Source organism: Perognathus longimembris, unplaced genomic scaffold (assembly GCF_023159225.1).
Source record: "Perognathus longimembris pacificus isolate PPM17 unplaced genomic scaffold, ASM2315922v1 HiC_scaffold_5290, whole genome shotgun sequence".
NCBI classification, from domain to species: Eukaryota; Metazoa; Chordata; class Mammalia; order Rodentia; family Heteromyidae; genus Perognathus; species Perognathus longimembris.
In genome coordinates, this window is record NW_025960701.1 from 783 (window position 1) to 69,113 (window position 68,331).

The 68,331-nt window shown below is 62.5% G+C and overlaps 3 protein-coding genes across 3 annotated transcripts in view; 2 read left to right on the plus strand and 1 right to left on the minus strand.

Annotated features, from left to right (window-relative positions):
* The first annotated feature begins 14,795 nt into the window (after nt 1-14,795).
* Nucleotides 14,796-29,425, plus strand: LOC125345090 (sodium-dependent neutral amino acid transporter B(0)AT1-like). Its single transcript, XM_048337332.1, has 11 exons — nt 14,796-15,083; nt 16,241-16,378; nt 17,026-17,207; nt 17,834-17,944; nt 18,309-18,421; nt 19,920-20,048; nt 20,146-20,302; nt 21,670-21,874; nt 26,407-26,566; nt 27,123-27,285; nt 29,153-29,425. Exons 1-11 carry the CDS (start codon nt 14,936-14,938, stop codon nt 29,354-29,356), a joined length of 1,710 nt encoding a protein of 569 aa, XP_048193289.1. The 5' UTR covers nt 14,796-14,935; the 3' UTR covers nt 29,357-29,425.
* A 4,372-nt stretch (nt 29,426-33,797) lies between these two features.
* LOC125345089 (sodium-dependent neutral amino acid transporter B(0)AT3-like) lies at nt 33,798-49,049 on the plus strand. The gene is made up of 12 exons (XM_048337331.1): nt 33,798-34,051; nt 34,269-34,409; nt 34,557-34,694; nt 35,084-35,265; nt 40,153-40,263; nt 42,333-42,445; nt 43,975-44,103; nt 44,672-44,828; nt 45,649-45,853; nt 47,350-47,509; nt 47,679-47,841; nt 48,775-49,049. The coding sequence occupies exons 1-12, from the start codon at nt 33,892-33,894 to the stop codon at nt 48,946-48,948; spliced, it is 1,833 nt and encodes a 610-aa protein (XP_048193288.1). The 5' UTR covers nt 33,798-33,891; the 3' UTR covers nt 48,949-49,049.
* An 8,263-nt stretch (nt 49,050-57,312) lies between these two features.
* The window catches only part of LOC125345087 (telomerase reverse transcriptase-like), a 17,606-nt gene continuing 6,587 nt past the window's right edge, over nt 57,313-68,331 (minus strand). Inside the window, exons 7-14 of the mRNA XM_048337330.1 lie at nt 67,619-67,732; nt 66,731-66,802; nt 63,444-63,632; nt 61,446-61,572; nt 60,335-60,396; nt 58,502-58,626; nt 58,004-58,141; nt 57,313-57,579 (exon numbers count right to left, since the gene is read on the minus strand). Coding sequence (XP_048193287.1) covers nt 57,476-57,579; nt 58,004-58,141; nt 58,502-58,626; nt 60,335-60,396; nt 61,446-61,572; nt 63,444-63,632; nt 66,731-66,802; nt 67,619-67,732 — 931 coding nt within the window. The 3' untranslated portion in view covers nt 57,313-57,475. The remainder of the gene's footprint in view (nt 57,580-58,003; nt 58,142-58,501; nt 58,627-60,334; nt 60,397-61,445; nt 61,573-63,443; nt 63,633-66,730; nt 66,803-67,618; nt 67,733-68,331) is intronic.

Consider the following 68,331-nt stretch of genomic DNA (forward strand, 5'->3'; position numbering starts at 1 on the left):
GCCCACCCCTTCCCTGACAGTCCCTTGAGGGCCACTGCCCACCCCTTCCCTGACAGTCCTTGAGGGCCACTGCCCACCCCTTCCCTGACAGTCCCTTGAGGTCCACTGCCCACCCCTTCCCTGACAGTCCCTTGAGGGCCACTGCCACCCCTTCCCTGCAGTCCCTTGAGGGCCACTGCCCACCCCTTCCCTGCCCATCACTTGAGGTCCACTGCCCGCCCCCTTCCCTGCCCATCACTTGAGGTCCACTGCCCGCCCCTTCCCTGCCGGTCCCTTGAGGTCCACTGCCCGCCCCTTCCCTGCTGGTCCCTTGAGGTCCACTGCCCGCCCCTTCCCTGCCCCATCACTTGAGGTCCACTGCCCGCCCCTTCCCTGCCGGTCCCCTTGAGGTCCACTGCCACCCCTTCCCTGACAGTCCCTTGAGGTCCACTGCCCACCCCTTCCCTGACAGTCCCCTGAGGTCCACTGCCCGCCCCTTCCCTGCCGGTCCCTTGAGGTCCACTGCCCACCCCTTCCCTGACAGTCCCTTGAGGTCCACTGCCCCACCCCCCCCTTCCCTGACAGTCCCCTGAGGTCCACTGCCCGCCCCTTCCCTGCCGGTCCCTTGAGGTCCACTGCCCACCCCTTCCCTGACAGTCCTTGAGGTCCACTGCCCGCCCCTTCCCTGCCATCCTTGAGGTCCACTGCCCGCCCCTTCCCTGCCGGTCCCTTGAGGTCCACTGCCCGCCCCTTCCCTGCAGTCCCCTTGAGGTCCACTGCCCGCCCCTTCCCTGCCGGTCACTTGAGGTCCACTGCCCGCCCCTTCCCTGACAGTCCCCTTGAGGTCCACTGCCCGCCCCTTCCCTGCCGGTCCCTTGAGGTCCACTGCCTGCCCCTTCCCTGCCGGTCCCTTGAGGTCCACTGCCCACCCCTTCCCTGTCCATCACTTGAGGTCCACTGCCCGCCCCTTCCCTGCCGGTCCCTTGAGGTCCACTGCCTGCCCCTTCCCTGCCCATCACTTGAGGTCCACTGCCCGCCCCTTCCCTGTCCATCACTTGAGGTCCACTGCCCGCCCCTTCCCTGCCGGTCCCTTGAGGTCCACTGCCCGCCCCTTCCCTGCCCATCACTTGAGGTCCACTGCCCGCCCCTTCCCCTGCCCATCACTTGAGGTCCACTGCCCGCCCCTTCCCTGCCGGTCCCTTGAGGTCCACTGCCCGCCCTTCCCTGCCCATCACTTGAGGTCCACTGCCCGCTCCCTTCCCCTGCCCATCACTTGAGGTCCACTGCCCGCCCCTTCCCTGCCGGTCCCTTGAGGTCCACTGCCTACCCCTTCCCTGCCCATCACTTGAGGGCCACTGCCCGCACCCTTCCCTGACAGTCCCCTTGAGGTCCACTGCCCACCCCTTCCCTGACAGTCCCTTGAGGGCCACTGCCCACCCCTTCCCTGACAGTCCTTGAGGGCCACTGCCCACCCCTTCCCTGACAGTCCCTTGAGGTCCACTGCCCACCCCTTCCCTGACAGTCCCTTGAGGGCCACTGCCCACCCCTTCCCTGACAGTCCTTGAGGGCCACTGCCCACCCCTTCCCTGACAGTCCCTTGAGGTCCACTGCCCAGCCCCTTCCCTGACAGTCCCTTGAGGGCCACTGCCCACCCCTTCCCTGACAGTCCCCTTGAGGGCCACTGCCCACCCCTTCCCTGACAGTCCCTTGAGGGGCTCACTGCCCAGCCCCTTCCCTGACAGTCCCTTGAGGGCCACTGCCCGTCCCCTTCCCTGACAGTCCCTTGAGGGCCACTGCCCGCCCCTTCCCTGACAGTCCCTTGAGGGCCACTGCCCAGCCCCTTCCCTGACAGTCCCTTGAGGGCCACTGCCCGCCCCTTCCCTGACAGTCCCTTGAGGGCCACTGCCCGCCCCTTCCCTGACAGTCCCTTGAGGGCCACTGCCCACCCCTTCCCTGACAGTCCCTTGAGGGCCACTGCCCGCCCCCTTCCCTGCAGTCCCTTGAGGGCCACTGCCCGCCCCTTCCCTGACAGTCCCTTGAGGGCCACTGCCCGCCCCTTCCCTGACAGTCCCTTGAGGGCCACTGCCCGCCCTTCCCTGTACAGTCCCTTGAGGGCCACTGCCCGCCCCTTCCCTGACAGTCCCTTGAGGGCCACTGCCCGCCCCTTCCCTGACAGTCCCTTGAGGCCACTGCCCACCCCATCCCTGACAGTCCCTTGAGGGCTTGCTGCCTCTTCAGGGATGACCACTTCCACACGTAGCTCCCTACGAGCAGAGAGGAGACAGAGCCCTCGGGATGGGCGGCCCATTGCTGACGTGGGACATGAGCAGAGCACACGCCCTTAGTCCCTGCAGCTGCCCCATCCACCTCATGGAGGACACCCGGTCACCATCCTGGGCCTTGGGGCCATACCGCGCACCTCACTGAGGTCCCCCACCAGCGGTGCTGGCCGTCGGTAGCTGAGGACCTGGCTGGTCCCGTCTTTTGGTCAGCGGGCTCGGGCTGCCCGGCGGGTAAAGCACAGACCCGCCGCGTTGGCCGGGGAAGGGGCCCCCACGCCGCCTGTCCCGGTGCAGGGGCTCCCGTGCTCTTCTCATGGCTTCGCACAGCCCCACGCGGCGGGGAGAGCTTCTTCTGGGCTGCGGGCCGCACAGAAGGCCGCTGCAGAGGCTCCTCCACGCGTTCTGGCCTCCAGACGGCTCAGTGGACTTGGGGGGCCCGGGCCCTCCCCAGGCCCCGGGAGCGGCTGGGGGAGCGGCTGGGCAGGGGCTGGGTGGCGTCCCGGGGAGGGGCACACCGGGACTGCGGCCCCCGCCCTCCGCCTCTGTCCAGCCCTCTGTGCCCAGCTTCCGGGCAGTGCGGCTCCGTGGTCACCCCGGGAGGCAGAGGCGGCAGCCCCAGCGCCGGCGGGGCTCCGCTCTGCTCCTGGAGCTCAGACTGCCCACCCAGGCTCGACAACGCCGCCCTCGGGGTCGCCCAGGCCTCCCCCGCCTCAGCCTCCGTGAGCGTGTGCGGGTGGACGGCTCTGAACCCCTCCCCCAGCTCAGGAGCCCGGCCCGGCCGCAGCCCAGGCTCAGGGCCCCGACGCCGGCGCCACCTCGGGAGGGCAGCTGGGCTTCAAGGTCGTGACCTGTGAGCGGGGCCGGCTGTGGGGAGGCGTCGGTCCAGCTCCCCCTCTGCCCTCCCGCCCCCTCTTGTCCTCTTGTCTTCTCCCTCCTCCCTCTCTACTTCCCCACTCCCTCCCTCCCCTCCGCCGACACCCTCTGCCTCCTCCTCTTTCCCCCTGCTCCCTTCCCTGTCCATGCCCCTTCTTGTTCCCCTCCTCGTTTTATCCCCGGTCTTTCCTCCTCCTCCCCGTCCTCCTCCTCCCTCCCCGTCCTCCTCCCTGTCCCCCTCCTCCTCCCCATCCTCCTCCCCCTCCCCGTCCTCCTCCTCCCCGTCATCCTCCTCCTCCCCATCCTCCTCCTCCCCGTCCCCCTCCTCCTCCCCGTCCTCCTCATCCTCCTCCCGTCCTCCTCATCCTCATCCTCCTCCTCCCCATCCCCCTCCCCGTCCCCCTCCCTCCTCCCCGTCCTCCTCCTCCCCGTCCCCCTCCTCCCTGTCCCCCTCCTCCTCCCCCTCCTCCTCCCCGTCCCCCTCCTTCCCGTCCCCCTCCTCCCCCTCCTCCTTCCCGTCCTCCTCCTCCCCATCCTCTTCCTCCCCGTCCCCCTCCTCCTCCCCGTCCTCCTCCTCCTCCCCATCCCCATCCTCCTCCCCGTCCCCCTCCTCCTCCCCCTCCTTCTCCCCGTCCTCCTCCCCCATCCCCCTCCTCCTCCCGTCCTCCTCTCCCCCTCTCCCTCCCCCCTCCCCCTCCTCCTCCTTGTCCCCCTCCTCCTCCTCCCCTCCTCCTCCCCCCTCCTCCTCCCCGTCCTCCCTCCCCATCCCCCTCCTCCTCCCCATCCCCCTCCTCCTCCCCATCCTCCTCCCCTCCCCGTCCTCCTCCCTCCCCGTCCTCCTCCTCCTCCCCATCCTCCTCCTCCCCGTCCCCCTCCCCTCCTCCCCGTCCTCCTCATCCTCCTCCTCCCCCTCCTCCTCCCCGTCCCCCTCCTTCCCGTCCCCCTCCTCCTCCCCCTCCTCCTCCCCGTCCTCCCTCCTCCCCGTCCCCCTCCTTCCCGTCCCCCTCCTCCTTCCCCTCCTCCTCCCCGTCCTCCTCCTCCCCGTCCCCCTCCTTCCCGTCCCCCTCCTCCTCCCCCTCCTCCTCCCCCGTCCTCCTCCTCCCCCTCCTCTCCCCCGTCCTCCTCCTCCCCGTCCCCCTCCTCCCCGTCCCCCTCCTTCCCGTCCCCCTCCTCCCCGCCCCCCTCCTCCCCGTCCCCCTCCTCCTCCCCCTCCTCCTTCCCGTCCTCCTCCTCCCCGTCCCCCTCCCTCCCCGTCCCCCTCCTCCTCCCCCTCCTCCTCTTCCCCGTCCTCCCTCCTCCCCGTCCCCCTCCTCCCCGTCCCCCTCCTCCCCGCCCCCCTCCTCCCCGTCCCCCTCCTCCTCCCCCCTCCTCCTTCCCGTCCTCCTCCTCCCCGTCCCCCTCCTTCCCGTCCCCCTCCTCCTCCCCCTCCTGTGTCCTGTGCCCACAGCACTCGTGCCGGGTCTCCTCACGCGTCCTGCCCATGCCCTGAGCTCTGTGTAATGAGCAAATGCCAGCAGCTCCCGGCAGCACGTGCGGTGCCGGTCTCTAAGGACCTTTGGCTGTCTGCGGTGCCCCATCTGGCAGAAACCCTGGCTTCCCCAGAGCCGGCCGCCCTGCAGCCCATTCCGCCCTCCCCACCTGCCCCTTTCTAGAAGGAGGAGCAGCAACCTTGACAGAGGACCCTGTCTCTGGGCCTGGTTCTAATGAACACTTTGCACGTGAGTGTCCGGGGGACACAGAGGCTGGGGACCCCTGGGCTGGGGACCCCTCGCCTCCCACCCGGGCCTGGGCTGGGGGACCCCTGGGCTGGGGGACCCCCTGGCTGGGGACCCCTCGCCTCCCACCCCGGGCCTGGGCTGGGGACCCCTGGGCTGGGGGACCCCTCACCTCCCACCCAGGCCTGGGCTGGGGACCCCTGGGCTGGGGACCCCTCGCCTCCCACCGGGCCTGGGCTGGGGACCGCCAGCCAGGTCACAGCACTGGCTTTCTTCGTGGGACACAGAGCAGGCGGGTTTGCTTGCCTGGCCTGCCCTGCCCTGCCCCAGGGACTCACAGGTGTCTATGGAAGAGAGGGTGCCTCTGCCTCTGTCTCTCTTCTTGTTTCTGCTCTCCTTGCTCCTTTCTCTCCTTACTTGTTTATCCTTGTCCACCTCTCCTTGTCAGTTTGTCCTTCCTGCATCTCTCTCCTCACTATCTCTGTCTCTCCGTCTCACCTGGTCTCCTTCCTACCAGGCAGGGGCCTGGCTCTGCCCAGGGGCTGAAGCCACACTGGGCCAGACACTGGATACCTCTGGTGTCTGCCCATGTCTGCGGCCTGTGCTTTAGGGACACCAAGATAGTAATCGGGGAGGGACTGTGGGGACCCCAGCCCTACGTGGGGTCCCAGCTGTCCCACTCTGAGCCCACGAGAGATTCAAAGACAGAGTCGCAGGTCAGCGGCGGCTGGCTCCTGAGTACCAGAGGAAGCCCAGACCCCAGGCTGGGCCGGAACACACTGGCCCAGGCAGCTTCTGCTCTCAGTTCCATTCCCATGGGCAGTGGGTAGAGGCCGCTGTCCCAGTCTCTGCTGCTCACCCCAGAGGACGCCAGGAAAGACTCGGTCACCCCCTGCACTGGGACAGGGGGGCCCGGGGCCGGGAGCCCTGCTGCTGGCTCCCACCTTCGTGGGGACAGTGGTAAAGTCGGAGGTGGAGGTGTGGCTCGCGGGGTAGACACCAGCCTTGGGTGGAAACAAATAGTGACATTTCTTACAAGAGCCCTCGGAGGAGGGAAAGTGGGCCATCTCGGAAAGAGGTCGAGAAAACAGGAGTTGTTTTTTGTAAAGGCACAGGGGGAATCAAGCTTTCAATGCCCAAGTTGTCGGGGTCTGAAAGAGATGGCCAGCATGTGCGTGTGAACACAATGGGACAATTAAGCCGTCGAGGTCACGGTTGCTCGTACAGCTCAAATAAAGGACACGGGTGACGTGGCCCAGGGAGCCCACTGCGGGCCCAAGGCCTCCCCTCAGAGAGGGCCTCAGCCGCAGAGAGGCCCCCGCGACCTTTAGAGGACGCCGCATCTGAGCATCGCCAGCAGGGCGGGGCGAGAACCCGGCCCCTTGGAAGTCAGCCCTGGCCGGCAAGCACAGCAGCTGGCCGTCAGCCTCCCCTCCCCCGCCTCCAGGCTGCAGGGCTCCGGACAGCAAGGGCCCGGCATCGACCGAGCCCTGGCCTGGAGCCCAACTGCAGTCTCTGCACTCACTGCCACTGGGCAATGCACATGGGGCACTGCTATACCCCTGGGCTAATGGCCACACTCCCTAAGTCATCAGGCTGTGTCAGCCCCTGGACACAGGGGCAGTCCAGCAGGCCATGGTCAGCTGTGTGCATGGGGGACTGTCCAGCAGGCATGGTCAGCTGTGTGCATGGGGACTGTCCAGCAGGCCGTGGTCAGCTGTGTGCATGGGGACTCTCCAGCAGGCCGTGGTCAGCTGTGTGCATGGGGACTGTCCAGCAGGTGGTGTCAGTCTGTGTGCATGGGGACTGTCCAGCAGGCATGGTCAGCTGTGTGCATGGGGACTGTCCAGCAGGTGGTGTCAGGTGTGTGCATGGGGACTCTCCAGCAGGCATGGTCAGCTGTGTGCATGGGGACAGTCCAGCAGGCCGTGGTCAGCTGTGTGCATGGGGACAGTCCAGCAGGTGGTGTCAGGCTGTGTGCATGGGGACAGTCCAGCAGGCGTGGTCAGCTGTGTGCATGGGGACTGTCCAGCAGGTGGTGTCAGGCTGTGTGCATGGGGACAGTCCAGCAGGTGGTGTCAGGCTGTGTGCATGGGGACTGTCCAGCAGGCGTGGTCAGCTGTGTGCATGGGGACTGTCCAGCAGGCATGGTCAGCTGTGTGCATGGGGACTCTCCAGCAGGCCATGGTCAGCTGTGTGCATGGGGACTGTCCAGCAGGCCGTGGTCAGCTGTGTGCATGGGGACTGTCCAGCAGGTTGTGTCAGGCTGTGTGCATGGGGACTGTCCAGCAGGCCGTGGTCAGCTGTGTGCATGGGGACAGTCCAGCAGGCCGTGGTCAGCTGTGTGCATGGGGACAGTCCAGCAGGTGGTGTCAGGCTGTGTGCATGGGGACAGTCCAGCAGGTGGTGTCAGGCTGTGTGCATGGGGACTGTCCAGCAGGCCATAGTCAGCTGTGTGCATGGGGACTGTCCAGCAGGCCATGGTCAGCTGTGTGCATGGGGACTGTCCAGCAGGTGGTGTCAGGCTGTGTGCATGGGGACTGTCCAGCAGGTGGTGTCAGGTGTGTGCATGGGGACTCTCCAGCAGGCATGGTCAGCTGTGTGCATGGGGACTCTCCAGCAGGCCATGGTCAGCTGTGTGCATGGGGACAGTCCAGCAGGCCGTGGTCAGCTGTGTGCATGGGAACTGTCCAGCAGGTTGTGTCAGGCTGTGTGCATGGGGACTGTCCAGCAGGCCGTGGTCAGCTGTGTGCATGGGGACAGTCCAGCAGGTGGTGTCAGGCTGTGTGCATGGGGACTGTCCAGCAGGCCATAGTCAGCTGTGTGCATGGGGACTGTCCAGCAGGCCATGGTCAGCTGTGTGCATGGGGACAGTTCAGCAGGTGGTGTCAGGTTGTGTGCATGGGGACTGTCCAGCAGGTGGTGTCAGGCTGTGTGCATGGGGACTGTCCAGCAGGCCGTGGGTCAGCTGTGTGCATGGGGACAGTCCAGCAGGTGGTGTCAGGCTGTGTGCATGGGGACTGTCCAGCAGGCCGTGGTCAGCTGTGTGCATGGGGACAGTCCAGCAGGCCATGGTCAGCTGTGTGCATGGGGACTGTCCAGCAGGCATGGTCAGCTGTGTGCATGGGGACAGTCCAGCAGGTGGTGTCAGGCTGTGTGCATGGGGACTGTCCAGCAGGCTGTGGTCAGCTGTGTGCATGGGGACTGTCCAGCAGGCGTGGTCAGCTGTGTGCATGGGGACTGTCCAGCAAGCGTGGTCAGCTGTGTGCATGGGGGACTGTCCAGCAGGCCATGGTCAGCTGTGTGCATGGGGACTGTCCAGCAGGCGTGGTCAGCTGTGTGCATGGGGAACTGTCCAGCAAGCGTGGTCAGCTGTGTGCATGGGGGACTGTCCAGCAGGCCATGGTCAGCTGTGTGCATGGGGACTGTCCAGCAGGCCGTGGTCAGCTGTGTGCATGGGGACTGTCCAGCAGGTGGTGTCAGGCTGTGTGCATGGGGACAGTCCAGCAGGTGGTGTCAGGCTGTGTGCATGGGGACAGTCCAGCAGGCTGTGGTCAGCTGTGTGCATGGGGACAGTCCAGCAGGTGGTGTCAGGCTGTGTGCATGGGGACAGTCCAGCAGGTGGTGTCAGGCTGTGTGCATGGGGGACAGTCCAGCAGGCGTGGTCAGCTGTGTGCATGGGACTGTCCAGCAGGTGGTGTCAGGCTGTGTGCATGGGGACTGTCCAGCAGGCGTGGTCAGCTGTGTGCATGGGGACTGTCCAGCAGGCCGTGGTCAGCTGTGTGCATGGGGACAGTCCAGCAGGTGGTGTCAGGCTGTGTGCATGGGGACTGTCCAGCAGGCCGTGGTCAGCTGTGTGCATGGGGACAGTCCAGCAGGCCATGGTCAGCTGTGTGCATGGGGACTGTCCAGCAGGCATGGTCAGCTGTGTGCATGGGGACAGTCCAGCAGGTGGTGTCAGGCTGTGTGCATGGGGACTGTCCAGCAGGCTGTGGTCAGCTGTGTGCATGGGGGACTGTCCAGCAGGGCGTGGTCAGCTGTGTGCATGGGGACTGTCCAGCAAGCGTGGTCAGCTGTGTGCATGGGGACTGTCCAGCAGGCCATGGTCAGCTGTGTGCATGGGGACTGTCCAGCAGGCGTGGTCAGCTGTGTGCATGGGGACTGTCCAGCAAGCGTGGTCAGCTGTGTGCATGGGGACTGTCCAGCAGGCCATGGTCAGCTGTGTGCATGGGGACTGTCCAGCAGGCCGTGGTCAGCTGTGTGCATGGGGACTGTCCATCAGGTGGTGTCAGGCTGTGTGCATGGGGACAGTCCAGCAGGTGGTGTCAGGCTGTGTGCATGGGGACTGTCCAGCAGGCGTGGTCAGCTGTGTGCATGGGGACTGTCCAGCAAGCGTGGTCAGCTGTGTGCATGGGGGACAGTCCAGCAGGCCATGGTCAGCTGTGTGCATGGGGACTGTCCAGCAGGCCGTGGTCAGCTGTGTGCATGGGGACTGTCCAGCAGGTGGTGTCAGGCTGTGTGCATGGGAACAGTCCAGCAGGCATGTCAGCTGTGTGCATGGGGACTGTCCAGCAGGTGGTGTCAGGCTGTGTGCATGGGGACTGTCCAGCAGGCATGGTCAGCTGTGTGCATGGGGACTGTCCAGCAGGTGGTGTCAGGCTGTGCGCATGGGAACAGTCCAGCAGGCCGTGGTCAGCTGTGTGCATGGGGACTGTCCAGCAGGCCGTGGTCAGCTGTGTGCATGGGGGACAGTCCAGCAGGTGGTGTCAGGCTGTGTGCATGGGGACAGTCCAGCAGGTGGTGTCAGGCTGTGTGCATGGGGACAGTCCAGCAGGTGGTGGTCAGCTGTGTGCATGGGGGACAGTCCAGCAGGCCGTGGTCAGCTGTGTGCATGGGGACTCTCCAGCAGGCCGTGGTCAGCTGTGTGCATGGGGACAGTCCAGCAGGCCATGGTCAGCTGTGTGCATGGGGACAGTCCAGCAGGCCGTGGTCAGCTGTGTGCATGGGGACTGTCCAGCAGGCCGTGGTCAGCTGTGTGCATGGGGACAGTCCAGCAGGCCGTGGTCAGCTGTGTGCATGGAGACTGTCCAGCAAGCCGTGGTCAGCTGTGTGCATGGGGACAGTCCAGCAGGTGGTGTCAGGCTGTGTGCATGGGGACTGTCCCAGCAGGCATGGTCAGCTGTGTGCATGGGGACTGTCCAGCAGGTGGTGTCAGGCTGTGCGCATGGGAACAGTCCAGCAGGCCGTGGTCAGCTGTGTGCATGGGGGACTGTCCAGCAGGTGGTGTCAGGCTGTGTGCATGGGGACAGTCCAGCAGGTGGTGGTCAGCTGTGTGCATGGGGACAGTCCAGCAGGCCGTGGTCAGCTGTGTACCTGGGGACAGTCCAGCTGGTGGTGTCAGGCTGTGTGCATGGGGACTGTCCCAGCAGGCGTAGTCAGCTGTGTGCATGGGGGACTGTCCAGCAGGCGTGGTCAGCTGTGTGCAATTGGGGACTGTCCAGCAGGTGGTGTCAGGCTGTGTGCATGGGGACTGTCCAGCAGGCATGGTCAGCTGTGTGCATGGGGACAGTCCAGCAGGCCGTGGTCAGCTGTGTGCATGGGGACTGTCCAGCAGGTGGTGTCAGGCTGTGTGCATGGGGACTGTCCAGCAGGTGGTGTCAGGCTGTGTGCATGGGGACAGTCCAGCAGGCCGTGGTCAGCTGTGTGCATGGGGACTGTCCAGCAGGTGGTGTCAGGCTGTGTGCATGGGGACTGTCCAGCAGGTGGTGTCAGGCTGTGTGCATGGGGACAGTCCAGCAGGTGGTGTCAGGCTGTGTGCATGGGGACTGTCCAGCAGGCGTGGTCAGCTGTGTGCATGGGGACTGTCCAGCAGGTGGTGTCAGGCTGTGTGCATGGGGACTGTCCAGCAGGTGGTGTCAGGCTGTGTGCATGGGGACTGTCCAGCAGGCCATGGGTCAGCTGTGTGCATGGGGACTGTCCAGCAGGCCATGGTCAGCTGTGTGCATGGGGACTGTCCAGCAGGTGGTGTCAGGCTGTGTGCATGGGGACTGTCCAGCAGGTGGTGTCAGGCTGTGTGCATGGGGACAGTCCAGCAGGTGGTGTCAGGCTGTGTGCATGGGGACTGTCCAGCAGGCGTGGTCAGCTGTGTGCATGGGGACTGTCCAGCAGGTGGTGTCAGGCTGTGTGCATGGGGACTGTCCAGCAGGTGGTGTCAGGTGTGTGCATGGGGACTCTCCAGCAGGCATGGTCAGCTGTGTGCATGGGGACTCTCCAGCAGGCCATGGTCAGCTGTGTGCATGGGGACAGTCCAGCAGGCCGTGGTCAGCTGTGTGCATGGGAACTGTCCAGCAGGTTGTGTCAGGCTGTGTGCATGGGGACTGTCCAGCAGGCCGTGGTCAGCTGTGTGCATGGGGACAGTCCAGCAGGTGGTGTCAGGCTGTGTGCATGGGGACTGTCCAGCAGGCCATAGTCAGCTGTGTGCATGGGGACTGTCCAGCAGGCCATGGTCAGCTGTGTGCATGGGGACAGTTCAGCAGGTGGTGTCAGGTTGTGTGCATGGGGACTGTCCAGCAGGTGGTGTCAGGCTGTGTGCATGGGGACTGTCCAGCAGGCCGTGGTCAGCTGTGTGCATGGGGACAGTCCAGCAGGTGGTGTCAGGCTGTGTGCATGGGGACTGTCCAGCAGGCCGTGGTCAGCTGTGTGCATGGGGACAGTCCAGCAGGCCATGGTCAGCTGTGTGCATGGGGACTGTCCAGCAGGCATGGTCAGCTGTGTGCATGGGGACAGTCCAGCAGGTGGTGTCAGGCTGTGTGCATGGGGACTGTCCAGCAGGCTGTGGTCAGCTGTGTGCATGGGGACTGTCCAGCAGGCGTGGTCAGCTGTGTGCATGGGGACTGTCCAGCAAGCGTGGTCAGCTGTGTGCATGGGGACTGTCCAGCAGGCCATGGTCAGCTGTGTGCATGGGGACTGTCCAGCAGGCGTGGTCAGCTGTGTGCATGGGGACTGTCCAGCAAGCGTGGTCAGCTGTGTGCATGGGGACTGTCCAGCAGGCCATGGTCAGCTGTGTGCATGGGGACTGTCCAGCAGGCCGTGGTCAGCTGTGTGCATGGGGACTGTCCAGCAGGTGGTGTCAGGCTGTGTGCATGGGGACAGTCCAGCAGGTGGTGTCAGGCTGTGTGCATGGGGACAGTCCAGCAGGCTGTGGTCAGCTGTGTGCATGGGGACAGTCCAGCAGGTGGTGTCAGGCTGTGTGCATGGGGACAGTCCAGCAGGTGGTGTCAGGCTGTGTGCATGGGGACAGTCCAGCAGGCGTGGTCAGCTGTGTGCATGGGGACTGTCCAGCAGGTGGTGTCAGGCTGTGTGCATGGGGACTGTCCAGCAGGCGTGGTCAGCTGTGTGCATGGGGACTGTCCAGCAGGCCGTGGTCAGCTGTGTGCATGGGGACAGTCCAGCAGGTGGTGTCAGGCTGTGTGCATGGGGACTGTCCAGCAGGCCGTGGTCAGCTGTGTGCATGGGGACAGTCCAGCAGGCCATGGTCAGCTGTGTGCATGGGGACTGTCCAGCAGGCATGGTCAGCTGTGTGCATGGGGACAGTCCAGCAGGTGGTGTCAGGCTGTGTGCATGGGGACTGTCCAGCAGGCTGTGGTCAGCTGTGTGCATGGGGACTGTCCAGCAGGCGTGGTCAGCTGTGTGCATGGGGACTGTCCAGCAAGCGTGGTCAGCTGTGTGCATGGGGACTGTCCAGCAGGCCATGGTCAGCTGTGTGCATGGGGACTGTCCAGCAGGCGTGGTCAGCTGTGTGCATGGGGACTGTCCAGCAAGCGTGGTCAGCTGTGTGCATGGGGACTGTCCAGCAGGCCATGGTCAGCTGTGTGCATGGGGACTGTCCAGCAGGCCGTGGTCAGCTGTGTGCATGGGGACTGTCCATCAGGTGGTGTCAGGCTGTGTGCATGGGGACAGTCCAGCAGGTGGTGTCAGGCTGTGTGCATGGGGACTGTCCAGCAGGCGTGGTCAGCTGTGTGCATGGGGACTGTCCAGCAAGCGTGGTCAGCTGTGTGCATGGGGACAGTCCAGCAGGCCATGGTCAGCTGTGTGCATGGGGACTGTCCAGCAGGCCGTGGTCAGCTGTGTGCATGGGGACTGTCCAGCAGGTGGTGTCAGGCTGTGTGCATGGGAACAGTCCAGCAGGCATGGTCAGCTGTGTGCATGGGGACTGTCCAGCAGGTGGTGTCAGGCTGTGTGCATGGGGACTGTCCAGCAGGCATGGTCAGCTGTGTGCATGGGGACTGTCCAGCAGGTGGTGTCAGGCTGTGCGCATGGGAACAGTCCAGCAGGCCGTGGTCAGCTGTGTGCATGGGGACTGTCCAGCAGGCCGTGGTCAGCTGTGTGCATGGGGACAGTCCAGCAGGTGGTGTCAGGCTGTGTGCATGGGGACAGTCCAGCAGGTGGTGTCAGGCTGTGTGCATGGGGACAGTCCAGCAGGTGGTGGTCAGCTGTGTGCATGGGGACAGTCCAGCAGGCCGTGGTCAGCTGTGTGCATGGGGACTCTCCAGCAGGCCGTGGTCAGCTGTGTGCATGGGGACAGTCCAGCAGGCCATGGTCAGCTGTGTGCATGGGGACAGTCCAGCAGGCCGTGGTCAGCTGTGTGCATGGGGACTGTCCAGCAGGCCGTGGTCAGCTGTGTGCATGGGGACAGTCCAGCAGGCCGTGGTCAGCTGTGTGCATGGAGACTGTCCAGCAGGCCGTGGTCAGCTGTGTGCATGGGGACAGTCCAGCAGGTGGTGTCAGGCTGTGTGCATGGGGACTGTCCAGCAGGCATGGTCAGCTGTGTGCATGGGGACTGTCCAGCAGGTGGTGTCAGGCTGTGCGCATGGGAACAGTCCAGCAGGCCGTGGTCAGCTGTGTGCATGGGGACTGTCCAGCAGGTGGTGTCAGGCTGTGTGCATGGGGACAGTCCAGCAGGTGGTGGTCAGCTGTGTGCATGGGGACAGTCCAGCAGGCCGTGGTCAGCTGTGTACCTGGGGACAGTCCAGCAGGTGGTGTCAGGCTGTGTGCATGGGGACTGTCCAGCAGGCGTAGTCAGCTGTGTGCATGGGGACTGTCCAGCAGGCGTGGTCAGCTGTGTGCATGGGGACTGTCCAGCAGGTGGTGTCAGGCTGTGTGCATGGGGACTGTCCAGCAGGCATGGTCAGCTGTGTGCATGGGGACAGTCCAGCAGGCCGTGGTCAGCTGTGTGCATGGGGACTGTCCAGCAGGTGGTGTCAGGCTGTGTGCATGGGGACTGTCCAGCAGGTGGTGTCAGGCTGTGTGCATGGGGACAGTCCAGCAGGCCGTGGTCAGCTGTGTGCATGGGGACTGTCCAGCAGGTGGTGTCAGGCTGTGTGCATGGGGACTGTCCAGCAGGTGGTGTCAGGCTGTGTGCATGGGGACAGTCCAGCAGGTGGTGTCAGGCTGTGTGCATGGGGACTGTCCAGCAGGCGTGGTCAGCTGTGTGCATGGGGACTGTCCAGCAGGTGGTGTCAGGCTGTGTGCATGGGGACTGTCCAGCAGGTGGTGTCAGGCTGTGTGCATGGGGACTGTCCAGCAGGCCATGGTCAGCTGTGTGCATGGGGACTGTCCAGCAGGCCATGGTCAGCTGTGTGCATGGGGACTGTCCAGCAGGTGGTGTCAGGCTGTGTGCATGGGGACTGTCCAGCAGGTGGTGTCAGGCTGTGTGCATGGGGACTGTCCAGCAGGTGGTGTCAGGCTGTGTGCATGGGGACTGTCCAGCAGGCCATGGTCAGCTGTGTGCATGGGGACTGTCCAGCAGGCCGTGGTCAGCTGTGTGCATGGGGACAGTCCAGCAGGTGGTGTCAGGCACCACCTGCATGGTGGCCATGCAGACTATTCACCTACAAAGAAAACCTTCTAGAATGTGCAGCCTGCTCTGCCCCCTCTCCCGATGCATCTCAGCTCCATTCCGGTCTACCAGGATTCTTGACGGCATTCTCATTTGGCACTTAGGACAAAACCCGGCAGACAGTTTCCACATGTGCCTGGCCCCAGGGTGGCCTTGGCATCTGCCTCACGGTGCGCCTGCCTCTTTCCATGCCAGGGGCCTTCATGATCCCGTTCCTCATCCTGCTGGTGCTGGAGGGCGCCCCCCTGCTGTACCTGGAGTTCGCCATCGGCCAGCGGCTGCGCAGGGGCAGTGTGGGCGTGTGGAGCTCCATCCATCCTGCCCTCAAGGGCATAGGTGTGTATCAACGTGGCTGCCCTGGGCCCTGCCGTCCACACCGAAAGCCCTGGGGCCTGCCGTCCACACCGCAAGCCTTGCCTTCTCCTCTGCTGGGCAGGAAGGACCCCTGGCGCCTTGGGAAGGCTTCTTTCCACCATTAAAGTGTCCAGGACAGGACAGGCCAATCCTGGCCCCTGAGACCCAGCAGCAGAGGCCATCCGAAACCCAAGAGCCTAGGGAAAGGAGGGTCTAGACACTGGGGGAAAGACAGAGTGACCCCACGTGCCCGGAGCGGGCCCTGAAATGTCTCCATGGCCCGGAAGGGGGTGCTGGCTGCCTGCTCGCAGCACCCCCGCTGCCCCTCCCCGCTCCCACCTGCATGTGGAGGAGGCCTCCAGCACTGACCCTGAACCTGAGTCTCATCACTCATTGACACACGGGCCCAGGGGTGACCACCACACAGCCTCCGAGACCTCACAATGTGGGTAGGTGGTGAAGGACCTGGGAGGGAAGGGCAGGGTCCACGGACAGAAAGGCATTCGGAGTCCAGGAGACATTGGTCCCTGGACAGCCCGCGGGCCCTGCCCACATAGCAGTCTGCCTTTCCTCCCTTCCTCCCTCCTCACCCCTCTCTTCCTGTCACCCCTTTTCTCTGCCTTTCCTGGGCGTGCACGCACACACACACAGAGTTTTAGTTTTAGCTTTCAGAAAAGCATCCACACGAAACCCCTTCACAATCCTGCCTTCTTGTCTCCAAACACCGAGGCCACCGTTCACTGTGGGTCTGCCTCGATCTCTGCCCAGGACGCCCACCCACCTGATCCTGCCCACTGGGCCTCCCAAGAGGGCAGCCTCACGCCTCCAAACTCCCTAGAGATGTTCTGCCAGGGCCCCGTGGCCACCTGCCTGGACACGCCTGCCGGCAGCTTCAGGTCCCACAGGTGAGCGTGGAGAGCAGCGAGACCTCGCTCCCGCTCCATGGCCGTGTCGTGACACTCCTGCAGTCTCCAGCCTGGCTCGTGCCTGGTCTTCGGGCTGAGAGGCAGCCTCCGCCTAGGAGCCCCTTCCAGATGGCCCCGGCCAGCTCCCTGCCCACCTGCTCCCAAGCACACGGAGCGCACCCCATGCTCCCCTGCTCCCCTGGACAGTAACGTCTCCCTCCCTCCTCTCGGCAGGAATCGCTTCCATGTTCGTGTCCTTCGTGGTGGGCTTGTACTACAACACCATCATTGCCTACATCATGTGGTACTTCTTCAACTCCTTCCAGGACCCTCTGCCGTGGAGCCAGTGCCCCCTCAACCTGAACCACACAGGTAAACCCTCGGCCAGCACCGTCGGCTGGAGACGCCGTCCCCGGCCTCCACCGTGTGGGAACTGCACCCCCCCGCCCCCAGGCAGATGCCCCTGCTTCAGGAACCGTTGCCTGCCCGTCAAAGCCTGAGTCAAAGGCTGATAGACCAGGGTTATGGAAAATCTGATGCAGTGGAACATTTAAAACCTCCACTGGGCGAGAAAAGAGGAGAAAAGCCTAATCCCATCGCTTCCTGGGATGCAGTGGAGGCGACCATTGGGGACAGAGCCACGGGAGCAGGGCAGGGGCTCCAGGGAGCAGCAGGGCCATGGCCAGGAGTCCCAAGGACACTGCTATTTTCTGCAGTGCTGTGCACCCCCCCTGGGCTCCCCATGGGGGCTAGGGCAGGAGGAACGGGGGAGGCAGTCAGAACCAGGGACACACACCATCGTTAGGACCGGTGTCTCTTAACAAACCGCACTGCGTGTGTGCGTGCGGCAGCGCCTGGTGGACACAAGTCACGCGTACACACCTGTGTATGGCTGTCTGTGTACACAGCACGTGGCCGACTCACAGCCTGACTGGGTCTCCGCAGCTCGGGGCCGCTCTGGGACTCCTCTCTCTCGGCGACCCTCGCCTTGAACGGTGACCGGGATGTATCTCCCGTAGGCTACGTGGACGAGTGTGCCAAGAGTTCCTCCGTGGACTACTTCTGGTACCGAGAGACCCTCAACATCTCCACCTCCATTGATGACTCGGGCTCCATCCAGTGGTGGATCCTGCTGAGCCTGACCTGTGCCTGGAGCGTGCTGTACGTGTGCATCATCCGCGGCATCGAGACCACAGGCAAGGTGCGGTCCTGCCCGCCGCCGCCGCCGCCGGGGGAGGGGGAGCCCCGCCTGACCTGTACGCGAGCCTCGCGGAGGCACCGGGACCCCAGGCCGCCGCCGGGGGAGGGGAGCCCCGCCTGACCTGTACGCGAGCCTCGCGGAGGCACCGGGACCCCAGGCGAGGTGCGGCCCTGCCCGCCGCCGCCGCCCGGGCGCAGGGGCGCAGGACACACCTGACCTGCACACCTGGTTCTGAGGGGCCGCCCTCTTGGTACTGCACACCTCTGTCTGGGGGCCTCTGGTGCTCCCGGTCTGCCAGACAGCTCGGGGGAAACGCCTGAGACACACTTCCCACACACGCTCGAAAGCCGCACGCAACACCGTCCTAGCAAAACGCCCCTTCACCTGAAAGAAGACTCACCAGAATGCTCTCGGAACCTCACGAACACACAAAGAGATGGGGAAGGGGCCGAGCCTCCGCCCTGGGGCAGGCTGACGTGTTCTCGTCAGAGGAGGATGCTCGGGGTGTCCCGAACGGCCGGCCCCTTTCCCTGGGCGCTGAGCCCTGCCCCCGCCCCCGGTGCCCCCGCTCGCCTCGGTGTCCCCACGCCTGTGCCGTGACCCCTCCCCGCCTCTGCCCCCCACAGGCCGTGTACGTCACTTCCACGCTGCCTTACGTCGTGCTGACCATCTTCCTCATCCGCGGCTTGACACTGAAGGGTGCCACCAAGGGCATTGTCTTCCTCTTCACACCCAACGTGAGTCTGCCGTGCACCGTGGGGCTCCAGGCCCTATTTGGGGGGGGCAGAGCCTCCCTTGCTCAGTGTCTCCGAGGCCTCCAGATAGGCTCCCATCCATAGAGTGACAACTAGCTGAATGCTGTCCAAGCCAGTCCCATGGCTGAGGAAGTCACCTGGGGTCTGCCCATGGGCACGGAAGACACACAGGCCCGGGTGGGGACCTCTGACTGGCTTAACTTTATATCTCTCTCTGGGGGGGGCTGCCCCCCCCGGGGGAACGTCACCACGCCGACCACGGGTGCCCGCCGGGCGGGGTGCTCTGCTGCCCCCTCAGGGCTCCCTGCCGTCCTGTTGTCACAGCTGAGGTCTCTGTCTGGAGCAGGTCACGGAGCTGGTCAACCCCAACACCTGGCTGGACGCGGGCGCCCAGGTCTTCTTTTCCTTCTCATTGGCCTTTGGGGGCCTCATCTCCTTCTCCAGCTACAACTCTGTGCAGTGAGTAGGGAGAGGGAAGGTCTCCTCACTGCACCCCAGCAGGGGCCCCAGCCTCGAACCCCCCAGCGCCCCGTAGGAGGAAGCCAGCAGCGCCTGTTTTCTTCCAAATCCATCCACAGCGCTTGGACTCAGGGCCTGAGCATTGTCCCTGGCTTCCTTTTGCTCAAGGCTAGCACTCTGCCACTTGAGCCACAGCGCCACTTCTGGCTGTTTTCCATATATGTGGTGCTGAGGAATCGAATCCAGGGCTTCATGTATACGAGGCAGGCTCTCTTGCCACTAGGCCATATTCCCAGCCCTTCCCATAGGTGAATTTTGATAACAGATTTGCTCAGACAACTTATAGGTCAGTGGTTTTAGAAATCAGCGACCTTAGCACTTCACTCCAACTGGCCCCAACTGTGCTCAGTCAGGAGAAAGCCCCCTCGAATCTCCACCCACCCCAGTGTCCTGGGGAGAAGGCCCCTGGCCGAGTCCACGCCCCCACGCCCAGTCCCTGCTCAGCCCCCTCGAGTCCTCACCCCCAGCCCCTGGTGTGCACATGCAGAGGTACTAGTGTGCTCATAGATGCGTGGACCCACTTCCAGCTCAGAGATTTGCCACGTCCTGTGCACAGAATGGTGCAATGCGTACCCTTCATGGTCGGCTTCTCCCGGGACGGGCCTTGGGCGGAGGCTGGACGGGGGCCACACTTTGCCCGCCCCAGAGCCTCAGGACTCGTGCTCTGTGCACACCCTTGGCTGCCGTGACGTGGCACAAATCCTGGGGCCTTAGACCAGCACAGACGCGCCCAGGCTGTGGCTGAGTCTCCTGCGGAGCAAGCCAGAGCCTTGGAGGGTGGGCACTCTGTGCTCAGCCCTGCCCACCTGCCAGGCTGGCATGCCTAGCCAGAACATTCTGGACTTGTTTACCCTGCTTCACCTCAGAGAGGTGATCGACCCAGCCCTGGGGTCCACTCAGCCCCGGGGACTACGGGCTGGATTGCTCTCACATTGCATCTAAGTTAGGACATCCAGAGAAACAAAAAACCTGCACTGGTTGGAGAGATGTGGGAGGACTTGGCCTGCTCTCCTTGAGCCCGCAGGGGCCCCTGAGACGGGCGAACAAGGACCCAGCGCCCACCGTCCCTTACCTACCCGGTCCAGATTGAGATTTGAGCACCGGACTGCCCACTCCCAGTGATTCTGCTCTGGGTGCCCCAGGCCCCCGGAAGGTCTCCAGAGACACAGGAGGTAGCTGGAGGTGGGGGCATTGTGAGGAAGAGGAAGGCAGTTCCACGTGCCGTGGGGCCGAGGCTTGGACGTGGCCCTGGGGTGGCCGTGCCCCCCACTCTGGGCCCTGGCTCCCCCCTGCTTTCGGCAGCACCGAGGCCCTCGCCCATTGCTGGGCTCCACTCAGAACCGGGCCTGAATGCGGCGACACCGCCATATTCTGATGGGACTGGGGACAAAGTGTCCTCACCTGTAGGCACTGAGTGACGCGGCCACTCCCTTCACAGCAACAACGTTGAGATGGACTCTGTAATCGTGTCCGTCATCAACGGCTTCACATCCGTGTTTGCGGCCACCGTGATCTACTCCATCATCGGGTTCCGGGCCACACAGCGCTTTGACGACTGCTTCAACACGTAAGTCACCCTCCTGGGACTCGGGATGTGCGGCAAGGAGCTGCCCCGCGTCCCCCATCTTCCCGGGCCAGCACCCACTCCCCCTCGCTGCTTCCAGGAACATCCTGACCCTCATGAATGGGTTCGACCTGGCGGAGGGCAGCGTGACCCAGGAGAACTTCGAGGCCATGCAGAAGTTGTACAACAATACCGACCCTGTCACCTACGCACAGCTCAAGTTCCAGACCTGTGACATGAATTCCTTCCTCTCTGAGGTAGGTCCTGTGGGGCAGTGCGCCATGGCATTCAGAGCCCGCGCGCCCTGCGTCGGACTCCAAGAGTCACGGGCATTGACTCCGTGAGGTCCTCGCTTGGCCTCCGGAAGAGCCGGACACTGAGTGTCGCCGGAGCCTGAGCCCCTGTCCACCCGCCTCGGGCCCTCAGCCTTCCCTCCCCGTCCCATTCCCTACTTAAGGCCTGGCCCCACCAGTCCATTGCATCGGAAAGTAGGGGTAAGTGCTGGACACCACGGCTCACGCCTGTCACCCTAGCCACTGAGGAGGCTGAGCTCTGACGACTGCAGTTCGAAGCCAGCCTCACCAGGGAAATCCATGAGATTCTCCTCTCCAACAAAGCAGGAGGTAGAGCGATGGCTCGGCGGGTAGAAAGATAGCCTTGAGCACAAAAATTCAGGGACAGCACCCAGTCCCTGAGTTCAAGGCTTGAGACCAGCGCGCACATGCACACACATGCACACACACACACGCACACACACACACACCCCACACACAGTGACAGTAACTTACACCTCGGGTTTTTGAAGGTCCTGAGAAGCTAGAGTCGGGTTTATTTTGGGACTGGCTGTCTTCCTCAGCCCCCAGATATGAAGGCAACCTACAAATTGTTGTCTTAGAAATGAAGGCTTTTGAACACAGTTTGCACGTTCTTACATTTTATGCGGTGCTTGTCACGTTCTGCAGGCTGCCGTTGCTCTGTATAGTCTCAGCATTTTCTTTTCCAGAGCCACCTCCTAGTTTGGAGGCTGTTGGCCATTTTCAGGGCCCAGTGCTGTGTCCGTCCATGGGGGTGGCCAGAGGCAGGGGCAGGGGCAGGCAGAAGAGCAGAGAGACCCAGACAGGCCCTCACGTCTTGCCTCCCCATGGACAGAGGAGATCCTGGCAGGGGCCTAGGCCCCTCTCCAGATCCCATTGCCAGGACTCCTGTCCGTGGCTGGGTGGCACCGTCTTGGTGCCTGCACACCTGACGGCATTGTCCACGACGGCCCCCGAGGGGAGCATCTTTGGGGCATACATTTTGATGACTTTCTCCAGGTCCCCTCTGCAACCCCGAGCTACCCTGAGCTCCACTGCGTGGGCAGAGGGACCTGTGGGTCATGGCCATGTCCATCTCCGCAACAGGATGGGAACAACTCACGGGTTATAGAGCACAGCTGAGCGTTGGTCCTAAAATGCAAAATCTAGTCATTTCACAAAACATCCCAAGTCTTCCCAATCCTTACTCAGTGTGGGTTTGGTGTGGGGGGTCATTAAGGTGACCTCTAGGACACCTTGTGGTTGACAGGCTGGCATGGGAAGAAGGGAAGGGGAGGACGGGACACCCAGTAATTGTGACACTGGTGCAGGGTGTAGAAGGCACAGGCCTGGCCTTCATTGTCTTCACGGAAGCCATCACCAAGATGCCTGTGTCGCCGCTGTGGTCCGTGCTCTTCTTCCTCATGCTCTTCTGCCTGGGCCTCTCGTCCATGTTCGGTAACATGGAGGGCGTGGTGGTGCCACTACAGGACCTCAAGATCATTCCCGAAAAGTGGCCCAAGGAGCTGCTGACAGGTGCGTGTGGAACAGGCAAGCTTGGGAAGAATGACTAGTGTCACTCAAAGTGATCACTGGGGATGAGTGGTGTCCTCACGGTGGTGCACTGTGTGGAGTGACTGGTGTCCTCGTGGTGGTGGTGGTGGTGGTGGTGGTGGTGCACTGTGTTTAGTCTCTGGTGTCCTCATGGTGGTGGTGGTGGTGGTGGTGCAGTGTGTGGAGTGACTGGTGTCCTCGTGGTGGTGGTGGTGGTGGTGGTGCAGTGTGTGGAGTGACTGGTGTCCTCGTGGTGGTGGTGGTGGTGGTGGTGCACAGTGTGGAGTGTCTGGTGTCCTCGTGGTGGTGGTGGTGGTGGTGGTGGTGGTGCACAGTGTGGAGTGTCTGGTGTCCTCGTGGTGGTGGTGGTGGTGGTGGTGGTGGTGGTGGTGGTGGTGCAGTGTGTGGAGTGACTGGTGTCCTCGTGGTGGTGGTGGTGGTGCAGTGTGTGGAGTGACTGGTGTCCTCGTGGTGGTGGTGGTGGTGCACTGTGGGGAGTGACTGGTGTCCTCGTGGTGGCGGTGGTGGTGGTGGTGGTGGTGCACTGTGGGGAGTGTCTGGTGTCCTTGTGGTGGTGGTGGTGCACTGTGGGGAGTGACTGGTGTCCTCGTGGTGGTGGTGGTGGTGGTGGTGGTGCACTGTGGGGAGTGACTGGTGTCCTCGTGGTGGTGGTGGTGGTGCACTGTGTGGAGTGACTGGTGTTCTCGTGGTGGTGGTGGTGGTGGTGGTGTACTGTGGGGAGTGACTGGTGTCCTCGTGGTGGTGGTGGTGGTGCACTGTGTGGAGTGACTGGTGTCCTCGTGGTGGTGGTGGTGGTGCAGTGTGTGGAGTGACTGGTGTCCTCGTGGTGGTGGTGGTGGTGCAGTGTGTGGAGTGACTGGTGTCCTCGTGGTGGTGGTGGTGGTGGTGGTGCAGTGTGGGGAGTGACTGGTGTTCTCGTGGTGGTGGTGGTGGTGGTGCACTGTGTGGAGTGACTGGTGTCCTCGTGGTGGTGGTGGTGGTGCAGTGTGTGGAGTGACTGGTGTTCTCGTGGTGGTGGTGGTGGTGGTGCAGTGTGGGGAGTGACTGGTGTCCTCGTGGTGGTGGTGGTGGTGGTGGTGCAGTGTGGGGAGTGACTGGTGTCCTCGTGGTGGTGGTGGTGGTGTACTGTGGGGAGTGACTGGTGTCCTCGTGGTGGTGGTGGTGGTGGTGGTGTACTGCGTGGAGTGACTGGTGTTCTCGTGGTGGTGGTGGTGGTGCAGTGTGTGGAGTGTCTGGTGTCCTCGTGGTGGTGGTGGTGGTGCAGTGTGTGGAGTGACTGGTGTCCTCGTGGTGGTGGTGGTGGTGGTGCACTGTGTGGAGTGACTGGTGTCCTCGTGGTGGTGGTGGTGGTGCAGTGTGGGGAGTGACTGGTGTCCTCGTGGTGGTGGTGGTGGTGCAGTGTGGGGAGTGACTGGTGTTCTCGTGGTGGTGGTGGTGGTGTACTGTGGGGAGTGACTGGTGTCCTCGTGGTGGTGGTGGTGGTGCAGTGTGTGGAGTGTCTGGTGTCCTCGTGGTGGTGGTGGTGGTGGTGGTGCACTGTGGGGAGTGACTGGTGTCCTTGTGGTGGTGGTGGTGGTGGTGCACTGTGTGGAGTGACTGGTGTCCTCGTGGTGGTGGTGGTGGTGGTGCACTGTGTGGAGTGACTGGTGTCCTCGTGGTGGTGGTGGTGGTGGTGGTGTACTGCGTGGAGTGACTGGTGTCCTCGTGGTGGTGGTGGTGGTGCAGTGTGGGGAGTGACTGGTGTCCTCGTGGTGGTGGTGGTGGTGGTGGTGCAGTGTGGGGAGTGACTGGTGTTCTCGTGGTGGTGGTGGTGGTGGTGCACTGTGTGGAGTGACTGGTGTCCTCGTGGTGGTGGTGGTGGTGGTGCACTGTGTGGAGTGACTGGTGTCCTCGTGGTGGTGGTGGTGGTGGTGCACTGTGTGGAGTGACTGGTGTCCTCGTGGTGGTGGTGGTGGTGCAGTGTGGGGAGTGACTGGTGTCCTTGTGGTGGTGGTGGTGGTGCACAGTGTGGAGTGACTGGTGTTCTCGTGGTGGTGGTGGTGGTGTACTGTGTGGAGTGACTGGTGTCCTCGTGGTGGTGGTGGTGGTGCAGTGTGGGGAGTGACTGGTGTCCTCGTGGTGGTGGTGGTGGTGGTGGTGCAGTGTGTGGAGTGACTGGTGTCCTCGTGGTGGTGGTGGTGGTGGTGGTGTACTGTGGGGAGTGACTGGTGTCCTCGTGGTGGTGGTGGTGGTGCAGTGTGTGGAGTGTCTGGTGTCCTCGTGGTGGTGGTGGTGGTGGTGGTGCAGTGTGGGGAGTGACTGGTGTCCTCGTGGTGGTGGTGGTGGTGTACTGTGGGGAGTGACTGGTGTCCTCGTGGTGGTGGTGGTGGTGGTGGTGCAGTGTGTGGAGTGACTGGTGTCCTCGTGGTGGTGGTGGTGGTGCAGTGTGTGGAGTGTCTGGTGTCCTCGTGGTGGTGGTGGTGGTGGTGGTGTACTGTGGGGAGTGACTGGTGTTCTCGTGGTGGTGGTGGTGGTGTACTGTGTGGAGTGACTGGTGTCCTCGTGGTGGTGGTGGTGGTGCAGTGTGGGGAGTGACTGGTGTCCTCGTGGTGGTGGTGGTGGTGGTGGTGCAGTGTGGGGAGTGACTGGTGTTCTCGTGGTGGTGGTGGTGGTGGTGCACTGTGTGGAGTGACTGGTGTCCTCGTGGTGGTGGTGGTGGTGCAGTGTGTGGAGTGACTGGTGTTCTCGTGGTGGTGGTGGTGGTGGTGCAGTGTGGGGAGTGACTGGTGTTCTCGTGGTGGTGGTGGTGGTGGTGCACTGTGTGGAGTGACTGGTGTCCTCGTGGTGGTGGTGGTGGTGCAGTGTGTGGAGTGACTGGTGTTCTCGTGGTGGTGGTGGTGGTGGTGCACTGTGTGGAGTGACTGGTGTCCTCGTGGTGGTGGTGGTGGTGCAGTGTGTGGAGTGACTGGTGTTCTCGTGGTGGTGGTGGTGGTGGTGCAGTGTGGGGAGTGACTGGTGTTCTCGTGGTGGTGGTGGTGGTGTACTGTGTGGAGTGACTGGTGTCCTCGTGGTGGTGGTGGTGGTGGTGGTGCAGTGTGGGGAGTGACTGGTGTCCTCGTGGTGGTGGTGGTGGTGTACTGTGGGGAGTGACTGGTGTTCTCGTGGTGGTGGTGGTTGTGTACTGTGTGGAGTGACTGGTGTCCTCGTGGTGGTGGTGGTGGTGCAGTGTGGGGAGTGACTGGTGTCCTCGTGGTGGTGGTGGTGGTGGTGGTGCAGTGTGGGGAGTGACTGGTGTCCTCGTGGTGGTGGTGGTGGTGGTGGTGCACTGTGGGGAGTGACTGGTGTCCTTGTGGTGGTGGTGGTGGTGCACAGTGTGGAGTGACTGGTGTTCTCGTGGTGGTGGTGGTGGTGTACTGTGTGGAGTGACTGGTGTCCTCGTGGTGGTGGTGGTGGTGCAGTGTGGGGAGTGACTGGTGTCCTCGTGGTGGTGGTGGTGGTGGTGGTGCAGTGTGTGGAGTGACTGGTGTCCTCGTGGTGGTGGTGGTGGTGGTGGTGTACTGTGGGGAGTGACTGGTGTCCTCGTGGTGGTGGTGGTGGTGCAGTGTGTGGAGTGTCTGGTGTCCTCGTGGTGGTGGTGGTGGTGGTGGTGCAGTGTGGGGAGTGACTGGTGTCCTCGTGGTGGTGGTGGTGGTGTACTGTGGGGAGTGACTGGTGTCCTCGTGGTGGTGGTGGTGGTGGTGGTGCAGTGTGTGGAGTGACTGGTGTTCTCGTGGTGGTGGTGGTGGTGGTGCAGTGTGGGGAGTGACTGGTGTTCTCGTGGTGGTGGTGGTGGTGTACTGTGTGGAGTGACTGGTGTCCTCGTGGTGGTGGTGGTGGTGGTGGTGCAGTGTGGGGAGTGACTGGTGTCCTCGTGGTGGTGGTGGTGGTGTACTGTGGGGAGTGACTGGTGTTCTCGTGGTGGTGGTGGTGGTGTACTGTGTGGAGTGACTGGTGTCCTCGTGGTGGTGGTGGTGGTGCAGTGTGTGGAGTGACTGGTGTCCTCGTGGTGGTGGTGGTGGTGCAGTGTGGGGAGTGACTGGTGTCCTCGTGGTGGTGGTGGTGGTGGTGGTGCAGTGTGGGGAGTGACTGGTGTTCTCGTGGTGGTGGTGGTAGTGGTGCACTGTGGGGAGTGACTGGTGTCCTCGTGGTGGTGGTGGTGGTGGTGGTGCAGTGTGGGGAGTGACTGGTGTCCTCGTGGTGGTGGTGGTGGTGGTGGTGCAGTGTGGGGAGTGACTGGTGTCCTCGTGGTGGTGGTGGTGGTGCACTGTGTTTAGTCCCTGGTGTCCTCGTGGTGGTGGTGGTGGTGCACTGTGTTTAGTCCCTGGTGTCCTCGTGGTGGTGGTGCACTGTGTTTAGTCCCTGGTGTCCTCGTGGTGGTCTTGCTGTGTGGAATGCCTCGTGTCCTCTCTGGTTATGATACACTGTGGAGCAGCTGGAGCTCTGTTTTGACAGCTCTAATCCCCCTTTGTCCACAGGCATCATCTGCTTGGGGACATACCTCGTAGCCTTCATCTTCACACTCAAGTCTGGCCAGTATTGGCTGTCCCTTCTGGACCAATATGCCGGCTCTATCCCTTTGCTCATCATCGCCTTCTGTGAGATGTTTTCCGTGGTCTACGTTTATGGCATAGACAGGTAGGAAGGGGGAATGGCACACAGTTCGCAGCCCATCTCCAACCAGAAAACTGAAGCCACAGAATCCCTGCCGTGGGTGACCAGTACTGAGTGCTGGAATGTGGGAAGCTAGTCCTGCCCTGCCTGGGGGCCTCTGCCCCGGTGCCGTACGGCCTCCATGGGCGTGTGCTGGAACTGGCTTGGTCCTGGCACTTGCATCCGTGAGACAGAGAAGCCGGGGTGCGGTGTCTTTGCCTGCCCGGCGTGGTGCCTCAGTTCTGTCAGGAGCACTCCAAACTGCAGCCTGTAGCTTCCACATGCTCTCAGATGTACCTGGACAGAGACGGGGATTCACAGCAGCAGGAGCCCAGGCACAGCAACCGGGCTCATTGGAATATAAAAACATAGCAACCACAATGAAAGTACAAGCAGTCGACCTTGGCTCCACCTGCAGAAAGCCCTAGCTACTCAAGGGGGTGAGATAGGAGGATCATGGCTCAAAGCCAGCCAGGGCAGGGTGTCTCCCCTCATGCCCCATGGAGTCACCAGGGGCGCCTTCCTCCTCCTCTGCTTGCAGGTTCAACAGAGACATCAAGTTCATGATTGGCCACAAACCCAACATCTTCTGGCAGGTCACTTGGAGAGTAGTCAGCCCCCTGATCATGCTGGTCATCTTCTTGTTCTTCTTTGTGATTGAGGTCAACCAAAAGCTCACATACATTGTCTGGGATCCCGACTATGTGAGTGGCCGGTGGGGAGGGGCCCCGGGTTTCCTGAAGGAGTGTGAAGAAGGGGACATGGGAGGGGAGGGTGAGACGTGGGCCCAGAGGGGGGACATGGAATAATGAGAGGGGTGGGAGGGGGGACATGGAATAATGAGAGGGGGAGGGGGACATGGAATAATGAGAGGGGAGGGGGACATGGAATAATGAGAGGGGTGGGAGGGGGGACATGGAATAATGAGAGGGGGAGGGGGACATGGAATAATGAGAGGGGGAGAAGGACATGGAATAATGAGAGGGGGAGGGGGACATGGAATAATGAGAGGGGGAGGGGGACATGGAATAATGAGAGGGGGAGGGGGGACATGGAATAATGAGAGGGGGAGGGGGACATGGAATAATGAGAGGGGTGGGGGACATGGAATAATGAGAGGGGTGGGAGGGGGGACATGGAATAATGAGAGGGGCGGGAGGGGGACATGGAATAATGAGAGGGGGAGGGGGACATGGAATAATGAGAGGGGGAGAAGGACATGGAATAATGAGGGGGGAGGGGGACATGGAATAATGAGAGGGGGAGGGGGACATGGAATAATGAGAGGGGGAGGGGGACATGAAATAATGAGGGGGGAGGAGGACATGGAATAATGAGGGGGGAGGGGGACATGGAATAATGAGAGGGGGAGAAGGACATGGAATAATGAGGGGGGAGGGGGACATGGAATAATGAGAGGGGGAGGGGGACATGGAATAATGAGAGGGGGAGGGGGGACATGGAATAATGAGAGGGGAGGGGGACATGGAATAATGAGAGGGGAGGGGGACATGAAATAATGAGGGGGGAGGAGGACATGGAATAATGAGGGGGGAGGGGGACATGGAATAATGAGAGGGGGAGGGGGACATGGAATAATGAGAGGGGGAGAAGGACATGGAATAATGAGGGGGGAGGGGGACATGGAATAATGAGAGGGAACATAAGGCGGTGTGGGGAGATGAGGCTGGATGTGAGGCTGAGAAGGGGGGGCGGTGTGGGAGTGAGGGGGAAGTGGCGGCAGGAGGTGGGCATGAGGGAGTGAAGAGGAGGGAGGGGGAGGTGAAGCAGTGAGGAAAGCCTCAGGCCGCCCTGTGTCACTACAGTAACCAGGAAGTGAGACTGGGGTTGCAGAGGGCCTTTGGTCTGTGTGGCTGCTCACCGTGGTGGCTCCCTCCCCCGTGGCTGCTCACCGTGGGTGGCTCCCTCCCCCGTGTCTGCTCACCGTGGTGGCTCCCTCCCCCGTGTCTGCTCACCGTGGTGGCTCCCTCCCCCATGGCTGCTCACCGTGGGTGGCTCCCTCCCCCACGTCTGCTCACCGTGGTGGCTCCCTCCCCCGTGGCTGCTCACCGTGGTGGCTCCCTCCCCCACGTCTGCTCACCGTGGTGGCTCCCTCCCCCGTGTCTGCTCACCGTGGTGGCTCCCTCCCCCGTGTCTGCTCACCGTGGTGGCTCCCTCCCCCGTGTCTGCTCACCGTGGTGGCTCCCTCCCCCACGTCTGCTCACCGTGGTGGCTCCCTCCCCCGTGTCTGCTCACCGTGGTGGCTCCCTCCTCTGTGGCTGCTCACCGTGGGTGGCTCCCTCCCCCGTGGCTGCTCACCGTGGTGGCTCCCTCCCCCGTGTCTGCTCACCGTGGGTGGCTCCCTCCCCCACGTCTGCTCACCGTGGGTGGCTCCCTCCCCCGTGTCTGCTCACCGTGGTGGCTCCCTCCTCTGTGGCTGCTCACCGTGGTGGCTCCCTCCCCCGTGTCTGCTCACCATGGTGGCTCCCTCCCCCACGTCTGCTCACCGTGGTGGCTCCCTCCCCCACGTCTGTTCATGAACGGTGACTTTCTCTGTGGCTTTCTTCACAGGAGGAGTTTCCGAAATCCCAGAAGGTCAATTATCCAGACTGGGCCTATGGGGTGGTGGTCATCGTGGCCGGGGTGCCCTGCCTCACCATCCTCTGCTTTGCCATCTACACCGTCATCAGAAACCATTGCCGGAAGCCGGGGGACCAGCAGGGGCTCGTCAGCACGCGGTCCACGGCCTCGGTGAATGGCGACCTCAAGTGCTGAAAGGGTCGCAGGCCATGGAGGGGAGCAGAGGGCGTGGGGAGAAGAGGAACCAACAAGAAGACCCTTAGGGGGGTGGATGGGCTGCGAGGAATGTGAGTCCATGCACGTATGTTGCTGTGTATGTGCGTGCATGTGTGGCATGCATTCGTGCACACACGTACTCGTTTGTTTATGTGAAAGTTTGCACATTTGCATATATATGTACATCGTGTGGGTGGGCAGTGTAACGTATATGTCTGTACTTTATGTGCATGCCGATGGACATTAGCGTGCATTGTGTCTGTGCTGCGTGCGTCTGTTTGTACACACACATGTATATGCATGAATATTTGCAGGAGTGTGTATCTACATGCCTGAATACAAATATATATATTTGCACCTGTGTCTTATCTGTGTCCCTTGTGAGCATATGTGTGCATTTATGTGCATGAATGTATACAGGTAGGCGTGCTGTTATACATGTGTGCACACACCTGCACATTTTGCACATAAATGTATCCATATATGATGTGAGTATGTTATACATATCTCTGTGTGTGAGGGCATGTGTTGTGCATATAAAGGTATGTATGTACACCCGCAGGTGTATTGTTGCTGACATTGCACGCTTGCACACTACACGTGTATGGAGGTGTGTTTGTATGTTTGTGGCACACGTGCATGCCACTCAGGCCTGCAGCCATCTGCAGTGGTCCTCCCTCGTGGGCGTGGTGGGGCACCGACTGGCCAGGGCTGGCTCAAGACACCCCGGCCCTGCACACGCCCTGAATAGAGTCCACAGGCCAGGCAGGGGGGCTGCCCGGCTGTGCCGCCTGGCCGTGAGAGGGGACAGAGCCTGCGTGGTCACCCCACGGTTCTCATCACCCCCTCCCCTTGCCGCTGGCCCCGGAGCCCCAGGGCCCCCGGGCCCCTGCTTTGTAGGTCTGGGTCTTTGCGCTCCTCAGTAAGCAGCCCAGGAGGCCAGTGGGCCAGCGAGGCCGAGAAGCCTTGGCTTCTGTCCTCTGGACCGGGCGGACCCTGGCAGCCCCTGGTGAGGAGTGGGGACCTGCTTAATCATTGCCCCGACGGCACAGATGGCTGAGCAGCCAAGCAGCTCGGTTTACCTAGCGGCAGGAACCACACTTTGTGCTTCAGAGAGGACGCAGTCCCCGTGAATTTTTAGCCAGATGGAGAGTTACTGGGTAACTGGGCCTCGTCCCCCATCGCTGAGGATGCCCGGTGAGTTCTGAACACTTAATGGCTGTCTTGCGGGGTAGTCCTGTCCGTGCCCCATGCTGAGGCAGGCCCCTGCCCTCTCCCCGCCCTCCCCCTCCCCCTTCCCCTCCCCTCCCCCTCCCCTCCCCCCGCCCTCCCCCATCGAGGGCATGTTGTTTCTGGATCTGACACCCAGTATCCATGAAAGGTGCGCGGTCCCTGGGGTGTTGGCTCTTTCCGTGGAAAACGGGAGCTTACGTTGAGCGGGACATTCTCAGAATTCTCTTGGGCAAGAGTGAGAGACTTTGGGGGGTCCTCATGCCCCATTCCCCCCACTCGGGCTCTCAGCCACACTCCTCTCCCCCCGACCCAGACTCCACCCCTCCCTCACTTCCCCACAGACCTCAGCTGACACTGTCAGCCCCGCTTCTGTGAGCACCCGCGGTCACCTACAAAACCCCCTGTGGATACCGACCCCACAGGCCCTGCCCAAGCGGGGACCGTGCGCGGGGAAGTGGGAGTCCCGCCCCTGTGGCCTGTGTGTCCCGCCTTCCCTTCCCCCCAAGGCTTTGGGCCTGCTGAATATGCTGATGGGCGCCCACCTGTCCATGCGTGCATGGCCGGGGTCCCCAGAGGCCCTGTGGGTGTGCCCTCCGCCCTGTCCCCCCGTGTCCCCTGACGGATGTGTTGTTGTGTAAGTCCCGTGTCATTGGGTCATAGCAGTACAGGTTTGTGGTATAACATGTACCTGTCTGAATAAACATTCCTATTTAACGCCGTTGGCCCCAGTGTGCTGTAGACGTGGAAGGATGGGCAGGGCCACGGCAGACTCCGTGAGCCCGGAGGGCAGGTGAGGCTGGCCTCTGGCTCCTGGCCAGGTTCTGGACTGGAGACGTCTTTGAAGAGGCCTTTAGGCCATGGCCTGGGGCTCCCACCTTGGGGAACCTGGCAGTTTGGGGGGCCAGACTAAGACTGGGACGTGGCCAGTGGCAGATGCCACTGCAGGTGACATTCTTGCCCACGGTAGGTGACAGGTGGGCCTTTGGCCTCAAGCTGGGGCCAAGGCCAGCTGGGAGGAGGGGTGAACAGGATGAAGAACCAGGAAGGACAGGAGAATCCTTAAGGGTGCTAGCAGTTGAGTGACTTGAAGTGACTGGGCCCTCCTGGGCTTAGTACTCTTCTCCTGTGATCAGTACCCTCCTCCCATACCCAGTACCCTCCCTCTGTCCCCAGTACTCTCCTCCTGTGCCCAGGACCCTCCCCTGCACCTTCCCCTACCTCTTTTCTAGACTCTTCCATCACTTTTCTCTCTTACTCAGAATCTGTCTGCTAGGTCTGCAATCCAAGCTCTTTGGGAGGTGGAGAAAGGAAGGTCAGGATTTGAGCCCAGTCTGGACAAAGATAGCACAAGACCTTATCTGAGACCTGGGGTGTGGTTCAAGTACTAGAGTGCTTGCCTGAGGAGCAGGAGGCCCCAGTTCAGTCCCCAGCTGGGGGAGGAGGGCGGGAGGGAGGGAAAGGATGTGGAGGGAAAGACCTACAGCATGCGTCCACACAGAGTGGGGACCTGGCGGCTAGCTGGTGTCCACACAGTGGGGGGGACGGGACGAGGGACCTAACAGCGAGTGTCCACACAGTGAGGGGGAAGGGGGACTAGCAGCATGTGTCCACACAGTAGGGAGGAGGGAGACTAATGGGCGTGTGTCCCCTGGGCCTGGCTTCTAGAACTCTCACGGTCGGTTGGAGATCAGAGCCCAGAGGAATGTGAGGGTCACAGGTCCCAGCCTTAGTGACCATGGCTTGGCATGGGGGCAGGGATCCCAAAGGCCAGAGAAGACCCCATGGCACTTGAGGACCCAGCCTGACCCCAGGCAGAGCGAAGACCCCGCCTCCCCCACGTAGCCGGAGGCCCCCCCATCCTGTCAGCTGCTGGGGCCGAGGGGGATGGGCCTCTCTCCACCGCCAGCCCTGCCCTCTAGCCTCCCTTGCTTCCGCCAGTGGGCTGCACTCAGCGGGATCCTGGCTAGAGTAAGGGCCTGGAACAGGTGCGCCTGGGCCGGGGAGGCGGGGGTCGCCGGACATGCTCAGAACAGGGAAGGGACACTGAGAATCCACCACAAAGCCTGCACTCAGACAGCCTGAGGAGAGGGACTAAACACCAGCACCTAACAGAGAGGTGTGAAGAGCAGGACCGCACAGGACAGGACGGACCACACAGGACAGGACGGGCCACACAGGACAGGACGGGCCACACAGGACAGGACGGGCCACACAGGACAGGACGGGCCACACAGGACAGGACGGGACACACAGGACAGGACGGGCCACACAGGACAGGACGGGACACACAGGACAGGACGGGACACACAGGACAGGACAGGACCACACAGGACAGGACGGGACACACAGGACAGGACGGGACACACAGGACAGGATGGGGCCACATAGGCCCGGGACCACACAGGACAGGACGGGACACACAGGACAGGACGGGACACACAGGACAGGACGGGACACACAGGACAGGACAGGACCACACAGGACAGGACGGGACACACAGGACAGGACGGGGCCACATGGGCCCGGGACCACACAGGACAGGACGGGACACACAGGACAGGACGGGACCACATAGGACAGGATGGGACATACAGGACAGGACGGGACACACAGGATGGAACAGGACCACACAGGACAGGCCAGTTCCCGCTGCAGTAGTGCCTATGGCCGCCAATGGGACCCGGACAGCATCCTTGACAGACGCAGTGGACTCACAGAAGTCCACACCATACTGTGCTTGGCACAACCAGTGGTAGCAACAACCACGGCCCTTCAAGGGGACAGCCTGCAGCCCCTGCCCTGTGCCCAGGGGCCTCGAGGGGCCCTGCAGACCCTGCCCTGTGCCTCTGCGTGTGGAAGGCAGACAGCCGCAGGGGCTCTGGAGGCCAGCACCGGAGGCAGGGCGGCGGGCAGCCTGCTGGGAGGCAGCCAGGCACCTGGGCCTTCTGTGGCGTCTCTCGTGGAATGTGAGCCTGTGGCTTGCCACATTTCTTCTTACCGGCGTGCACCCCAGGAACGCCCAGAGAGGAGGTTGCTGAGCTGTGTGACAGCCGCGGCCCTGGACACCGGGGGTGGGCAGCAAAGAGGACAGGGTGACAAGGACCCACTTGGGAACAGGCCTCGGTTATCAATTAACCAACTCCTTTAAACCCAGAAGGACATGTCCCAGGGAGGGAGGGCGCCGCACAGCTCTGCTTCCCGGAGGCTCCGGGGGCTGCCCGGGACCGGCATCGTGTGCGGAGGAGCCCCGCGGCAATCGTCCCCCCGGGGACCCCTCGGGCATGGCGCAGGCCGGGGGCCCGGGCCCGCTGGCGGAGGACGGCGAGGGCGAGAGGCCCAAGTGGGACAACAAGGCCCAGTACCTGCTCAGCTGCATTGGGTTTGCCGTGGGGCTGGGGAACATATGGAGGTTTCCGTACCTGTGCCAGACCCACGGGGGAGGTAAGCAAGCCCGCCGGCCGGCCACGCACGCGGGGGGCACGGAGCCTCGGGGTGCAAGCTGCTTCACGGGTGCCCGCAGAAGGGCCCCCCGCCACGGAGACCATCCCGGGCCTCCTGAGGACCCCCGCATTCCCCCGCGGGGGCCAGGCCGGCCCCAGAGCCGACGGCCGTGCTGCGGGATGCCGTGGCGGTGTCTGCTGACGCTGTGTCCCCACAGGGGCCTTCCTCATCCCCTACCTTGTCGCTCTGGCTTTTGAGGGGATCCCGCTCTTCCACATCGAGCTCGCCATCGGCCAGCGCTTGCGAAGGGGCAGCATTGGGGTGTGGAGAGCCATCTCCCCCTATCTTAGTGGAATAGGTGCGTACCTGCCTCCGAGACCCAAGGTGGGGCGTCTGGGAGGGGAGGGACCAGCAGACTTGGGAGGGTGGCCACGTCGGTCCTCGTGGGGGCGGGGGGGGTATTTTGTTATTCTCGCTGGCTTTGGGGTGCCACCTGTGTCTGCAGGCTTCGGCTGTTTCACCGTGTCCTTCGTGGTCAGCCTGTACTACAACACCGTCCTCACGTGGGTCCTGTGGTTCTTCCTCAACTCCTTCCAACACCCCCTGCCCTGGAGTACCTGTCCCCTGGACCTCAACACCACAGGCAAGGCCACAGAGCCGGGTGGCCCGGGGGGACCGCAGGGGGTGCAGAGGGCAGATGGGGGCTCTGCACCCTCACTTGCGCTCCTGCTGATCCAACCCTTCTCCTCGGTCCAGCCTCTGCTGGGCCCAGGGCCCCCAACACCAGTCCACTCACAGGGAGGCACCTGCATTCTCTCTGACATTGCCCACCCCAGCCTTGGGCCCAGAGACGGGAGGAAGGGTCCAGGACCCCAAAAGGGAAGTGGGGGAAATCGCCCTTCCCTGGTGAGGAGGCAGCTCCGACAGCGCCTCCATCCGGGCCTCTGTCAGGCACCGGGCCCGCGGTGCAGCACAGCTGCGGCTCTTGGGCGGTGCCCCAGGGCCCGCCCGTGACCGCCCTCCTGGCCGCAGGGTTTGTGCAGGAGTGCCAGGCCAGCAGCACCGTGAACTACTTCTGGTACCGGCAGACGCTGAACATCACAGCTGACATCAGCCACGGTGGCGTCATCCAGTGGCGTCTGCTCCTCTGCCTGGTCACCTGCTGGGCGGTTGTGTACCTGTGTGTCATCCGGGGCATCGAGAGCACGGGGAAGGTGAGCCCCGGGCCGGGACCCCTCCCCAGCCCCCGCCCCCCCCTTCCCGGCCCCCTGAGCTGGGCTCACCAGAGGCCCCGCCCCTCTGTCACAGGCCCCTCCTCTACCCTGGTGATGCCCTGCTCAGGACTCGGCGATGTCTGCCGGCCGTCCCAGCTTTCTTTAAGCCCCCTTAGCTCGTCTACCCCTCGCCTATACACATCTCCACCCTGGCAGGGCGGCGTCTGCGAACAACAGCATTTAATCACTTCTCTTTTACCATCTCATCTGACCATCTCTGCCTCTTCCTAGAGATGCTCAGATCATTTACACTGGATGAGAACTCTGATATGGGGAGGTGTGACTCCATTTCTACCTTGTTTTCAGTTCGACCAATCTCGCTCTCTTTCTCCTGGTGAAGTGTTCTAAGTGCTGTTGTAGGACTCCGTGTAGTGGTGTAAGGCTCTGATTGGTGGTTGGGGCCCAGCGGGTGCTGGTGTAGGGCTCTGATTGGTGGTTGGGGCTCAGCGGGTGCTGGTGTAGGGCTGTGATTGGTGGTTGGGGCCCAGCGGGTGCTGGTGTGGGGCTCTGGGTGGTGGTTGGGGCCCAGTGGGTGCTGGTACGGGGCTCTGGGTGGTGGGTTGGGCTCATCAGGTGCTGGTACGGGGCTCTGGGTGGTGGTTGGAGCCCAGTGGGTGATTGGTCACAGTCCATCTTCAATGCTACCCACTCGGTGTGCTTTGACAGCTCATTGTTCTTTGCTTTCTTGTCTTCCCTCCCAGCCTTGGTGGTATTCTCATACGTTTTGCTTACAAGTAAACAGTAGATGATTTTCTCAGTCTTTCTTCTCCCTCTTTCCTCTTTATCTCTCCTCTCTCTCTCCCTTCCTCTCTTCCCCTCCTCCTCCTCTCTCTTGCTCTCTTTCTCCTTCCCTCTCACCTTTTCTCCCTCTCTCTCCTCTCCCCTTCTCTCTCCCTCTCTCTTACTCCCTCTCTCTCTGCCCCCCTTCCTTTCTCTACCTCCTTCTCCTCTCCCTCACTTCCTCTGTCGAGCAACAGGCACCGTACAGGAGGCTCCATGCTGGCCACGCCGTGTTTTGCCCCTTAGCATTCCTCTGTCCTTTTGGTTGGTTTTGTGCAAGGCAGTCTCGCTGTTCTCCAAGCCAGCCTGGATCGCCACCCTTCTCCTTGCGTTCGGGGTGCCGGCACGGGCAGCTTGTGGAGACGGGGCCTCCCTGCTGGCCTCAGGCCGCAGTCCCTGACCTCCGCCTCCACACAGCTAGGCCTGGAGGCGCAGGGCCTGTCCGGGTGATCCTTCCCCTGTAGCGACCTAAGCATGAGAAGCGTGCACTGCCGTTCCCTGCTCCCGTGGCTCCATGACCGCACGGGGCCTTCATGCATCGCGGGGCCCGTGCTTGCCCTTAGGGGCTGGCCGGGTCCCCAGGGGGGCTCTGCCCAGGGTCTGTTCACTTAGGGCTCGTGTGGGGGGGGGGCTCTGCCCAGGGTCGGTTCACTTAGGGGTCACGTCGGGGGTGGCTCTGCACAAGGTCTGTTCACTTAGGGCTTGTGAGGGGGGGGCTCTGCACAGGGTCTGTTCACTTAGGGCTCGTGTGGGGGGGCTCTGCACAGGGTCTGTCCACTTAGGGCTTGTGTAAGGGGGGGCTCTGCCCAGGGTCTGTTCACTTAGGGCTCGTGTGGGGGGGCTCTGCACAGGGTCTGTTCACTTAGGGCTCGTGGGGGGGGTTCTGCACAGGGTCTGTTCACTTAGGGCTCGTGTGTAAGGGGGCTCTGCACAGGGTCTGTTCACTTAGGGCTCGTGGGGTGGGGGGCTCTGCACAGGGTCTGTTCACTTAGGGCTCGTGTGAGGGGGCTCTGCACAGGGTCTGTTCACTTAGGGCTCGTGGGGTGGGGGGCTCTGCACAGGGTCTGTTCACTTAGGGCTCGTGTGGGGGGGGGCTCTGCACAGGGTCTGTTCACTTAGGGCTCGTGTGGGGGGGCTCTGCACAGGGTCTGTCCACTTAGGGCTCGTGGGGGGGGGGCTCTGCACAGGGTCTGTCCACTTAGGGCTCGTGTGGGGGGGCTCTGCACAGGGTCTGTCCACTTAGGGCTCGTGGGGGGGGGGCTCTGCACAGGGTCTGTCCACTTAGGGCTCGTGGGGGGGGGGGCTCTGCCCAGGGTCTGTCCACTTAGGGCTCGTGTGGGGGGGCTCTGCACAGGGTCTGTTCACTTAGGGCTCGTGTGGGGGGGCTCTGCACAGGGTCTGTTCACTTAGGGCTCGTGTGGGGGGGGCTCTGCCCAGGGTCTGTCCACTTAGGGCTCGTGAGGGGGGGGCTCTGCCCAGGGTCTGTTCACTTAGGGCTCGTGTTGGGGGGGGGCTCTGCACAGGGTCTGTTCACTTAGGGGTCACGTCAGGGGGGGGGCTCTGCACAGGGTCTGTTCACTTAGGGCTCGTGTGGGGGGGGGGCTCTGCACAGGGTCTGTTCACTTAGGGCTCGTGTGGGGGGGGCTCTGCACAGGGTCTGTTCACTTAGGGCTCGTGTGGGGGGGCTCTGCACAGGGTCTGTTCACTTAGGGCTCGTGTTGGGGGCTCTGCACAGGGTCTGTTCACTTAGGGCTCGTGTGGGGGGGCTCTGCACAGGGTCTGTTCACTTAGGGCTCGTGGGGGGGGGGGGCTCTGCCCAGGGTCTGTCCACTTAGGGCTCGTGTGGGGGGGCTCTGCACAGGGTCTGTTCACTTAGGGCTCGTGTTGGGGGCTCTGCACAGGGTCTGTTCACTTAGGGCTCGTGTGGGGGGGCTCTGCACAGGGTCTGTCCACTTAGGGGTCATGTCGGGGGGGGGCTCTGCACAGGGTCTGTCCACTTAGGGGTCACGTCGGGGGGGGCTCTGCACAGGGTCTGTTCACTTAGGGCTCGTGTGCGGGGGGCTCTGCACAGGGTCTGTTCACTTAGGGCTCGTGGGGGGGGGGCTCTGCACAGGGTCTGTCCACTTAGGGCTCGTGGGGGGGGGCTCTGCACAGGGTCTGTCCACTTAGGGCTCGTGTGGGGGGGGGCTCTGCACAGGGTCTGTCCACTTAGGGCTCGTGGGGGGGGGGCTCTGCACAGGGTCTGTCCACTTAGGGCTCGTGTGGGGTGGGCTCTGCACAGGGTCTGTCCACTTAGGGCTCGTGGGGGGGGGCTCTGCACAGGGTCTGTTCACTTAGGGGTCACGTGGGGGGGGCTCTGCACAGGGTCTGTCCACTTAGGGCTCGTGTGGGGGGGGCTCTGCACAGGGTCTGTACACTTAGGGCTCGTGTCGGGGGGGGCTCTGCACAGGGTCTGTCCACTTAGGGCTCGTGGGGGGGGCTCTGCACAGGGTCTGTCCACTTAGGGCTCGTGTGTGGGGGGGCTCTGCACAGGGTCTGTCCACTTAGGGCTCGTGTGGGGGGGGGCTCTGCACAGGGTCTGTTCACTTAGGGCTCGTGGGGGGGGGCTCTGCACAGGGTCTGTTCACTTAGGGGTCACGTCGGGGGGGGCTCTGCACAGGGTCTGTTCACTTAGGGCTCGTGTGTGGGGGGGCTCTGCACAGGGTCTGTCCACTTAGGGCTCGTGTGGGGGGGGCTCTGCACAGGGTCTGCCCACTTAGGGGTCACGTCGGGGGGGGGCTCTGCACAGGGTCTGTTCACTTAGGGGTCACGTCGGGGGGGGCTCTGCACAGGGTCTGTTCACTTAGGGCTCGTGTGGGGGGGGCTCTGCACAGGGTCTGTCCACTTAGGGCTCGTGGGGGGGGGCTCTGCACAGGGTCTGTCCACTTAGGGCTCGTGTGGGGGGAGGGCTCTGCACAGGGTCTGTTCACTTAGGGGTCACGTCAGGGGGGGGCTCTGCACAGGGTCCGTTCGCTCTAGACCTGTGCTCAGCCAGCTGCAGAAAGTAGGACGCCCTCACGCAGGCCCCCACATGGACAGGGCGATGGTGCTAGTCCAAGAGCAGACATCATGGGCGAGCGTGCCCTCGGGCCCTGAGCACACACTCGGGCAGCTCTGCGAAGGCCCCGAGTGCAGCCCACAAGGGACGTGCGGAGACTTGCACATCATTTACCTGTGGGTCCCCGGAGACCCGAACCTGCCACACCCAGCCGTGGGGGGGGGGAGCAGCTGTGTGGGGGGAAGGAGGGGTGGGCAGTGCAGCCAGGCCCCTGCCTGCAGCCAGCCGGAGTGTCAGGGTGAAGAGAGGGGGAGAGACAAGGTCCTGGCCTGGAGCATGGACAGCAGCGAGGCTGGGGAGGAGGCCCACCAGGGAAAGGCCAGAAACAAAGATGCCCTGGGATACAAGGAGGCCTGAGGAACTCTGGAAGGGGGGAGGCCAGGCTGCAGGGGGAAGGGGGGGTGGGAGAGGAGGAAGGGGCTGGAGCAGAGGCTAGGAGATGAGGAGGAGGCCAGAGCAGGGTAGGACAACTGATGTAGAGGTTGGGGAAGGGGAGGGGGAGGGTAGAGAGTGGAGGCTGGAATACAGGCTGAAAAAGGGAAGGCTGGAGAGAAGCATAGCCCGGGCCTCTATCAGGGAACAGCCCCTGTCATGGGGGTACCTGTCCTGGGGGTCCACGCCCATCCAGCTGCCCCCTGCCTGTCCCGGGGGGTCCATGTCTGTCTCAGATATTCCCCTGCCTGTCCTGGGGAGTCCATGCCTGGTCCAGCTGCCCCCTGCCTGTTCCAGGAAGTCCATGCCCATCTAGCTGTCCCCACAGAAGCCCAGTGGTGAAACTGACAGCAAGCATGAGGTCCTGAGGAGCCCAAAGCAGGACCTCGACCCCAGTGCGACCCCAGCCTGCACCCACACACCACATCCGAGATGTGGCCCCGGAGGCTTCCTGCCCACCGCTCCCCCCCCCCCAGGCTTTCCTGGTGACCGCTGCCAATGCCTCCATGTCCCTACAGGCCATCTACTTCACCGCCTCCTTCCCCTACCTGGTCCTGACCATCTTCCTCATCCGGGGCCTGACCCTGCCCGGGGCAGCGGAGGGCCTGACCTACCTGTTCACTCCCAAGGTGCGTGGATCCCGGCCTCTGGGAGCTCATAGACGGCGGCTGTTGCGCTGCCTGGGGAGGCCAGGCCGGGCAGGTTGTGCCAGGGAGGGGGCGGGCTGGGGGAGGGGCTTGGAGTCCTGTGGTCTGGGACAGGTGGACGTTGGCACCTGTGGAATGGGCTTGGGTTCAGGGGATAAACTGCCTGGGAGCCCGGGGGTCACTCCCCTCCGGCAGGAGCTACACCCCTGCCCGGCCCCTCAAAGTTGGCCTATCTCCAGTGCTTCATACCCTTCTAGGCAACCCCAATTTGCGCAGGGTCCCAGGGCAATGCACCCCCCTGGGCGTGAGGGAACCTGGGCAGGGGGGCTGCCGCGGAGTGTGGGTCTGCCCAAGTCCCTGGTGGCAGCCACACCAACAGTTCCTGCCTGAATGCTCTGCACCGCCGCACCACCAAGCCTGGAAAGGCCTGGAAAGAAAACTGCACCACAGCCTTGGCCTGCACGCTCTCCTGCTTGCCTAGCAGAGCCACCAGCTTGTCAGCTACACCACAGAGCAGAGCCATTTCATACCACCAAACCACGGAGCAGACCCACGCCATGCCACGGACCACAGAGCAGACCCACGCCATGACACACACCACAGAGCAGACCCACGCCATGACACACACCACAGAGCAGACCCACGCCATGCCACGGACCACAGACCAGAACCACGCCATGACACACACCACAGAGCAGACCCACGCCATGCCACGGACCACAGACCAGAACCACGCCATGAAACGGACCACAGAGCAGAACCACGCCATGCCACACACCACAGAGCAGACCCACGCCATGACACACACCACAGAGCAGAACCACGCCATGCCACACACCACAGAGCAGAACCACGCCATGCCACACACCACAGAGCAGACCCACGCCATGCCGCACACCACAGAAGAGAACCACGCCATGACACACACCACAGAGCAGAACCACGCCATGACACGGACCACAGAGCAGAACCACGCCATGCCACACACCACAGAGCAGAACCACGCCATGACACACACCACAGAGCAGACCCACGCCATGACACACACCACAGAGCAGACCCACGCCATGCCACACACCACAGAGCAGAACCACGCCATGCCACGGACCACAGTACAGACCCAGATCCTCCTCCACATCACAGAACAGACACACACCATGACACACACCACTGAACAGACCCCCATCATGACACAGACCACAGAGCAGACCCACGCCATGACACACACCACAGAGCAGAACCACGCCATGCCACACACCACAGAAGAGAACCACGCCATGACACACACCACAGAGCAGATCCACGCCATGACACACACCAGAGCAGAACCACGCCATGCCACACACCACAGAGCAGACCCACGCCATGCCACACACCACAGAGCAGACCCACGCCATGCCACGGACCACAGAGCAGACCCACGCCATGCCACACACCACAGAGCAGACCCACGCCATGCCACACACCACAGAGCAGACCCACGCCATGCCACGGACCACAGAGCAGACCCACGCCATGACACACACCACAGAGCAGACCCACGCCATGCCACACACCACAGAGCAGACCCACGCCATGCCACACACCACAGAGCAGACCCACGCCATGCCACGGACCACAGAGCAGACCCACGCCATGACACACACCACAGAGCAGACCCACGCCATGCCACACACCACAGAGCAGACCCACGCCATGCCACGGACCACAGAGCAGACCCACGCCATGACACACACCACAGAGCAGACCCACGCCATGCCACACACCACAGAAGAGAACCATACCATGTCACAGACCACAGAACAAATCCATGCTTTGCCACAGGCCACAGAACAGACCCACACCAGGCCACAGACCACAAGATAAGGCTCACTCCTCATTCATGGCATAGAACAGAATCAGTCCCCCATCCCCTGAGCACCCCTTGAGGTCTGTTCTCTCATGTGGTTGCTTACTTGTGAAAGCCCCAAAGGAACCCAGAGAAGGTTCTAGAAAAGTTGGACAGGCTGGGAGGTGTGGTTTGCTGCATGGGCCTCCCTGTCTCACTCCAGATGCGAACTCTTCAGAATCCCCGGGTGTGGCTAGACGCAGCCACCCAGATTTTCTTCTCTCTTTCACTGGCCTTTGGAGGTCACATTGCTTTCGCAAGCTACAACCCACCCAGGTAGGTGTGGATGAGCTACCACATGCTCGGGTAGGTGTGGACAAGCTACAGCCCACACAGGTAGGTGGCCAGCTGGGGTGTGGTGCTGAGCCACTTGCCTGAGACAAAGCAAGCGCTTCTTCTTAATCTTGGAGGTCACTCTGCGGACCAGATAATCTGTGTGAACTTGGGGTGGGAACTTTGTGCTGGGCCTAGTGACATCCCAGCCATCCCCAAAAGACAGTGTGGTTGTCACCCGAGGATGGGTAGGGCAGGCCTGGTAGCAGCATCCAGCATCTCCCAGGAAAATCGATCATCATCCCAGGCCCATAGCTCTAATTGTTGTTTGGTTTTGGTTTTGTTGCCAGTCCTGGGGCTTGAACTCAGGGCCTGAGCACTGTCCCTGGCTTCTTTTTGCTCAAGGCTACCACTCTGCCACTTGAGCCACAGCGCCACTTCTGGCCGTTTTCTATATATGTGGTGCTGGGGGATCGAACCCAGGGCTTCATGTATACAAGGCAAGCACTTTACCACTAGGCCATATTCCCAGCCCCCATAGCTCTAATTGTGTCCATCTGAGGAAGCCATCAGAAATGATCCAAGAACAAAGGTTATATATGAATTGAGCAGAACAATGGAGACAAGAGCTTGTGTGCCACTGTGGGTGGATTCAAAGAGGGATTAGGCAAGGGGAAGTTATTAGAGGCAAAGATGAGGAGGGTTGCACAAGACATTTGACACAATAATCCTTGGCCACGGTGACTAACAATCAGGATGGCACCAGCCGTGACCAGACGGTGGCTGTGCAGATGTCCTCATAGAAGTGCTTCCTGCATGAGGCCCTAGTGGCTTCTGTGGGACTGTGGGTTAACCGTGCAGCTGTGATCCTCATTCCAGCTGACAGTGCTCTCAGCTTGCCTTCATACTGGGCACGATGCCAGCAAAAATGCCTTCCGTGCAAAGGCCCTAACGGGATCCACTGACCTCGATGTCTCCTGCTGTGGCCGGGGCTGCTCCGTGGGGCCCTGTGCGCTCAGCACTGTAAAGTGCCACCCACCGGCCATCAGATCCACAGCCAGGAAGCACTGCACTGGACTTCAAGCCAAGGAACTTCCTGCACTTGGCAGCCTTACTGCCCCCTACGGGGCAGGTGGGTGGGTGCCTGAGGCTGAGGTGGAAGCCCCTGGCTGGCTACATTCTCCAGCCATCTTCAGAGACAGATGAAGGGGCCAGGGCCTCAGAACAACTGGGACTGGCACTCAAGAGTGCCCCAGTGTGCCCTTCTCCTTAGGGACAGGACAGTCCAGAAGTGCAGCCATGTGGCTCCCTGCTGCCCTGTCTGGGCCTCTTGGGTTTCAGCCCCTTAATCACCTTGAACTGAGCCAGCACCGGGAGGGGCTGGGAACCTGGGGGCGCAGGGAGCACCCGGCCAGCTCTGTGTTCACAATGGGATCCCCAGCTGGGGAAGGGCCAAGGAGGGAAGGGCTCCACGTCACCCCAGGCTGGGCAGGCTGTGGGCCCGTCCGTGATGAGCTTGTGCTTGTGCCCAGGAACAATTGTGAAAAGGACGCTGTGGTCATCAGCCTGGTCAACAGCTTGACGTCCCTGTATGCGTCCATCACCATCTTCTCCATCATGGGGTTCAAGGCGACCAATGATTACAGGAGGTGCCTGGACAGGTGAGCCCAGGTGCTGACGGCCTCACGGGGCACAGTGACAGCTGAGTGCAGGGTCTTTGCGACTGGAGCCAAGGTGAGGACTGAGCTGAAGTCATCCTACAGTGGGGTGCCCTAAGCCCAGTGACAAGTGTCCTTAGAAGAGACAGAAGAGGACATGCAGGGAACAGCAGGGGGGACACAGGAGACGGGCTGTGGTGTGGCCATGACTGTAACAAGGCCGTGGGCAGTGAGGCGGCCACGGGCTGAGGGGCACCCCCAGTACCTCCGGGCACTAGACGAGGCAGGGACCCTTCTCAAACAGCAGCCATTCTGCCCCCAGGGGGACTTGGACAAGGTCTGGAGATGGTTTGGGCTGGCACTCACCGAGAGGTCCGGGAAGAGATGTCCTGGCATCCAGGGGCTCCTTGGCATGCTACTGTGCCCAGGCCAACCTCCCAGGTGTCCATGGAGCCCCAAGGGGAGCTGCTGGGCCCGAGCCCTGTTCGGGCATGCTACCGCTTGCACAAGCATTTCCTGGGATGTGTGCACTGCCCAGGCCGTGCTCACCAGCCTCCTTCCACCCCTGCAGCAACATCCTCAGCCTCATCAATGAGTTTGATTTCCCAGAGCAGAGCATCTCCAGGGATGACTACGTGACTGCGCTCAAGCACCTGAATGCCACCTGTCCCGAGAGAGTGGCTCGGCTCTCCCTGAAGGCCTGCCACCTGGAAGACTTCCTGGATAAGGTAGTGAGTGGCGGACAGGGTAGTGTGCGGTGGATAACGTAGTGTAAGTGCAGTGGAAGGATGGAGCAGTGTGCACAGGATGGGGGCTGTGAACAGGCGGGGTGCTGCAGTGGGAAGATGGGGGGCTGCAGTGGAAGGACGAGGAGCTGCAATGGAAGGATGGGGGACTGTGCACAAGACGGGGATGGTGCGCAGGTTGGGGGGCTGGCGTGGGAGGATGGGGTGGGGAAGGGGCTGTACACAGGAAGACAGGAGCCAAGCAGGGTCAGTCTTGAAGAAAACGGCCGGGGGGGTGGGGGTGGGAAGCGGGAGTGTTTCCCTCAGACCCACGCCCAGGCAAGGCCCGGGGGCCGTGAACTGCAGGGACAGCCAGAGCTCAGGTGGCCAGTGGATTCCTGGGACCCAGAGACAGCGGGGGCGGATGGCAGGCAGGAGGCAGGTCCTCCCGCCGGCCCCGGGAGCCTGGCGCCCCTGCTCACCCTCTCGCTGGTCCCTTACTCCCGTCCCTTCCCTCGGAAGTGACCCCGTGAGCTGGGCTCACACCTAGAATCCTAGCCACTCAGGAGGCTGAGAGCTGAGCCAGCCTAGGCAGAAGGGGTCCCGAGACCCAGCGCTCCGCTCCACCAGCAAGGAGCCGCGTCCCGGCGGCCGCGCGTCCACCTGGAGCCTAAAAGCCAAGTGAGCGCGCGAGGCCCCGAGTTCTAGCCCCAGGGAAGAAAGCGGCAGCGCCGCGGTGGCCCGCGCCCGCGGTGCGCCGGTGGGGCGGGCGGGGTGCCCGTGGGGTACAGGTGCGCGCGCGTCTCGCGTGGCTGTGTTGCAGAGCGCCTCGGGCCCCGGCCTCGCCTTCCTCGTCTTCACGGAGGCCGTCCTGCACATGCCGGGGGCCTCCGCCTGGGCCGTGCTCTTCTTCGGGATGCTCTTCACCCTGGGCCTGTCCTCCATGTTCGGGAACATGGAGGGGATCATCACGCCGCTCCTGGACATGGGCGTCTTGCCCAGAGGCCTCCCGAAGGACGTCCTGACTGGTGAGCGGCCGGTGTGGGCGGCGGAGGGCCTGGCGCCCGGCTCCCGTCCACTCGGGGCCTCGGCCCGCGGGGCCCGGGGCGCCAGGCCTGGCCCCGCCCGGGAGGCCGTGCCCGCCAGCCAGCTCGGCAGTCCCCGCCCCCCAGCCCCAGAGGCGGGAGGGGGCCGCCCGCGCAGTGTCCTGCCAGACCCTGACCCCGTACACCTGCTCCCCCCACGCCACTGGGGCCCCCCACGCCACCCGGGGCCCCCATGCCACTGGGGCCCCCACGCCACCCGGGGCCCCCACGCCACCCGGGGCCCCCACGCCACCCTGCTCCCCCCACGCCACCAGGGCCCCCACGCCACCCGGGGCCCCCACGCCACCGGGGCCCCCCACGCCACCCGGGGCCCCCACGCCACCGGGGCCCCCACTCCACCCGGGGCCCCCACGCCACCCGGGGCCCCCACGCCACCCGGGGCCCCCACGCCACCCTGCTCCCCCCATGCCACCCGAGGCCCCCACACCACCCGGGGCCCCCACGCCACTCGGGGCCCCCACGCCACCCGGGGCCCCCACGCCACTGGGGCCCCCACGCCACCCGGGGCCCCCACGCCACCCTGCTCCCCCCACGCCACTGGGGCCCCCACGCCACCCGGGGCCCCCACGCCACCCTGCTCCCCCCTCGCCACCGGGGCCCCCACGCCACCTGGGGCCCCCACGCCACCCGGGGCCCCCACGCCACCCGAGGCCCCCACTCCACCCGGGGCCCCCCCACGCCACCCGGGGCCCCCACGCCACCCGGGGCCCCCACGCCACCGGGGCCCCCACGCCACCCGGGGCCCCCACGCCACCGGGGGCCCCCACACCACCCGGGTCCCCCACTCCACCCGGGGCCCCCCCACGCCACCCGGGGCCTCCACGCCACCCTGCACCTCCCACTCCGCCCTGCACCTCCCACTCCGCCCGGGGCCCCCACGCCACCTGGGGCCCCCACGCCACTGGGGCCCCCACGCCACCCGGGGCCCCCACGCCACCCTGCTCCCCCCACGCCACCGGGGCCCCCACGCCACCCGGGGCCCCCACGCCACCCGGGGCCCCCACTCCACCCGGGGCCCCCCCACGCCACCCGGGGCCCCCACGCCACCCGGGGCCCCCACTCCACCCGGGGCCCCCACGCCACCAGGGGCCCCCACGCCACCCGGGGCCCCCCCACGCCACCCTGCTCCCCCCATGCCACCCGAGGCCCCCACGCCACCCAGGGCCCCCACGCCACCCAGGGCCCCCACGCCACCCTGCTCCCCCCACGCCACCGGGGCCCCCACGCCACCGGGGGCCCCCATGCCACCCTGCTCCCCCCATGCCACCCGAGGCCCCCACGCCACCCGGAGCCTCCACGCCACCCTGCACCTCCCACTCCGCCCTGCACCTCCCACTCCGCCCGGGACCCCCACGCCACCCGGGGCCCCCACGCCACCCGGGGCCCCCACTCCACCCTGCGCCCCCCACTCCTCCCAGGGCTGGTCTGCCTGCTCTGCCTGCTCTGCTCCACCTGCTTCACCCTGCAGTCGGGAAGCTACTGGCTCGAGATCTTTGACAGTTTTGTGGCGTCTCTGAACCTGCTTATCTTTGCGTTCTGCGAGGTGGTTGGAGTCATCTACGTCTATGGAATGAAGCGGTGATCTGCACTTCCCTCCCCTCCCCCCCGCATAGAGCCCTCCTCTGGGGTGGGGGGACCCTGCAGCGGCCCCCACGCCAAGCACGCTCTGGCGAGGGTCCCGGGCTCGAGCTGGGCTGGAGGGTGGCGCACGGGCCTCGCCGGGGGCCCAGAGTGTCCTGTGCCGCAGGTTCTGCGATGACATCGAGTGGATGACGGGCCGGCGGCCCAACCTCTACTGGCGGGTGACATGGCGGGTGGTGAGCCCCGTCCTGCTGCTCGGCATCTTCCTGTCCTGCGTCATCCTCCTGGCCCAAAGGCCGCCCAGCTACAAGGCCTGGAACCCCCACTACGTAGGTCTCCGTGAAGCGTGGGGCTCTGGGGTGCTCCTTGCTCCCACAGTCCACTCGGGGCTGGGATAACCCACGTGGGCCTGCCTCTGTGACAGCAGCCTGGACGTGTGCGGTGGTTGGGACCCTGGGGTGTCCGTGGCTGGCTTTGCGGAGGCCTGGGCTGTGGCTGCTCCGGCATCCCGAGCGACTCCGTGACCCCAGCAACCGGGGGCGAGGCCTCCGTCGGCAGGGTGTGGACCCGGTGCACAGACTGGTGCCCATCCCAGGCCCCTTGGGCCTCCCCAGGCCCTGTCCTCACTGGACTGCCAATGGCTAGGGGACAAGCAGCCCCACTCTGGTCATTCTGCACCGCTGACTCGTGGCAGAAGGCACTTCCCATCAGTCACGTGGCTCCGTGGGCTTCACATCTGTCATCGTGGCCACGTTGTGGCTTTCCAGAACACACAGCCTGTGGGCTGGGCCCTGCCACTCCTTGCCACATACCTGCCTTCTCAGGAGCAAGAGCCTGAGTCCTCTCCAAGTCCTCCCTAGAAAGGGAGCCCTCCACAGAACAGCAGGCCAGAGAAGACATGGCGACAGTCTTCTGGAGAATTCCATGAGCACCACCCCATTCCTCCACATATTCCTTTTCCATTCAGTCACAGGAAGCACCCAAGGTTGGGTGGTGATGAGGCCATGTCAGAGGAGAAAGCTGGGGCCCAGGGTGGAGACTAAGCAGACCAGTGGCCCCAACACCAAGGAGGAGCTGGCCGGGACCATGGGGGTCCTGGACACTTCCCTTCTGAGATAAAGGAGTTCCTGCCCCTTTATCTCAGGAAAAGAGGAAGTGAAGCTGTAGCTTGCTGCGAGTTCAGAGTGGGCAGCCTCCCTCCACTTGGGCTGGGGGCTGGCCTCGCCCAGGGCCCCCCTGAGCGTGCCTTCCTGTCTCTGCAGGGGCAGTTCCCCTTGCGGGAGGAGAAGTTGTACCCGGGCTGGGTGCAGGTCACCTGTGTGCTCCTGTCCTTCCTGCCTGTGATGTGGGTCCCAGCCATTGCGCTGGTCCAGCTGCTGGCCCGGTGCAGACAGAGGAGGAAGAGCACTGGGCCAGACCGAAGTCTGAAGCTGTGAAATGGCGAGGCCGGCTGGGGCACCAGGCTGGGCAGAGGGCTGGGAGGGGCTCCTGGCCTGTGGCTGTTCAGATCATTACACGTTCCCCACCACTGATGCCTTGTGCTCCCTGGCTCTCTGCGGATCCACCTCACCCTCAGAATGGAGGACAGAGTCCACAGGGATTCATAGGTGCCGGGACTCCGGTGTCCAGCCCTGGGGTCGGAGCATCTGGATGACTTGACATTCTATCAGCTGAGTCCCCTAGGGCACCCATGGGAACCCATGCTGGCTGGGGAGGGTGTGGTCGCTATGGTGACAGTGTCCCCGCTGGCTGGGGAGGGTGTGGTCACTATGGTGACAGTGTCCCCGCTGCCATCCACACTGGCTGGGGAGGGTGCGGTCGCTATGGTGACAGTGTCCCCGCTGGCTGGGGAGGGTGCGGTCACTATGGTGACAGTGTCCCCGCTGGCTGGGGAGGGTGCGGTCACTATGGTGACAGTGTCCCCGCTGGCTGGGGAGGGTGCGGTCACTATGGTGACAGTGTCCCCGCTGGCTGGGGAGGGTGCGGTCACTATGGTGACAGTGTCCCCGCTGGCTGGGGAGGGTGCGGTCACTATGGTGACGGTGTCCCCGCTGGCTGGGGAGGGTGTGGTCACTATGGTGACGGTGTCCCCGCTGCCATCCACGCTGGCTGGGGAGGGTGCGGTCAGCACAGTGACGGTGTCCCCGTGCGGCCATTATGGCGATCGTGTCCCCGCTGCTATCCACGCTGGCTGGGCATCAGAGTGGTGACGAGCAGAGCTGGGAACTCATTTTAGATGCGAGGCCTCCACGTTACAAGCAACAGGAATCTAACCTCAGGGCTGATCTCTAGGAAAAGGGCCAAGCTAAAATGTGTGCTCCCTCGGCACAAAGACACCCCTAGTCTCCACCCAAACCCATCTGGGGCCCCAGAGGGCCAGATGCACAGGACAGCCTCCCCGCCTTCCCACCAGGAGCCACGGGCCAAGGGACTCCTGGTATTATTTACAACAAATATGGTGGTGCCATTTTTATTTTCTCAGTGTTAATTTTAGTCAAGAAGGTACAGAAGAGACGGATAGGGTGGCTCACACCTGGAACGCTGGCTAGTTAGGAGGCTGAGATGAAAGATGGCCATCCAAGGTCAAGCCAGTCAGAGAAATTAGAGACTCCTTCTCCACTTGAAGCTGCCACAGTGGCAGGTGGGAGGCTAACACTCGTGGGACTGTGGTAGGAGGTTAACCCTGGAAGGAAAGTCCAGGAGATCCCATCTCCATGGGAGGAAAGCTGCACATACATGATCCCGAAACACCTGGGGGCACAGGAGTAGGCAGACCCTGGCTAAGGTGCATCCCTGGTGGGAAGAGAGCCTGTTCTAAAAACAGGGCTGCAGGTGAGGCTCTGCCGGGCCACGTCCGCCCAGGACGCATGAGGCCTTGAGGATCAACTCCAGCCCCTCCAAAAAGCAGAAGGCCAAGCTGGGCACTGATGGCTCAAACCTGTAACCCTAGCTACTCAGGAGGCTGAGATCCAATGGTCACGTTTCAAAGACAGCCAGAACAGGAAAGTCTGTGAGACTCTCATCTCCGGTGCAACACCTGAAAACTACAAGCGGAGCGGTGGCTCAGAGTGGTAGAGCGCTAGCCTTGCGCCACAGAGCTTCAGGGACAGTGCCCAGGCCCTGAGTTCAAGACCCATGACAGACCAAAAAGGCTGCTTAGTCAAGGCTTCCTCTTTCTCAAGGTCAGGGTGACAGTGACTCTGCCATCAGTCCCCCCTGCCAGCCACGTGCAAACCCTAGGAGCCGCGGGCAGGATCACCTGCTCCCAGCAGCACTGCGGACCAGGGCCAGCTCTAAATAAAGCAGGGGTGCTGGGCACGGAGCCCACATCCCCCCATGGCTGCTGGTGGCCAGAGCAGCTTGGTGCAGGTCCTGGTACCTCATATATATATATATAAAACCTCACTGGCCGTGCAGTGCTGGCCGTGGTGCTGAAAACCCAAGCTGGCAAGGTGTCCGGGCGGGAGGGGCGTTGTACTTGGCGTCAGTGGGATGGGGTACTGTGCTTGCTTCCTGTGGGGAGCCATCCTTGCCATAGCAGCTCAGGCCCCAGGGTAAACAAAGGCACATCTGGGGCTATCTGCGCGCCAAGCCACGGAGCAGGACACCCGAGTACAATACCCCATTCCACGGACGCCAACCAAGCACACCATCCTAACCCACCGTGACACCGGCCACAGAGGCATGGAATTGACGGCAGGGTCCCTGCCCCAAGGGCCCAGGCACGCGGAGACGCCCTGCATGGGCCCCAGCACCTCAGGTCACGCCCTTCCCCATGCCTGTCACGAGGGACACGCGTGGGGTACACGGAGGCCCACTGGACAGCGGGGTGCGCCTTGCTCCGCCTCGTACTCCTTCCCCACGTGAACCCACGGAAACCGCTGTCGCCACCAGCCTGTCTTTCCTCAGCCACAAAGCAAAGGACAGTCACTGGCTCTCAGAGCTGGCTGCCACCCGAAGACGGACTTGGAGCTCAGCCAGGTGCGGCTCACAGGATGCCCACTGCTCAGAACCCGCAGGCAGGCAGGCAGCCTGTGATTAGAGTGAAATGCGCCCCTCTCTAGTGTCTGGACACTAACCTGCACGAGCTCCCCAAAGAACGTTCTAGACGAGGACCAGGCTGCCACCACCGTCAGTGTGTTCAGAAAGCAGGCATGTGAAGCGGGGTGCAGGCACTCTGGAGCCGCCCCACGCCCCTCCTGAGCCTGGACAGCCTCTTGCTGACCCCACAACGATGGGTAGTTGCCCACAGCAGGACGTGACCGGCAACCCGACACAGTCTGCGGCTGCCCCAAGTCCATATTACGTCGCATAGACACCGAGGGGGCTGAGTGGACCCCGGTCACCAGCCCACGGCACCTGAGGTGTAGGACGTCGCAAAGCAGGACGTCACAAAGCAGGACGGGCTCCTCCCGTGGGAGCACGTAGACCCTATCCGAGCAGAGTGTCCTGCCCAGCCACTGAGAGGAAGGGGCGGAGGCAGAGTGGGGCGGGGGCCATGTGACTCTCCACAAACTTCACTGCCCAGGGAGGCAGCTGTGGAAGTAGTGGGGAAGGTGGACAGGAGGTGGTCCGACGGGTGAATGAGACACAGACAGATGTGGGTCCAAAACCCAGCAGAGGCCTGCCCACCAAGCATGCAAATGCTTCAGGGTCACGACGAGCTGATTCCTCAGCACCTGGGAGCCAGCAGCTGGCCACCATTCCAGGAGGTAGTGGACAAGGCCCAGCAAGGGCCTGGGCCTGGGCCATGACCACGCCCTGCATAAAGCACCGTCATAAAGCCTTCTTGTCCCTCAGGCTGGCCAGGCTGGACGGGAACGACCGCAGTGGCCAGACTAGAAGACCTGGACCGCGGATCATTTCCCCTCCCAGAGCTCAGTGCTGACTGGGACGCACAGAGCGGCTGCCGGCTCCGGATGGACGGAGCCTCCACGGGCCTGCGAGGCACACCTGCTCTCCTCTGCACCCCTCGGGCTCTGCCCTCCCGCCCAGCTCCATCCTCTAAGGCTAGGGCTGTCTGCAGGTGACTGTCTAAACCCTGGAGTCTTTGGGAATTCTACATCCCAAGTTCTCAGAGCAGCGGCTCAGACAGGTCCACCGCCGCCGTAAGGCAGCGGCCCCTTCCCACCAGGGAGACCTCAACCCATGGCTAAGAACCATGAACCTCCAGTTGGGTGGGCTGGGGACCCCCAACTGCAGATGGCAATCCAGGCACAGCGTGCCCACTGAGCACGCCCAAGCCCCAATCCTTCAGGTCTGTGTGAGGCAAAGGGCAGGCCGTGTAGACTATAGACGTCTGGAACACAGAGCACGGCTGGGAGACCCAGAAATGCGCCACAGCCAACCGTCCCGAGTCTAAGACTCACTGTCAGGTCCTGTCCAGTTAGAAGACGGGTATGAATGTTTTCTCTTGATCTCCAGGCTCTGATTAGTTTTGAAGGGGTGAGCACAAAGTGACTCCATTTAGGATGTGACACCATCCCCTTACACCTCTCCATGATCCCTTGTCGCCAGGACTAGCTTTGTCCCAGGTCTAGGTGCTCATTGCTGGGATAACTTGTTCCAGCTGGTGGCTTGTTTTTCTGTCAGTTGTGGGGCTTGAACTCAGGGCCTGCACACTATTTCTGAGCTCTTTTGCTCAAGGCTAGCACCGTGCCCCTTCCAGCATTTTGCTGGTCAGAGACAAGAGTCTCAAAGGGACTTTTCTGCCTGGGCTGGTTTTGATCTGTGATCCCCAGATCAATTGAGTCTTTTGCCACAAGTCCCTTTTTATTCCCAATTGAAGCAACAAGATCAACAGAGCTTTTAAGCAGGGATTACTTGGAACTTGTTAAAAACAGAAGTTTGACCAATAAATGCTTGCAAGAGTAACTTATCCCTCTATGGGCCTGACTGTTGTAGAGGATGAATCTGTCATGACAAAACTCAGTAGATATGATGGGTATTTAACTGAATATAGCACTTTGGGATACTACTTGAGATTGAAACCACTATATCCAAGGCAGCTTACATGGCCAACAGATGTTAGACACATTTGTTTGCAATCAAATCTGATGAGCTTCTTTGCAGCTTGACTTTAAAACAGTCCCCCATTTTCTCCTTTGGCCTGTGGAGCCTGTTACCAGAAAGCCTTTCAAATGGTTTTGGTCAAGAGATACATTATATATGTTCTTGATACATTGTATATTGTATATATGTCTACCTAACCTAGAGAAGAGATAGAAAAACAGGACGTAAGATATCACAAGAAATGTACACACTGCCCTACTATGTAACTGTACCCTTTTTGCACAACACCTTGTCAAAAATTTGTGTTCAATTAATAAACAAATAAATTTTTAAAAAAGAGATACATTAGCCTACACATGGACCTTTGAACACTTGCCAGAAGGGTGGGGTCGCACGGAAACCCAGCACGTGGCCAAGAAGGCAAATTTCTGGACAAGTCACGATGGTAAGAAAACTTGGTGGAGCTTTAAGTAAGCAAGCAGACAAGCAGATAAGCAGAAAGGCAGGGCGCACAGCAATAGTGTGGGTGGTCTCGAGGAGAAAGAGAGAGAGAGACGGAGGGAGGAGGGCAGAGAGAGAGAGAGAGAAATGGGGAAGGGGGAAGGGGAAAGGAAAGTGACCTCCTACAAGACAAGGGAAGTTACCCTCCGAGGAGATGGCTGAGGCTTAGGAGACGAGAGACAGGACAAGCAGGGAAGCCCGGATGCACAGAACCTCTGGTCATTTGCCATTGGGGTGGCAGAATCTATGGCAATAAAAATAAGGCATTTTGAGTTTACGGATCCTTGAATGAAAGGATACCGAGGGCGCGTGGGAGACATCCCAAAGGAACGCCCCGGCTTGGAGGGGAACAAGAACTGCAGGGAGGGGAGCTGGTGGGTGTAAAGAGGCTTTGAGCGGAAGGTGTCCCTGTCCACCGAAATCTCTTACGAGTCAGGTTCTCGATTCAGGCATCCCTGAAATGGGAAGTGTCTGGCCGAGGAGGTGCAGGGGCTCCTTCTGGCGCCCCATCGAGACGGAGCCAGAGGGCCTGTAGGAAGTAGAGGGGAGACAGTGTGACGGATGTGTGGCCGGCCACGGCAAAGCAGGTCTGGCGTGGCTTTTCAGGTCTGTGGAGGGGTGGCCAGGAGGGGAATGAACTGAGACAGCGGGTGGAGAGTCCAGGGACTCCCGACAGAAGCCCCTCCCGGAAGTGCGCACCATGCCGTAGGCTTCCCCCACACGACCCAGGCAGGAGAGTTTGTTGGGGGGAGAGCATACTGCGGGCCTGTCCAAGATGCAGGGTGCATGGGTGCGAGGGAGGTGGGGGTGGGGGAGAGGGGGAAGGAGAGGGGAAACACGGAACCCGACGGACGGTCCTGCAGAGGCCAGCCATTTTCCTTCCTTTTGTCGGCTGGGCCCTGTGGGCATGAGAGTTGCCATGGAGGTTTAACTGGATAATCAAGAGCTTCACAAGCTGAGCCCTAGCAGAGCGAGTTCCCTTTATGGGTTAAATGCTCCAGCAAGTGTGCAGGTGTGCCAGGTTACAGGGACAGGATGCTGGAGCCAGAGCCGCTACCAGTGCATGCCCAGCCCACGGAGCCACTCAGCTCACGCCCAGCCCGAGGGAACCGAGGGAGCCACGCAGGAGACCCTCACTGCGCATGCCCCACCCCATCTGTTACTGAAATGACAGCCACGGGCCTGGTGTGCCCTGTCTCGTGCAGAGCCTCAGCCCACACTCCGGGATCCCCACCCTGCTCTGTCCCCATTGGTGTCCTCTGCCCTGGGCCGGGTCGGCCCCACTGGGCCAGCGGCCAGAGCCCCAATGCTCCACCGCACAGCGGCTCCAGGTGCCCGAGGGCATTCGCGACGGCTCCCTGGACTTGGATCTGCCATAAACGCAGCAGCAGGCTTCGTCACAGGGCAGCGCCACCGGCCCAGGATAAACAAGGCAATAGCCAGCTGCCATCAACTCCGGGCACGAGCCTACCGGGCTGCCTTAGGACCTGGCAGTGCACAGTCTCCACGGCTCTACTGGGCAGCAGCTCCAGAAGCTCTCCGAGTGCTCACAGCAATGCAGAGGTCGCCTAGGAGTCTCTGCAGCAAGCCCGGCTGGCCAAGCCAGCCTCCACCACCCCGCAGCCCCGGCCAGAACAGCACATGCACCCATGCCGGAGCCGGAGTCGGGGGCTTGAACTCCTGGCTCCAACTCACTTGGCTTTTTCCACTCAAGCCTGCAGTTGAACCATTACTAACTTTTCTGCCTAAGCTGGCTTCAAACCTCAATCCTCAGATCTCAGCCTCCCGAGCAGCTAGGATGACAGGCGCAAGCCAGCGGTGCTCAGCTCCGCCGGAATGCTTCAGTGTCCGTGTACAATGGTACAAACAGAGACGGTTTAGCTTTAATTGATGGTTCTGTTTGTGAGATGAAGTCTCAGGACAGCCCAGGCTGGACGTGAGCTTATAATCCTCTGCCTGGGTGGCCTGGGTGATAGACCTCCGGTCTGCTTCCTCGCTCCCCGCCCGGCCCGCCAGGCCCACGCTGTGATGCGGGGCATGGACAGTGTGGCCTGGGCCTCGGGCTGACCGCACCCTCTGCTCTCAAGGCAGCCATGGTGGGGGCTTACGGGGGTTCTGTCCACAGGATGGAGCCCCCACCCACAACAGCACCCCATGGCCTCCCTGCCATCCGCTCCGGGTGGCGAAAATGGGGGTGGAGGGCAGCTGGGAGGACTCTCGGCCTGTGGGCCAGGTTCCCACTGCGCCACCACATCTCCTGAGGGTCCTGTAAGTGGACTCTGCCTCCTGAGGACACGAGGGAGGACACGGAGCCCACCCCGGGAGGACACGGAGCCCACGCCGGGAGGACACGAGGGAGGACACGGAGCCCACCCTGGGAGGACACGAGGGAGGACACGGAGCCCACCCCGGGAGGACGAGGGAGGACACGGAGCCCACCCCGGGAAGACACGGAACCCACCCCGGGAGGACACGAGGGAGGACACGGAGCCCACGCCGGGAGGACACGAGGGAGGACACGGAGCCCACCCCGGGAGGGCACGAGGGAGGACACGGAGCCCACCCCGGGAGGACGTGGGAGGACACGGAGCCCACCCCGGGAAGACACGGAGCCCACCCCGGGAGGACACGAGGGAGGACACGGAGCCCACCCCGGGAGGGCACGAGGGAGGACACGGAGCCCACCCCGGGAGGACGTGGGAGGACACGGAGCCCACCCCGGGAAGACACGGAGCCCACCCCGGGAGGACAGGAGGGAGGACACGGAGCCCACCCCGGGAGGGCACGAGGGAGGACACGGAGCCCACCCCGGGAGGGCACGAGGGAGGACACGGAGCCCACCCCGGCAGGACACGAGGGAGGACATGGAGCCCACCCCGGGAGGACACGAGGGAGGACACGGAGCCCACCCCGGGAAGACACGGAACCCACCCCGGGAGGACACGAGGGAGGACACGGAGCCCACGCCGGGAGGACACGAGGGAGGACACGGAGCCCACCCCGGGAGGGCACGAGGGAGGACACGGAGCCCACCCCGGGAGGACGTGGGAGGACACGGAGCCCACCCCGGGAAGACACGGAGCCCACCCCGGGAGGACACGAGGGAGGACACGGAGCCCACCCCGGGAGGGCACGAGGGAGGACACGGAGCCCACCCCGGGAGGACGTGGGAGGACACGGAGCCCACCCCGGGAAGACACGGAGCCCACCCCGGGAGGACAGGAGGGAGGACACGGAGCCCACCCCGGGAGGGCACGAGGGAGGACACGGAGCCCACCCCGGGAGCGCACGAGGGAGGACACGGAGCCCACCCTGGGAGGTGAGGCACCGGGACAGACCACACACTGCCACCACAGTGCAGGTCTCGGGGAGACCACGAGGCTCCTGGGATAGGCCAGCCTCGGTGCGGCCAGAGCTGGTGCTGAGCTAGTCCTGACGGTGAGGCCCGTGTCAGTCCAAGATGGTCTTAAAGTCGGTGGTCAGGGCCGGGTCGGCGGCAGCCTCCAGCATGGCCAGTGTGGCCTTGGGGAGCTTCCGGCACAGCTGTGTCTGGGCTGCGGCAGAGGGCAGAACTCAGATTTTCTTCCAGAAGAGGCCAGAGCCCTTCAGCCCAGCACCCAGGAGGCAGGGGGGCCCGCGGCCCAGTGCCTGCTTTGTGCTGGCCAAGGGCAGGCAAGGACCCTGAGGAGCAGCGGTGGACCAGCAGGGTGGGGCAGGGGACCGAAAGGAAGGCCTGAACTAAAGACCCCTTGCGGGCTTCAGGGGTCAGACGGCTCCGGGGGGGAGGCATCGCCCCCACGGCCTCTTCTGTGAGGGGAGGCTCTCGACGGGACAAGGGCAGGGCAGGAGCAGCCTAGACATCTAGCTCCAGCACCGGGGCTGCCAGTGCGGCCGCCCCCAGGTGGGAGTCAAAGCCCAGACACGCATGCGGGGGAGGCCGGGGCCGCACAGACAGCGCTCACTCCCACTCGAGCCTACCTGTCCTGAGTGGTGCCAGGAGACACTTGTAGGTGGCACGGTGGCAGGCCAGCTTGCACAGGAAGGCCCGGAAGCAGAGCCACTGTGCAGCCTCAGACGGAAAAGGGCCTAGGGCCCCCTTGGATCCTAGTGACAGCTCTGAGGAACAAGATGGGGGTGGACCAGGAGTGAGGGCCCGGGGAGGGCTGAGGGCGGGGGTGGGGGGTGGGGAGAGGAGCAGGGCTGAGGGCCTGGGAGGGCCGGGGCTGAGGACTGAGGGTGGGGGAGGAGCACGGCAGATGGGGCGGGGGAGGAGCAGGGTTGATGGAAGGTAGATGGAGGAGCAGGGCCGAGGGCTGGGGCTGAGGGCGAGGGAGGACCAGGACCCAGGGCCGGGGGGGGGGGGGGTGCGGGGGGAGAGGACCAGTGCCGAGGGCAGCTGGGCGGGGGAGGGCCGGGGCGGGGGCCGAGGCGGACGGCCAGGGTACAGCCCAGCCCGCTCCCCGATGCCGCGCGCACCTGTGTTCTTGGCCGTCAGGATGGAGAAGCAGTAGGCTGCCGTGTCCGAGATGACGCTCAGGAAGAAGGAAGGGTTCTTCCGCACGCCCTGGTCAAAGGGCAGCTGCAGCACACAGGCGTGGAACCTGCAGCGGGAAGGGGCAGGGGCACGCATCAGACGTGTGCACCCGCGTCCACACGCTGTGCTGTGTAAACGCGCACGCGCACACGTCTGCACTGTGCTGGGTGACCCGTGAACACGCGTGTGCACACACGTCCGTGCACCGCGGTGCGTGACACAGATGAGCAAGTCCAGCGCCGGCGCAGCAGGTGTCCCGTCCCAGGGCTGCCGGCCTGCGAGCCCCTGCTATCGTCCACGCTCCTGGTCTCACGGACCACCAGGCCCCCCGGGACAGGACACGCATCAGACGAGCCACCGACGCCCCCCCCCGCGTCCCCCCCCACCAAGTGTGCGGGACGTAGCCACACAGGGCAGCTGGGCCCAGAAGTGTCCTAAACAAGCCCGTCGGCCGGGCAGCAGTGCACGCCTGTAACCCAGCCACTCGGCGGGCAGAGACTGGAGGACGTGGTTTGAAGCCAGCCTCAGAGTTTCTCCGGGGGCGGGGGGGGTGGGGGGAAGTCATCCTAGGGCTTAGAAATCAGGGGCTGGGACGCACCTTAGAGAAGCCACTGACCTAGGACTAAATCCAGTCGTCAGCCCCCGTCGTGAGGGTGTGGGTCAGGGGCACACAGCCCCCTCCCCCCACCCTCCCTACACTTCCAGGAAGGAAGCGAGCGGTACACACAGCCAGGGAGGGAAACAAAGAGATCCCAGCCACACGCAAAGCATGGGGAACCAACCACGGCCCCTGCAGGCCGGGCTGTACCTCCAGCACCCAGACAGGGAGAGCACTGTGCAATCCACCCCCCCCCCCCAATACTCAGGCCACGGTACCCCGCCACGAGTCCCCAGGCATGGGTACACCGGCTACGACTGTGCCTGTGGCGTGGCAGACCCTGGGACAAAACCTTCCTCCGCCATCCCTAGCGTGGATTCCCGTGTCGCGCCCAGCACAGGCAAGGCGTGACGCGGAACTCACGGCCAACCCTCCTCAGCCCGGGCTCTGGCTCCCGGTGACCCAGTGAGGTGCCGGACGAGGAAGCTGAGCCCACACCAACACCGGCGGCCCCCACGGCCTCGGCGGGGCCCCCGCCGAGCACCCCCACCACCGCCTCCACGAGACGGCCCCCTTCCACGCCAGGCTCGCGGGGAACCGCAGCCGGCAGAGCTCTCCTGCGTCCCGGGGCCCCGCTGGGGAGCGACACCAGGTAACAGCTGACCCAGGGGACGCCCCCCCCCCCCCCCCGAGCCTGGCCCGAGACCCCTCCCGTTGGCCGTGCATCCCCAGTGCTCAGGGCCAGGCAAGGAGCGGGCGCGGGACGGCACACGGAGCCCCGCGGTGGCCGGGTGGCCTCACGCACATCCCAGCCACGCCTTCCCGTGGCTCGAGGCAGTGACGGGGCCAGCAACAGCCCCGAGCCTCAGCTCTCTGGGGTCCCAAATCCACCTCCTTCACCTTCACCCCGAGACTGCACCGTGGCCGCTGTCCCACCTGACACTGCCGGCGTGCCAGCGGGAGACCGGACGCTGCGGGCACAGCGAACACCGCCTCTCCTGCCGCGGGGACACAGCGGGAGCCACTTCTGACACGGAGGCCCCGTGGGCGGCCCGTCTCCTGACATGGAGCCTCGGCCACGCTCAGGACCGAGCCGCAGCACGGCCACGCCACGGAGCCGGCACCGCCCACGCTCCCCGCCCCGCGCCTCCCGCGTGGCAGCCTCCCCGCCACCCACCTGTAGGCCTGCAGCAGGAAGATCTTGTACACATTTATGCACACGGTCCGGAGGCTGTTCACCTGCATGCGGAAGAACCGTCAGGAGCGTTCCAGGAGGGCCCGCGCGCACCTGCAGTCATCACGGACCGCAGGGGTGGAGGAGGGAGGGCGGCTGCACCGGAATCCTCCCGGGCCGGGGGGAGATCCGGCCGGCCTTCGGCTGCCACCAAGCAAAGGGAACAGGACAGCACAGAGGCTAAGCCCACCATGGGATCCAAGCCAGGCCGGCACTGGGGCCCTCGGTACACACGTGCGCACACGTGCCGCTCATGTACGCACACGCCCAAACACACGCGTGCTCCGGCTGCTCCTCCCCCTGCTCGCATACACTGCACACGCGTGCTCCGGCTGCTCCTCCCCTCTGCTAGCCCACCCTGCACTGCACACGCGTGCTCCCGCTGCTCCTCCCCTCTGCTCGCCCACACTGCACTGCACACGCGTGCTCCCGCTGCTCCTCCCCTCTGCTAACCCGCCCTGCACTGCACACGCGTGCTCCCGCTGCTCCTCCCCTCTGCTCGCCCTCCCTGCACTGCACACGCGTGCTCCCGCTGCTCCTCCCCTCTGCTAACCCGCCCTGCACTGCACACGCGTGCTCCCGCTGCTCCTCCCCTCTGCTCACCCTCCCTGCACTGCACACGCGTGCTCCCGCTGCTCCTCCCCTCTGCTCGCCCACACTGCACTGCACACGCGTGCTCCTGCTGCTCCTCCCCTCTGCTAACCCGCCCTGCACTGCACACGCGTGCTCCCGCTGCTCCTCCCCTCTGCTCGCCCACACTGCACTGCACACGCGTGCTCCCGCTGCTCCTCCCCTCTGCTCGCCCACACTGCACTGCACACGCGTGCTCCCGCTGCTCCTCCCCTCTGCTCGCCCTCCCTGCACTGCACAGGCGTGCTCCCGCTGCTCCTCCCCTCTGCTCGCCCGTCCTGCACTGCACACGCGTGCTCCAGCTGCCCCTCCCCTCTGCTCGCCCGCCCTGCACTGAACCCAGACCCCCCAGAGGTGGCAGAGCCCTGGGAGGCACAGACAGTGCGGACAGCGGCTGCCCCGGAGCCCAGCTGCCCCTGCTCACCTTCAGGTCCAGGAAGATGCTGTGACATTTCAGCCGCAAGACTCCCAGGAGCTTGTGACGCATGCTCCGCCCCGCCCTGAGGCCGCGATGGAAGGTGAGGCTGCTCCTCATGGAGGTCTGGGCGTAGCTGTGGGGCAGAGCGAGTCACCACGTCGCATCCCACTGTGTGCACCCACACGCCAGTCCTCAGAGTCACCGTGAGCACGTGCGCACGCGCGCGCACACACAGAGGCCCCACTGTGCACACACACCAGTCCTGAGAATCACCGTGCACCCCCCCCCAGGTCCGCTGTGTCCCCTCCCACTGTGCACGGTGGGCCCACGCCGGCCCCTCTGGAGCGTTCTGGGTCCAGGCGCCTCCCGGCTGCACAGCGAAGGCACAGTGGGGGTATAGGCAGGACCAGGCCTTCAAACTGTGGCTATGACACACTCCACGCTCTGACACACAGCACGCCCCGGGACCCTTGCACACACAAACCCCACCGGGACTTGGTTGACAGTGCTCATTTCATCTGAGCTTGGGACGCCACGCATGTTTGCTTATCATTGACAGACGAAAGCCTTCACAAAATCCACACGGTTCAGCCAGAAACATTAACTCCAGCCGAACGGCAAGGCCAGCGGCCCTGCCCGGCCCTGGGGCCCCTTCCCGGAGAAGCGCCGAGTCAGCACGGAACGTGCCCGGAAGCTGCATGTGTGGCCACGGCATCCAGAAGCCTGGCTACTCCTGGATCAGGTGGCACCGCTGACTCTGCTCACTGATTTGGGGCCTGCCCGGCCTTGGCCGCGGGGCACCCAGGTGCTCAGAAGGGACTCGGTTGCTTCCTCCACCATTCAGACTCAGAGCAGGGCACGACATCTAGAATCCTGGCTACTCAAGAGGCTGAGATGAGAGTCTCACTGGATAAGAAAGCCCGGGAGAGGGGCTGGGCAGATGGCCTAGTGGTAGAGCGCTCGCCTCGTATACATGAAGCCCTGGCTTTGATTCCTCAGCACCACATAAATAGAAAAAGCCGGAAGTGGCGCCGTGGCCCAAGTGGCAGGGTGCTAGCCTTGGGCAAAAAGAAGCTCAGGGACAGTGCTCAGGCCCTGAGTCCAAGGCCCAGGACTGGCAAAAAAAACCCAAAACAAAACAAAAAGAAAGCCTGGGAGATTCTTACCTCCAATTAAGCACCAGAAAGCCCAGAGTGAAGCTGTGTCTCAAGTGATACAGCACTAGCCTTGAGTAAGAAAGCTCAGGGACAGAGCCCAGGCCTTCCCTTCCAGCTGGAGGAGGGGCCCAGAACGAAAAAGGCTGTCAGGTGGCCCCCGGAGCGTGGGAGGGATAGGTGTGCTCAGCAGGAGGGGGCTCACAGGAGGACAGAATCGGGCAGATGTCGAGACCCAGAAATCTGAGCTGAGTTCCGAGCACAGCAACCACCAGGCCAGGGAGGCTGGCGGCCAGTGGCCAGGGGCCCCGGGCACAGAAGCGACGGTGGGCAGAGTGGGAGGCAGGGGCTCCGGGGCGGGAATTCACGCGTGCATCTGGGAGACAGGAGAGCCCAGATCCGGGCCCTGAGACAGAGGCGCGGGGATTACCATCCCAACAACACAAAGACACCAGTCTCCCACCACAACACGGGTCGCCTTGAACTTCACCCTCATTCTGAGTGCCTCAGGTGGGGTTATGATCTCCTGAGAGGTGACACCCCATCTCCACACACTCCACTCAGGGCTCTGGATCCTCTCAGACCAGCAGTGGCCTCGAGGACCTGGTGTTCCAGAAGCCAGGGACTTGTGAGTCCCCGTGCAGACACAGCAGACACCTGTTGCTCCCACGTGTGCTCCTTCCTTCCTTCAAACCAGCACAGGAAACTGGTGTGAAATACCGGGATGATAAGGGACACCCCGTGTCCTCACAGGTGCCTGTGTGCAGAACCAGAAACAGGCACACACCGGGCCATGGTGATGTCACCTGCAATACAGCTGGCAGGTCTCCACTGGCCAGGTGTGCCTCACCTGGAGTAGTCGCAGAACACCTCCAGCGTCTGGGTGTCCAGCAGCAGCCCACACCAGGGGAAGAGGCAGTGAGCGGGCAGCTGGACCGGCACGGCCCCGCCCAGGGCCACATCCTCCAGAGGGAAGTTCACCACCGTCTTCTGCACATTTATCTCACAGCCGTACTGAGGGACGCCTTGGGCCAGGACCCTGGATGAGAGAACAGCAGGGCTCATTCACTGTCACCCAGGGACCCCAGATTAGAGCACAGCAGGGCTCAGCCACTGTCACCCAGGACCCCAGATTAGAGCACAGCAGGGCCCAGCCACTGTCACCCAGGACCCCGGATAAGAAGAGAACAGCAGGGCTCAGCCACTGTCACCCAGGACCCCGGATAAGAGCACAGCAGGGCTTAGCCACTGTCACCCAGGGACCTGGATAAGAGCACAGCAGGCCTCAGCCACTGTCACCTGGGACCCTGGATTAGAGCACAGCAGGCCTCAGCCACTGTCACCTGGGACCCTGGATTAGAGCACAGCAGGCCTCAGCCACTGTCACCCAGGACCCCGGATTAGAGCACAGCAGGGCTCAGCCACTGTCACCCGGGACCCCGGATTAGAGCACAGCAGGCCTCAGCCACTGTCACCTGGGACCCCAGATTAGAGCACAGCAGGCCTCAGCCACTGTCACCCAGGACCCCAGATTAGAGCACAGCAGGCCTCAGCCACTGTCACCCAGGACCCCAGATTAGAGCACAGCAGGGCCCAGCCACTGTCACCTGGGACCCCGGATTAGAGCACAGCAGGCCTCAGCCACTGTCACCTGGGACCCCGGATAAGAGCACAGCAGGCCTCAGCCACTGTCACCCAGGACCCTGGATAAGAGCACAGCAGGCCTCAGCCACTGTCACCCAGGACCCCAGATTAGAGCACAGCAGGGCTCAGCCACTGTCACCCAGGACCCTGGATTAGAGCACAGCAGGCCTCAGCCACTGTCACCCAGGACCCCGGATAAGAGCACAGCAGGGCTCAGCCACTGTCACCCAGGACCCCAGATTAGAGCTGTCCCCACGTGTGCCCATGTAGAGACCCCACAGAAGTCTATCGTCATGGAAACTGACGTCCACACGGAGTCCAGCTGTCCTCCAGAACTTTCCACAGAGCGGAGTCCCCTTCTCCCAGAAGGTGTGTTTCCCAGCATGGCAGATGCACTGCCCCGCACTGTGTCTGAAGCTGTGGTGAGCAGACCCAGTCAGGGTGCTATCTGCTTGGTTCCATCAGACAGAGCAGCGCAAGCAGGACCACAAAACCAACCTTGAGGCCAACACTTGACTAGGCAGTGATCCTGACCCGACCCACACCCAGTGAAGACCTGCCCCTAACACGGTGTGCCCCAGTCACGTGTGTAATCACGTGTCAACACAGATCACCACACACACCCAGTGAAGACCTCCCCCAACACAGTGTGCCCCAGTCACGTGTGTAATCACGTGTCAACACAGATCACCACACGCACACCCAGTGAAGACCTGCCCCTAATGCAGTGTGCCCCAGTCACGTCTGTAATCACGTGTCAACACAGATCACCACACGCACACCCAGTGAAGACCTGCCCCTAACACAGTGTGCCCCAGTCACGTGTGTAATCACGTGTCGACACAGATCACCACACGCACACCCAGTGAAGACCTGCCCCTAACACAGTGTGCCCCAGTCACGTGTGTAATCACGTGTCAACACAGATTGCCACACATACACCCTTACCTCACAAAGACTCCTACACACACCCCCTCACCTCACACAGATCATACACACCCTTACCTCCTACGGATCACAAACACACACATACCCTAACCTCACACACATAAGCACACACACCCTAACCTCACACATAATCACACACACCCTAACCTCACACATATTCACACACACACACACTCACCTCACACATAATCACACACACATATACCCTAACCTCACACATAATCACACACACACCCTAACCTCACACATAATCACACACATACCCTAACCTCACACATAATCACACACACCCTAACCTCACACACAGAATCACACACACACCGTTACCTCACACACAGAATCACACACACACCCTAACCTCACACATAATCACACACACATATACCCTAATCTCACACATAATCACACACACACCCTAACCTCACACATAATCACACACACCCTAACCTCACACATAGTCACACACACACACTCACCTCACACATAATCACACACACATATACCCTAACCTCACACATAATCACACACACACCCTAACCTCACACACAGAATCACACACACACCGTTACCTCACACACAGAATCACACACACACCCTTACCTCACACATATTCACACACACCCTAACCTCACACATATTCACACACACACACTCACCTCACACATAATCACACACACACACCCTAACCTCACACATAATCACACACACACCCTAACCTCACACACAAAATCACACACACACCGTTACCTCACACACAGAATCACACACACACCCCTACCTCACACATAATCACACACACATATACCCTAACCTCACACATAATCACACACACCCTAACCTCACACACAGAATCACACACAGAATCACACACACACATACCCTAACCTCACACATAGTCACACACACACACATCCTAACCTCACACATAATCACACACACACCCTAACCTCACACACAGAATCACACACACACCGTTACCTCACACACAGAATCACACACACACCCCTACCTCACACATAATCACACACACATACCCTAACCTCACACATAATCACACACACATATACCCTAACCTCACACACAGAATCACACACACACCCTAACCTCACACACAGAATCACACACACACCCTAACCTCACACATATTCACACACACCCTAACCTCACACATAGTCACACACACACTCACCTCACACATAATCACACACACATATACCCTAACCTCACACATAATCACACACACCCTAACCTCACACATATTCACACACACCGTTACCTCACCCACAGAATCACACACACACCCTTACCTCACACATAATCACACACACACCCTTACCTCACACATATTCACACACACACCCTAACCTCACACATATTCACACACACACCCTTACCTCACACATATTCACACACACACCCTTACCTCACACATATTCACACACACACCCTTACCTCACACATATTCACACACATACCCTAACCTCAAACACAGAATCACACACTCACACACACACTCACCTCACACACAGAAACACGGGTCCTTACCTGAGGAAAGCTTTCGCCTTGGCCTTGTGAGGTGTCACAAACAGAAAGTCATCAATCAATCGCAAGAGCACCCTAAAAGAACACGAGTAAGGACTCGTGGTTACACTCTGTAAACCCTCTATCTTGTGAGGTTTTCTGCCCAATACTTTAGACAGCTAGATTCAAACTGAATAGAGGAATGCTCTCTGAAGAAGTTAAATGAAAATGTTAAGTCTCCTCCTATTTTGTTTTGTTTTTTTGCCAGTCCTGGGGTTTGAACTCAGGGCCTGAGCACTGTCCCTGGCTTCTTTTTGCTCAAGGCTAGCACTCTGCCACTTGAGCCACAGCGCCCCTTCCGACTTTTTCTATATATGTAGTGCAGAGGAACTGAATCCAGGGCTTCATGTATACGAGGCGAGCACTTTACTACTGGGCCCTATTCCCAGCCGCTCCTCCTATTTTCTTGTAGTAGTGGAGTTTGAACTCTGAGACTTGCGTTTGCTGGCCAGGGGCTCTGCCAGTGAAGCTCTCTCCTATTTTTCTGCTGGTTATTTTGGAATCAGGGCTTGTGCCCGGGCCAGGACCCTGTCTTCTCTGGGGTGGGACATGCACACTGTACTGTCTTGACCTGAAGAACTTGTTTCCCCAGGCTGGCCTGGAACCGTGATTCTCCTGTCAGCCTCCCACGTAGCTAGAACCACAGCGCTAGCACCCACAGCCAGCCAAGGTTCCATTTGCTCAGGGTCGCAAGCGCCAACTGAATAGCTGGCCCAAGTTCTGCGTGCTTCTCACAGACACAGAGAGGCCCACGGCTCCACGGGGGGGGCGCCCCGGCCGCGTCACGGGGAGCCGGGGTGGTGGCCTTGTCTGGACATCCCATAGGGCACAAGCGAGTGTGAAGATACTTACCCATCCTGCTGAATCTCAGACAGTAGCGTGTTCTCCATGTCTCCATAGCACAGGCTGCAGAGCAGCGGGGACAGGATGGAGCCCTGGGGGAGCCCCTGGCTCTGGATGTAGAACCTGGGGAGAAGAGACCAGGGCCGGAGCCGGCGGGCCACGCGGGCGTCGGCAAAGCGCACACACGCCACTCTCCCTTCCCACGGGACCGCATGCGGAGCACTCTGCACACGCACACACAACCCCGTCCACGGTGCTCCCTGCAGGCGGAGCTGCTATGATGAGGCCGCACTCTGACTCCTAGGGTCTTTCATTAAGTGTCAGCGGGGATCAGACACTCAAACTAAATGCGTACCCGGATCTTGCTTTGTTTGGAGGATTTGAGCACAGGGCCTCATCTGAGCATGAGGCCTCCCCTGTGTGATGACAGAGTCCCAGGGGCTCCTCCGTCCAGGGTGGCACACACCACCCTCCCGTTACCCGGGAAGGCAGGTGTGCACCGTGGCGGGTTGAGAAGGGACCTTGCAAACGCTGCTTCCTGGGCTGGCCTCAAACTACTTTCTTCCTGTTCTCAGGCTCTCAAGTAGCCAATGGCAGAGGTGCCACTGGCACCTGGCTTGAGACTCAATTCTTTTCTGCCAATCATAGAGGCCTGGGCGCTGTCCCTGAGCTCTTTTTCTCAGAGCTAGCGCTCTACCGCTCTGAGTCACAGCTCCACTTGC

What these genes read in the sequence shown, in the direction of transcription:
- LOC125345090 (XM_048337332.1), top strand. Translation starts at nt 14,936, where the DNA reads ATGCCAGGGGCCTTCATGATCCCGTTCCTCATCCTGCTGGTGCTGGAG. An exon ending in GCATCGAGACCACAGGCAAG is followed by an intron (nt 17,208 to 17,833) that starts GTGCGGTCCTGC and finishes TGCCCCCCACAG; the next exon opens with GCCGTGTACGTCACTTCCAC. An exon ending in TTGTCTGGGATCCCGACTAT is followed by an intron (nt 27,286 to 29,152) that starts GTGAGTGGCCGG and finishes CTTTCTTCACAG; the next exon opens with GAGGAGTTTCCGAAATCCCA.
- LOC125345089 (XM_048337331.1), top strand. Translation starts at nt 33,892, where the DNA reads ATGGCGCAGGCCGGGGGCCCGGGCCCGCTGGCGGAGGACGGCGAGGGC. An exon ending in CCCCTATCTTAGTGGAATAG is followed by an intron (nt 34,410 to 34,556) that starts GTGCGTACCTGC and finishes CTGTGTCTGCAG; the next exon opens with GCTTCGGCTGTTTCACCGTG. An exon ending in GCAAGCTACAACCCACCCAG is followed by an intron (nt 42,446 to 43,974) that starts GTAGGTGTGGAT and finishes GCTTGTGCCCAG; the next exon opens with GAACAATTGTGAAAAGGACG.